Source organism: Schistocerca americana, chromosome 7 (assembly GCF_021461395.2).
Source record: "Schistocerca americana isolate TAMUIC-IGC-003095 chromosome 7, iqSchAmer2.1, whole genome shotgun sequence".
In the NCBI taxonomy this organism is placed as follows: domain Eukaryota; kingdom Metazoa; phylum Arthropoda; class Insecta; order Orthoptera; family Acrididae; genus Schistocerca; species Schistocerca americana.
Window position 1 is genome coordinate 468,030,790 of NC_060125.1, and position 72,089 is coordinate 468,102,878.

General features: G+C 37.7%; 1 protein-coding gene across 1 annotated transcript; it reads left to right on the forward strand.

The window, feature by feature from the left end:
* Positions 1-5,393: 5,393 nt before the first annotated feature.
* Positions 5,394-32,348, forward strand: LOC124622166 (coatomer subunit epsilon). Its single transcript, XM_047147809.1, has 6 exons — positions 5,394-5,550; positions 11,745-11,908; positions 11,990-12,142; positions 12,293-12,428; positions 26,960-27,184; positions 32,145-32,348. The coding sequence occupies exons 1-6, from the start codon at positions 5,449-5,451 to the stop codon at positions 32,277-32,279; spliced, it is 915 nt and encodes a 304-aa protein (XP_047003765.1). The 5' UTR covers positions 5,394-5,448; the 3' UTR covers positions 32,280-32,348.
* Positions 32,349-72,089: the final 39,741 nt, after the last annotated feature.

Consider the following 72,089-nt stretch of genomic DNA (forward strand, 5'->3'; position numbering starts at 1 on the left):
TGGTTTTCCAATTTTTCATTACTATGTATCGATTTAGGATCTACTTTGTATATTTCCAATATTTGTAGTAACCATGAGTGGGGTACACTATCAAAAGCTTTTTGGTAATCAATGTATGTGTAGTGTAGCGACCTTTGTTTAGTTTTAGCTTGATATGTCACCTCTGCATCTATTATCAGTTGCTCTTTACATCCTCGTACTCCTTTGCAACAGCCTTTTTGTTCTTCATTTATAATTTTGTTCTGTGTTGTATGTGTCATTAATTTCTGTGTAATGACTGAATTTAATATTTTGTATATTGTTGATAGGCATGTTATGGGGCGATATTTAGCTGGGTTTGCTGTGTCTGCTTGATCTTTAGGTTTCAGATAAGTTATTCCATGTGTAAGTGTATCAGGGAATGTGTATGGGTCTGCAATGTAACTGTTAAATAATTTAGTTAGATGTGAATGTGTTGAGGTGAACTTCTTTAGCCAGAAATTTGCTATTTTATCTTTTCCAGGGGCTTTCCAATTGTGAGTAGAATTAATTGCTTGGGTGACTTCATGTTGCAAAATTATCACTTCAGGCATTTGTGGTATCATCTTGTATGTGTCTGTTTCTGCTTGTATCCACCATGCATGCCTGTTATGTTGTACCGGGTTTGACCATATGTTGCTCCAGAAATGTTCCATGTCTGCTATGTTTGGTGGATTTTCTATTTTTAATGTGTGTGTTATTTATTGTCTGGTAAAATTTCTTTTGGTTTGTGTTGAATGTTTGGTTTTGTTTCCTTCTGTTTTCACTTTTTTTGTATCTTCTAAGTCGTTTGGCCAATGCTTGTAATTTCTGCTTCTTTTCATATAATTGCTCTATCGCTTCTTGTTGTAAGATTTTACCTAATCTTTTTCGTTTTTTTTCTGACATTTCATTTCTTATAAATTGTGTTAGCTGTCTGATGTCTTTTCTGTTTTTCTATTCTGATCTGTATCCTGTGTTGCCATGCTGGTTTTGTGGGTTTCTTCTGTGTGTTGGTTGGTTCTGATCTCTGCCTAGTGTGTATATTTAGTGTAGTGAGTGCTCCTATATAAACCAGTAGTTGTAACTCTTCCATAGTTGGGTTTTCATTTATTTTGTTGTGTATGATTGTGTTGATAGTTGTTATTGTTGTTTCGACTTGTGGGTTATTTGGCGGTCTATGCAAGAATGGTCTAATGTCTGTATTTGTGTCTTTGTATTCTATATATGTCAGCTGAAATTTTTCTTCTATATCTAACATGCATGTCACTTCGTGTTCTATTTGTGCACGTTCTGGTGGCTGTCTTAAGATTTCGTTTTCCTCTGATTGTTTAATTGATGCGTGTTGTTCTTTGTTTGTTTGCTATGGGATGTTTGAATCCATTTCTGTATTTTCTTCTTCTTCTGATTGCACATAATTTTGTTCCAGTATTTGTTGTACTTGTTGTTTGATGTTTTCTAATTCTGACTGGGGTATCCTGTTATTATTATTATTATTATTATTATTATTATTATTATTATTAAATATACAGATATGATTTAGTAGTTCTTACCCACCACCTTTAACACATTACAATAACAGAAATTCTCCTATGGAATAAAAAGAGTTGTCAAGAAGAAACTTTATCAGGTATCTCTCCCGAACATTTTATATCACTGGTTAAGTGATCAAAATCTTTATTTTCATTATTGTGCACCCCTTTTAATGTTAAAGACCACTTTAATATGCAGCAATGAAGATAATTTGTCCTTCTGGTATTATAATTATGTACATAATTTTTCTTTTGAGCTGCAGTAAATTATTTACAACAAACACCACGAAGGAATAAATACACTGTGAAACAGCAGTTAGAATTCTAACTCCTTAATCAGATGTCTACAAAATGATCCTTGGTGCACACCACGTATTTTTATTGCAATGTGTTTTCAAGGAATAAACACTTTCTTTCTTAAAGATGAGTTACTCCAGAATATTGAATGAAATATGCAAAATAAGTGATGTCACTGATTTCTCTTCCCAAGATTTTCAATGATACTCAGTGCAAACGTGGCTGAACTAAGTCATTGTAGGATTTCCAAAATGTGCTTCTTCCGGTTTACATTCTCATGACTATGAACACCTAAGAATTTTGAACTTTCCACACTATTTATTATTTCCTCCCATGTGTTACAGGTACCATTGGTGTTGTACCCCAACAAATGCAGAACTTAATATGCCATATCTTTTCAAAACTGAGGGTGAGATCATGTGCTCAAAGCCAGTCAATGATACTTTTAAGAACCTTGTTTAACATTCCTTCTGTTGCTGTATGTGTCATCTGTAAAAAGAACTAATTCTGTTTCTTGTATATTAGATGGTTGATACTTTATGTGTATGAGGAACAATATAGTACCTAAAATCGGGACTTGGAGAATCACATATGTTATTTCTCCCAGTCAGAAGAATCTCCCTGATTACAGTGGTTGAATTACTGAGTTCAATTTTCTGTATTCTTTTGGTTAGATAAGTCATTATCTATTGGTTGGCTGTACCATGAGCTCCATAAAAACTTCTGTTTATCTTGGAGAATATTTTGCTTCACTCAAATGCTTTAGGCAGGTCATGGAAAATACTAAGTGGCGCTATTTTGTCATTTAATACTTGTAAAATTTGGTGAATGAACATGTAAATGGCACTTTCTGTAGAGAAAGTTTTCTAAAATACAAACTGTGATGTACTGAGGATACTATTGTTGCTCAGACAAAATACTATGCAGGAAGACATCACATTCTCAAACATTTTGTTCAGCCCACTTCTGCAGTTTGACAAAACTTGCAGAAGTCGGCTTGCTGGGGGTGTTTCCACATCAAATAAATTGCAGAAGTAAGTTCCGCAAGTAACTCACAACAGTTTACTTGCCAGTGAAATAGCCTATTCTACACAAGCTGAAGCCTTCAATAACACCACGCAGATGTCAAAAAATGGTCACAACCACAGTATGGTAGTCTCATTGCACTTTAAAAACAAAGCTGTTTTATTCTCTAATACTTAAAATTGTGTGTTAACTCATACACAAAAGAACAAATCACTGATCAAATCATTTACATATCCACAAATGCAATTTTAACAAGTGTCGGAAATTATGAACAACATTAAGGGAACATTATGCTCAATGTGGAAATCAAGTTCATTATATGAAAGGACATGTCATGTGCTCATACATAAACGCAATACTATGATTACCACATGTGCACAAGAACGAATTAGTAATAACACTTCCATTTAAATGGGCAAGAATGGAATTTTAAGAAATGAAGACAATTATGTTACATGAAAACTTTATGTTCTGCAGCTGTGAAGTATAGTTCAAAATGTATGGTACATACATACATAACATGTTCAAAAACAATCTTTTCAAGGCTAAAAATGTAAAACATGATGACATATTGCTCTTATGTATTAAATACACTGCCAGAAAAAATTAGTACACCCTTTTAGAGGTTCCCAAATCGCTCAAGATTCATTGTTGCAACAGTGCATATGAAGCGAATGAAATGATTACATTTACAGATCAATAGCACAAGGGTTTCTGAAATACGAGGTATCGACGAATGCTGAAACATCCACATTAGTGTGTGGTGTACCTTCCATGCACAGCAATGCAGGCACTTACTCTAACATTCAGTCGATCAGATGGCGAATACTGATCTCAGCGAAGATCAGTTTGGATTCCGGAGAAATTTAGGAACATGTGAGACAATATTAACCCTAAGACTCCTCACAGAAGATAGCTTAAGGAAAGGCAAATGTACATTTACAGCATTTGTAGACTTAGAGAAAGTTTTCGACAATGTTGACTGGAATACTCTGCTTCAAATTCTAAAGAATTCAGGGGTAAAATATAGGGACTGAAAGGCTATTTACAATTTTGTGCAGAAAACCAGATGGCAGTTATGAGAGTTGAGAGGCATGAAACGGAAGCAGTGGTTGAGAAGAGAGTGACACAAGGTTGTAGCCTCTCCCCAATGTTATTCAATCTGAATATTGAGCAAGCAGTAAAGGAACAAAAAAATTGGAGTAGGAATTAAAGTCTAGGGAGCAGAAATAAAAACTTTAAGGTTCACTGCTGACATTGTAAATCTGTCAGAGACAGCAAAGGACTTGGAAGAACAGTTGAACAGAATGAACCATTTCTTCAAAGGAGAATGTAAAATGAACATTAACGTAAGTGAAACGAGAATAATGGAATGTAGTCGAATTGTCAGGTGATGATGAGGGAATTAGAGTAGGAAATGAGACATTTACAACAGTAGAAGAGTTTTGCCATTTGGGAACCAAAATAACTAATGACGGCAGAAGTAGCGAGGATATAAATGTAGAGTGGCAATGGCAAGAAAAGCATTCTGAAGAAGAGGAATTTGCTAATATCGCATATAGATTTAAGTGTTAGGAAGTCTTTTCTGAAATTATTTGTATGGAGTGTAGCTATGTGTGTAAATGAAACATGGACGATGAACAGTTTAGACAAGATTTTGAGACGTGGTGCTACAGAAGAATGCTGAAGATTAGACGGGTAACTAATGAGGAGGTACTGAGTAGAACTGGGGAGAAGATAAATTTGTGGTACAACCTAACTAAAAGAAGGGATCACCAGTTTAGTACTGGAGGGAAGCGAGGGGAGGAGTAAAAATGGTAGGGGGAGCCCAAGAGATGAATACAGTAAGCAGATTCAGAAGGATGTAGGTCACACTAGTTACTCGGAGATGAAGAGGCTTGCACAGGATAGAGTAGCATGGAGAGCTGCATCAAACCAGTCTTTGGACTAAAGACCACACCAACAATACTAATTAATAATAAGACTGGTACATATGTGGCCTGAGATACTGCCTCAATGTTACTATTGGCTCTTGAGCAAAAAAATTTGACAGCCACCTTACTAGAAGAAGTTTAGCCAATTTCAAACATACAATAAAAGTGCCTCCCGAGCTAGTGCCATACTGAAATTGCATGTGTGAACTCTCAGTTTTCAGTGACGCAACTTCTCTTATGCCACAAAAAGTTCAACTTGATTGTACTTTGTTGAGCCACTTTTCTTCCACCACTGCTCCCTAGTGGCAGTATTCCGAAACACAAGCTACCTGTCGCAGTTATCGTGGAGTAATTACGGCTAAGTGAACCAGACTATTGTCTTTCAAAATATTGCAGCTGCTGAGAATGCACCTTAGTGCTTTCGAACGGTTCACTTCATATATACAAGATTCCACTCACTGCACTTACCCGGGACTCCCATTACTGGATTTCCTAAACCGATTGTTGTTAGCAAACTCTCCAGCATTGATCCTGGAAATGCTGATCTAGGGTTGTTGCTTCCGGATTTCCTCATCGCAATCGATTTTAGCTCCGATGTTGCAAATACTTTGATTCCCATCAGAGAGGTGGCGTAGCGTCTGCGACGAGAGATTTGTTTTGAAATGGCACGTCAGCAGGGAGAGGTAGACGAATTATTTGATGTCAAAAATTCATTTTATATTGGAAACTATCAACAGTGTATAAATGAAGCTCAGAAACTTAAGGTAAGAACAAATATAGACTTTTTCTGGTTGTTGACCTGTATTTCTGTTTTCCTTAACCTGAGAAAGTCATGTAACTTAATATTTGATGCACCCACCGCCACGACCACACAGCAGATAGCTGTAAACCACAATTTTTCAGTGTGTGCTACTGGAGTTTTACTGTCTTGATGGCTTTTTTTTATGAAACGTGCGTTACCACGTTACCTCGAATTTTGTTTACATCAACAAACTTGAATAAAGAATCGCCAAATAACGTATGTTCACTGATCCATTATTTAGTTACAATAATTATATCTCCTTAGCTGTAGTGTTAGGCCTATTTCTAACAAATGAAGTTTGGAATAGATTAATGAATTAGTATCTCTCCTTCATTGCCATCCTCAGTTTCTGTCTTCATTTTCCCCTGCAACAGAAAAATTATGGAAGCGTAAATTGTGTCATTGCACTGGAAATGCAGTTCTCCCAAATTGCGTTCGGAAAGAAAGAACACCCACGCACAGAGACACAGGGAGGGAGAGCAAGGTCTTACTAATAACAAGGCTTTAGAGGCCTATTATCTAAGTTACCACACGGTAAAAGTACCATTATGATATTACATAATAGCAAAGATAACTCTGCATTAATATTAAATCAAATTTTGGCATTAAAACTTACCGTAAATATCTGTCAGCCCTGAGCCATTGCAGCCTAAGGGGAACCCCAAAATAACAGATTATACCAAGTGGAGATCAAATACTAATTTTCAGATGTGGATAATTACCACTCACTGTAGTGTGTTTCATGTATCCAGAATTGTTCTCAGGCTGCATGCAAACAGTCTTTCAGCAAGTGTGACAAAACAGATGCAGAAAGATAACATCTAAATATCTGCAATTCAGTGTAGCAAGAAAACACAAATATTCACCAACCATAAGACACCAACACTGTTCAGTGCCATAAAAACAATTAGTGAACAGTAGAGCTGTTAAGTGAATGAAAATAAATGAGATGAAAGTAATGCCGTAGCAGTATAAATATATTCTCATGTTCAACTTGGAGTTGTGAAAAAGTCATCTGTTGGTCATGTCTTGAGGTCTGTATCTTCACCATGTTGATGTCATTGGTCTATTGGCACCTTATTGCATTGTTTACTAAATCCTACATAAATTGTGGATTTGCTATCAGGTTCGTAAAACCTTGGTAACTGCACTGCGATTAGAGTTGTTTCTGATAATCATTAATCCAGCATTCCAGTATATCAAATCTCTTAATACACATCATGCTTTTATTCTATTTAACTTGTAGAAAAATTGTAATTGCATGCTCCAAGAGAATATTCACAAGAGGAAAACATTTACATCCACCTATTAGCAAAGTTAACAGTAATGAGAAATAAGTGTCAAACAAAATCAGAGTACTGTAGTATTTAAATCGGTCACTTTTCTGAAACCTCCATTAAGTGAGATTGATCACCTTATTGTCAGATTGTGGTTTACTGGTGCTAACTGTGTTTACTGTTCATTTGGCATAGTCCATATCAACTCAAGCAGCCTAGGAAAAAATCTTACTTTCATAGTCTTGGATGTTAATGAATTTAGCATATGTTAAAATGAAGGACTAAGTAAGGAACACACATTTTTTGTTTTGTTTTTGTTTTCTCCAAAAAACTTTCTGCTCCGAGGTACAGCCCTCCAAAGATGACACTATGCATACCATTTTGAAGATGTGAATTTTGGAAAAAAAATTAAAATGCTGTATCTCTGGAACAATTCTAGAGATTTTGTTGTTTTTTTATTATTTGAAAGATAATTGCTTTATGATTACAACGAAATTCTTTTTTTAAATGCTGATCCATAAATTTTTATTTTTTTTTGCTGTTGATTAGTACCATATAGTCCACATTCCCTAAAAAAGAGAACTTCCACTTTTAGATTGAACAGGTTTTATATACAATTGAAATTTTTGCCATACATAGAACCTGTTTTAGTACCACATTATGACGAAACAGGTTCATAAAAATCAAAACCTAGCCTTATGTAACATAATTTTAGTTTTAAAGTATTAGTAAGAGACTCATTTTTTCAAGCATTTTAAATGGTTCAAAAATGTATGTGAAAGGTCCAAACACTTAAATGTTTCAATTTTTACAACTTCTGTGCACTCTGTTTTGTACTGAAATTAGCCAGTCAATGAACTAAAAATGTTTTTCACTGCTTCAGTATCCTCCTTTGATAGTGATGCCTTCCTGTTGATCCAACAGGAACTGGAGCACTTAGTCTTCAAAACAGTGTGAAGAGGATGTGAGCACTCATGGTGTTCTTGCTGTCCTTCAGCTGGAAACCTATATCCAGCAGCTGGTCCATGTGGTAGCATATAGTTCACTACAATTTCGTTTAACTCATAACGGGTGTCCATAATCTCTGCAATCCACCAATCACAGTCATACATACACACACCACAAACATCCCCCTTCTCAGGTTGTGTATCTGAATATTATCCTGCTGTTTCTGAGGTGTTTGCCGAACAAACAAAATTTCTTCTTTTTTGCTCTTTAAATTGCGTGCAGTATGAGTTCGGCCATCACTTTGACTCCAAAAATGTGTCTTCTGAATTCCTTTCACGTGAATAGTTTGTTTGGACCAATTTTCTTTTTTCTGCTCACGGAATTCTTCGATTGCCTCTTTGGACAAAAGAATGAGGGCTGTGGGTGTGTAAGATGTCACAACTCTCATAAAATCCTGAGCATTGTGAATTGCAGCTGTATTTGGTCTGGAAAGATTATGGTTTATAGCATGGTGCTTCAGCAGGCCTCCTACATCATCACAAGGCCCCTTCCCGTAACCAGTAGCTATGTATACCCAGTCAGTTGGCACAAGCAACTTACTCAATTCAAACAGCTGGTAACAATTTATAAAATGATTAGGAACACCATCATAAATAATGATGATCTCCTCTGCTCCTGTTTGCAGTTGAAGTATTTTGTGCATTGCTAGCAAAGCATGTGTTGAGTCATGACCTGTGTCATCACTCATAACTGCAACACTTGTGGTCTTGTTTTGAAAATATGTCACTCCTGTAAAAATTGAAATCTGGTCATTACACCTATGATACTGTTGTACCTCTTGTGGGAGAACTACAGACGAGATCTCAGCAAAATCACAGTGAAGCACTAAACATAGTTCTTCAGCCTGGACACACCCTTTCACGTCTGCAATGTGTTGTTGTTGCAATTTCTTCAGATGCTTGTGTGTTACTGCTTTCACTGACCATTTACCAAGTTCATCAATAAAAGTGTCAAAGATGACAGTTTTCTTAATTAGTTTAGTTACTTCCCATGTTGCATATGTAATTTCTGCAGAGTTATCTGCTACGTCTTCCAGGCCAAGTGTCTGTAAAGACAGTCCTCCCTTTCCAGGGCAGTCACCACGTTCTTGAAACAAACAAGTCTCTCGCTTTACGTCATAGATTACTAATGACGTCACACGCTCAACCAAGGTGTCGTATGTCACATGCTCCAGTAAGTCTTTCAAAGTTACCACACAAAGTCCAAAATTCGCATAGTACACAAATAAACAGGCATCTGTGGGTGGGTGTGGAACTACTACTATGTCGTAGTGCATAAAATTTTGCTCTTCCAGTATGTGAAGTTGTAAAGTTGCTGTTATAAATTGTAAAAGTTCCTTTAATACTGCAAGTCATGTACCACTTCACTTTCACAACTTTTTGACCTTCAACTGTTACACTTAAAGTTTTTTTTTTTTTTTTTTTTTTTTTTTTTTTTTTTTTTTTTTTTTTTTTTTGCACTCTGGAGAGGACAGTTGCATTTATCTTCCATATAAAATGACTGCAAAGTTTGAACTTGAGCTGCTTCTACAGGATGACCATAATAGGGATCTGGTCTTCCAAAGACTCCTACAGACCTCTCATTTCTTGATTTGTCTACCGTGTACTTTGATACTGATGGAACATGATTCAAAATTGTTTTCTTTGAAAATGGTTTTGGAATAATAGTTAAAAGTTGCACCTTTTTGCATGTGGATGCACAATATTCAGCAGCTGAATTGATATTTGTGTAAAATTCCTGGCAAGAAGTGCAAGAGTGCTTTGGTTCATTTTCTTCTGAAGATGAAATTTCTACTTTGAGACGGCCAGTGTGGCCATGCGGTTCTAGGTGCTTCAGTCTGGAACTGCGTGACCGCTACGGTCGCAGGTTCGAATCCTGCCTCGGGCATGGATGTGTGTGATGTCCTTAGGTTAGTTAGGTTTAATTAGTTCTAAGTTCTAGGGGACTGATGACCACAGATGTTAAGTCCCATAGTGCTCAGAGCCATTTGAACCATTTTCTACTTTGAAGAGTGTGGTCAGTTTGGCTGTAGTGTTCATCCATAGCTTTAGTAATTTCTCTGAACTTTCTTGAGGCATAGAGCTTATGGTTCGACTTCACTGACCATGGTTTCTTAACATGACTAACTCCTACCCTGTAGTTGACTGGTTCACAGTATTTAATTCTTCCTCTGTTGATGCAAAATCTGCACCATTGGAGGCTTCACCTTGTTCACATACTAACATTGTTGTTATTCTGCCAAAACATTTAGAACACAAAAAGTTGTCACTGGGAACATCTTCACTTTGAAATAGAGTCTTCAAATGAGAACACTTATTCCTAGCCTGAACAAAGTCTGTTTCTTTGTTTGTCTTATATTTATATCACTCTTTTATCGATATGCAAATATCACACTTCACCCTCCTGTGAACCCAGTCAGAAGACATTTCGAACAGTCCTTTTCACAAAACACACTGCGACTATGTCAACTGGCAAATTCCTCATGAAAACACAGAACTCACTGGATGGTCTCAGATTTCTTAGAAGCCTTTTCACGAATTAGCCCTGAACAACTACAATAGAGAAACCTGCAATGAACAACCATGACAAAGAAACTACAAAAAAGTGAAAAGAAATAACTGCAAGAAAGAAAGTGATAAGAAATAACTGCAACAAAGACAATAGAAAGAGACATTGTAACAGAGAAATCAGTAAGAAACAACCTCAGTGAAAACATACATTACCCTCGAGTGTTAAAAAAAATGATTTTTTAAAAATAAAACCTGTCCAGCTTAAAAGTGAAAGCTCTCCTGTACAGAGAATATAGTACTACATGGTACTAATCAACAGAAAAAAATCTAACTTTTCTTGATTGACATTTTTGATAAAAAAATGTTCCTGTAAATTAAAAAAAAATTCAAAATGCGACTGTAAAAGAACTTTGACAGATATGTTCAAATGGAGGATACCATTGTAATCATAAAGCATTTATCTTTCAAATAAAAAACCTCTAACAAAATATCTAGAACTGTTACAGAGATACAGCATTTTTTAAAAATCCAAAATTCGCATCTTCAGAATGGTGTTCACAGTGTCATCTTTGGAGGCCTGTATGTCGAGGCAGGAATTTTTTTGGAGAAAACAAAAAAATGTTGTGTTTCTTACTTACTCCTGAATTTTAGAGTGACGTAATCTCTTAACACAACTCTGTCGTGCACCCCATCACCACAATCTCATCCAGTCTCCTTTAGTGTTTTCATGAAGTGATTTGTATTTCAAAGTTGAAGGGTGCCATGTGAGTTGTAATTTCTTATCTTTTTATGAAGTTACACCTTTACTATGGCAAACAAGTGAATCCAGAAGCTAATATCAAACCCAGGATTTTCGTTCATTTAGTAATTATCTAACAAATAAAATGACTGTATTTTAATTGGAATATTAACTTGCTAAACATATTTGTCCATTATGACGTAAGTAAACTGACAAATTTCTAAAAGATGTAATTGCAACAAGGTTATAGATATAAAAAGTAGTGATATCATTTGTAGTGACCAGTCTTAGATTGTCCCAGTATCATGGGAAAGAGAGGCAGATAATAGAAGCACGAAAAAGAAAGAATGAGAGACACAAGTATTGGAGAAAAGTGGGAGCTGATCTAACAAATGAATCAGGAGAGATACAAATGAAAGGAAAGGAGTGTTAATACCTGGAAAATGACTGATTTAGTTTTATTGCTTTTTAATCTAAAAACTTTTACGTCTACCTCCCCAAAGACAAACTGCAGCACTTTTTTTCTCTCTCTGTAAAATAGCAAGTGTGTTGCAACAGTTAGCTTTATTATGGTGGTTTATGTCTCGTGAATTATGATTATTTATTGCTGCCCAAATTACAGGTGTCAAATCCAGCATTGCAGACTGAGCGTGACTCCTTCTTGTACAGAGCTTACATAGCACAAAAGAAGTATCGTGTTGTTATCGATGAAATCAGTGCAGCATCTCCTGCTGAACTACAGCCATTGAAAGTACTTGCTGAATATTTCAGTGACAAACATAAAAGGTTTGTATTAGCGCCCTCAACAAATTTATGAAAGTATAGTTCGGCCGTGTGATTACTGTGTTTCTTGTGTTTTCATTTCAGACTTTCAATCGTAACAAAGTTAGATGATCAAACATCTGGCAACATAGATCCCAAAAATGTGAATTTCATAATATCAGCAGCAACTATATATTATGAAGAAGAAAACTTTGATTCAGCTCTGAGAATCTTGCATAATACAGATCATTTGGAATGGTAAGCAATACCGAAATGTTTTCATCGTTAACTGTAACTCAGTGATTGTTTTCTGTAATAGTTTCCACATTTTAAGCAATAATGAAGTGTGTTCAGAATTAACTATAGCTGAATGATATATTGTTTTTATACTGGTTTCCACATTTTCAGCTCAGCACTTATGCTGCAGATATACCTAAAAATGGATCGCCCAGATCTTGCACAAAAAGAATTGAAAGTCATGCAGGAGAAGGATGATGATGCTACTTTGACTCAATTGGCACAGGCATGGGTTAATATCTACATGGTAAGAACTTTGCCAGCAACTTTATTACAAGTGTTCTAAAATGCAAACAGATGAGCAAGAGCTGTGTGGTTTTGGATCAGTACAAGTCAGTCTACTTTGGCATACTCGGGATTTGTTTGGTCTCTTCCAGTCTTTGTGATCTAATACAGAACATTCCACATGTAGCCACTGCAAAATGATTGTTGTGTTATGTTGTCACAAATTAATACTTTTATGAGTCCCAAAGTGATTCCTGCCCCATTATGGGCACAGCCAAATACTCTTTTCACTCCTCAGAGAAAGATAAGGTTTAGTACTTAATGGAGTGAAGTTAGAAAAGTAACAATGTTGCTGAATGTTGTGGGCAGGAGAGCAAAAATATTAGAGTTGCCCTACCCTCTCTCTCAACCAGTGAGATGAACACTCAGAAGAATTTAGAGTTTTTGCAAAAATAATAGTGGGAAATCACCAGAAACTATCAGCAAAAAAAAAAAAAATGTAAATTTCATTTCAAATTTTTCAGTATGTCAGTGCTTTGAAACTGCCTTCCCCTTTGTCTTAATTTCTTTAAAATGGTAATTTTGTTTGTGTGTGTAAAAACAACATTGATTTTTTATTGTACAAACTCCTGGGACTGTTTCCCTTACAAGAAGAGGTCCGCAGGATAGTGGTAGACTTTCTGGAGCCACGTGTGCAGTTGTGTAGTGTAGGATCCCACATATTATATGACACCCTGCAATAATTTACCCTGGTGGGCTCTCATTTGTGATTAATAAACAAAAATGAATTTCCTGCAATCCGGTAGGAGACTAAAGCACTAATAACAACACTGATTGTTGAAACTTTCTTGTAGCTTAGTGGTGAGGTTATGTGGCTGGTATGCTAAAAGTAGTGCGTTCAAGTCCTCTCATTAACAGCTCTTTTTACTTCTTTAGAGAAGTGTTTGTCATCATTATTTTTGTTCAGTGAACTGTGGCTGCATGTTGTGATATCCACAGAATTGTGTAGATGGTTTTAAAATATCAGTCAAATCCGTGGGAACCTCACTGTGCACAGAGGTTTTTGTTGCTAGAACATTGAATAATTTTTGATTGGCAGTCACATTTCATTTTGGAAATGAAACGTGTTAGGGAAGCCACCACAGAAATAATCTCTAAGTAAAACTTGGATAAACAGTAATGACAGTTGTTTTACTACTGGATCTTTTTTAATTTCAAATTGACTATGAGAACTGATGTGGAATTAGTAGCAAGAAACACCATCATTCAACATGAAACTATCTGTTTTGATTTCACAAATCCTTTAAACTTTCGTTATGCTCTCGCCTCAGTTTTTAGTTGTGTATGCATACAATACACGGCAGTTGATAGATGGTTCTGTGGCCAGTAGGTGACACTGTCACCACCACTTGAAGCATAAACTGATATGTGAATGCAAATGTTGTACCAGCAGTGCGTAACATATGCACATTCGCTCATCTTCCTGTGAACAGCTTGCACTTGTATCTATCACCAGAAGAAAAATTTTCAATTCAGTGTTTGTTTTTTCCAGCTTTGTGGCGCAGTCTGTAATGATACAATACTACTTAAATATATGCTCTGCCTGCAGCCTATGGTTTGACATGATCAGCATCTTTGGCATTGTCGTTATATATTTTGTGTTTTCCGTATCCTCCTTTTTTTCAGGCTTTGATATCTACATCTATACTCCTTAAATCACTGCACTGTGCATAGCAGATGGTACAGTCTGTTATACTGCATATTAGGATTTCTTCCCATTCCATTTGATTATGGAACGAAGGAAGGAAAATAATCAACTGAGCATTCTTCTCAAGAGCTGGACATCCCACATATGACTGATATGTGTTAAGGAAATGATTGCATGTCAGACCATTTAAGTACACAATGGTGCAAGAACTGGAAGACACTGATAAGATTCCTCTTAAGGACTTTTGTGCGGAAATGTTACCTCAGTTGGACAAAGATTTCATTGGAAAAATTATTTTTGGTGATGAGTCAACTTTTTATTTGAGTGGTAGGGTTAATAAATGCAACTGCAGGATTTGAAACAGGAAAAATTCACAAAAATCTCTGGAACATGATAGGCCTAAACTGAATGTGTTTTGTGCACTGAAGAGGAGCAAAGTTTACAGACTTTTCCTTTTCCAAGAGAAAACCTTCAGCAGACTAGGGTACTTAAATATGCTGGAAACCTTTTCAATCTACCCATTTTGACATTGATGGCAAAGAATGCAGTGTACAGTTTATGCAAAATGGTGCACCATCACACTACCTGTCAGACATCCGGAATTTCCTAAATTTGTGCTTTCCAGCGAGTGGATGGGCCAAGGTGTTTGTTCCACCCTCACTGGCTTCTCTACCAGAGCTGAGCTAGAATCTACCTCATAACTGAACAAGTCCAGCCTGATACACTTCAATGAATTTGGCAAGAAATAGACTTTGGATGGGGTGTGTGGTGCATAACTAATGGAAGTCACATTTTGAAAGTGTGTAGGTATAAGGTAAAAAAAGTTAAGTATTTTGATATAAAAGGGCACCAAAGTCATGTCAGTAAGTTAAAAAACTAAATGAGTATGAGTTACTCGTATTTGGTACGGGTCTCACACAGATGAGCAGTATTTCAGAATGTGGTGCATGAGTGCTTTGTAAGCAATCTCTCCCATTTTATAACCTTACAAATTGTTAGCCCCCCCCCCCCTTGTGTATGACTTGAATAACTCCAATTGTTACTCATTGATATTGTAGTCAAGGATGCCATAGTTGTTCGTTTTGTGTGGTGCGCAATTTTACATTTCTAAACATGTGAAGTAAGTTGCCAGTTTTCGCATATTTTAAATATTTTCAGGATCTGGCTGTTTCTGTACCTTTTTTTAGTCAGTACCTAATTTAGATAACTGCTTCATCTGCTAAAACTTTGAGGTTAGTATTAAACTAGTCTGCCAGATCAGTAACATAAAATGTCAACTGCAAGGGTCCCAAAACACTGTGTCGATGACACTCCATCCAAGGTAACATCTGCAATCTCCATTGATAAAACCTCAGAAATTTCATTTGGTACCCCATGTGAACATACATTAATACTTGTTGGTTTGGTACCTAGTCAAATGCTTTTTGGAAGTCAAGAAATGCTGCTTCTACCTGTTTGTCTTGATCCATAACACCCACCAGACACACACAGTGTGTATTTAAATTCACACCCAAGCTCTGCACCGTGAGATGTTCCAAGAGATTTTAAAACAAACATACACTTTGTTAAAATATCTCGTGGTCCTGCATTTGTGAGAAAACCTCTGAGAAAAGTGGCAATTCTGCAGGATGGAGACTCACAAAGAGTGAAGACATGTTACATAAAAAACAGGAATAGTACCTTCGATACCATTTTAGAATTTAGGGCATCCATGTTCAATAACAACAATGCTCTTGAGGCTACTTTTCCAAGAAATCATTAGTACCATTGGTGCTGCCGTGTGCCAGAATGTTCACACCCACATTATGCATCTGTTTAAGGCATATATTGCTTTCCATGGAAACAAATATAAATAAAATTGTGAAATGATGTAAATACTTTGTGTGTGTGTGTGTGCAGAAGCTCTTCTGCGAACCTTGCAGAAGAGCTTTTGTGAAGTTTGGAAGGTAGGAGACGAGATACTGGCAGAAGTAGAGCTGTGAGGACCAGGCGTGAGTCGTGCTTCGGTAGCTCAGATGGTAGAGCACTTGCCCACGAAAGGCAAAGGTCCCGAGTTTGAATTATATGACGTTTGAGAAAGAGTATATTTGTATTAAAATCCAGTCGCACTTTATATGATGGAAAAACCTGGGCACAATTTCGAGACACCTACAATTTACGTGCACATTAAAGTAAATACTTCTGCTTACAGTATTCTGTTCATAAGGTTTTCTACATTGGTCCTTTTTTTCTGAAACTTTTGTTGACCTGCTTCTCACTCTGGATTTGGAGCAACTGTACGTTTCAGTCTGGTGCCCTGTAATATGCTCAATCCTGTCACATTAGTCTGACCACATATCAAAAGAGTGAGTAAGCATCTTTTGGAGCACAGACGTGCAGGAATGGACTCAATGAGGTTCTGGAAGGTGCCAACAGGGATGTGGTATCATCCAGTGCTGTGGCCAACTGTGTTAGGTTTCTCAGTTGAGGATCCAAGTTGTGAACAGTCTGATCAAGGTGGTCCCACAGATTCTTGATTGGGTTTAAATTGGGGGAGTTTGGAAACCAGAGGAGTATGGTAAATTCATCATGGTGCTCTTCGAGCTATGCACATACACTCATAGCTGTGTGACCTGTTTGCACTGTCCTGCTGATAGGTGCCATCAAGATGAGGAAGAAACAAAACTTCATGTAGGGACTTGTACCTGAGAACAGATGCATACATTGTGTTGGTCCAGTGTGCATTCCAGAATGACGTCACGCTGGGAATGCCATGACAACATTCCCCAGTCCACGATACTCCCTCCTCAGGCCTGGACCCTTCTGTTGATCATTGCAGGGCCATACACATCAACGACCATCTGTCTGATGGAGCATAAAATATGATTTATCTGAAAATGCCACCTGTAACCATAAGTGGACCTCCATTTGCAGTATTGGTGTGCAAATTCCAGCCTTCGTCGCCAATAGACAGCAGTCACCTTGGGTTCATGAACCGGTGCCTGCTGCAGAGGCCTGTAAGCAGCAAGATTCATTTGCTGAATGGCTGTTGAGAAGACACTGTTTTGGTAGCCCTTTCGTTCATCTGGGTAATCAATTGCTCAGTGGTTGCACATCTATTTTCTTGTACACATCTGTGCTCATACACACTTCTGCAGCTGTCAGTGCATCCCTGTCATCTATGGCCTGTGGCGTACCACAGTTACCTGGGCGTCGATTTTGGATGGTGCCATTTTACCATAAACAGTATACTTTTACCACAGTGGCATGCAAACAGTGTACAGGCTTAGCTGTTTCAGAAATGGTTTCACCCTTGGCCCAAAAGCCAGTGATCAGACCCTTCTGAACATCAGGAAATCGTTCTGTTTCTGCCTTAGGACAACTGCACTTTTTATATACCCTCCACTGCTAGTGCTGCCACCTGCCTTCTGTGAGTTGTTGTTGCACATTGACTCTGAACATAGACGGTGGTCACATCACAAGGTGTTTGTGTGTGGATAAAGCACTACTCACTAAATAAGTAGTGATGAACAGTGGACAGGAATGTAGAATGGATGAAAAATTCGTTAGCTTTAAGATCAAATCGTGCTTGAGAGAGAGAGAGCGCGCGAGAGCGAGCATTCCTAGCCCCTCCACACACACACACACACACACACACACACACACACACACACACACACACACACACACGCGCGCGCGCGTGACCCCCCCCCCCCCCCCCACACACACACACAAAAAAAATTTGAAGCCTCCTGACTATGTAGTTGGAGAGAGTGGTGGGCAACTGAAAATTGGTGTAGAGTGAGAAGGGCAACAGTCTAGATGGAATACGGGTAGGAAAAGTAATGCGTGCAGAGGAGTTAGCAGACCCCAGCACAGGGTGTATTTGTGGTATCCCTTGGAAAAAGAAAGAAAAAAATTGTACATATGGAAAGCAAGGGATATGTACTTGGAGAAAGATAGGGAAGATTACAATGGCAAGCTAGGGTAATGGGATGCATGAATCTCATGTAAGGGCAGTATGATGGAAATGGGGTGGGAACAGTTGGTGAGGTGATGACAGATGTAGGACTGGTGATTGAGGCTAATAGGGTTACAACGGTTACTAATAGGATTGCAAAGGTTGGTCACAGAATTCCCAATTGAGCAGTCTAGGAAAACTGCTGTTTTTATGGGTTTTGAACCAGCCATAGAAGTAAAATCACTCTGCACTGCGTGCTCTGCAACTGAGAAGTTTGCTTGGCCCATTGCCACAGCTTGTCAGTAACTATTGGGGTTAATAATTTATCATCATACCCTTGGAGAATGAGGTGCAGACGTTACATTAATAGGCCAGCTGCTTTCACAGGTTTTGCTTCCTGTGATAAGAGTATGACACTAACTAGGCTGGAATATGGGTGATTGGAAGATCTATTAGTCAGGTCTCACACTTGGGTCTTCCACAGGATACAGCCAATGGGATTTGATATTACGAGCAGGAGAAGAGTGACAGACAGTGATATTTTGAAAGTTGAGTGGCCTATGGATTACATCTATGAGTGAGGGATGAGGAAGATATGTGGGAGGGTATTTGTTATTTCAGTGTATAATGAGAAGTGACCAAAGGCTTTGTGGTAAATGTGCTTCAGTTGTTTCTGTGTAGGGTGATACTGAGTCATGTGGGGGTCGTTTTTTTGTGGGTGGTCAGTCAATGTTCGAGAGGTGTTGGGTGGGTGTGAACATAAGGCACCGAAGATCTGTTTCCAGACAGTGTTGGGAGAATGGTTTTGTTTCTGTGAAGGCCATGCCAAGACTTTCCCCATACTTTTAGAGGGACTAATTGTCATTGCAAATGTGGTGCCTTCATATGGCTCACCTGTATGAGAAGGAAGTTCTGTGTGTCTTGGGTACCAGTTGTTGAAGTGGATGTACTGTGACTCACTGCTAAGTTTTATTTGAATAGAGGTTATACTGGTCCCCTCAGTGAGGTAGTGGTCAACATCCAAGAAGATGGCACTTACTGCACTATTGAGGACCAGCAAACACAGGTAAAGGAGAAGTTTTGATGCTCTGGAGGAATGAGAATAGGGTGTCCGTGCCTTTAGTTCAGATCATAAAGATATCATCAGTGCATGGGAACAAGGTAAGAGGTTGATATCCTGGGTGGGCCATGTTTGTCCACATACAGGATTTCATAGGACATTGCATTTGAGAATCTATAACAGTGCTGCATATTTGTTTGCAGGGGATAATTCCGGGAGCACATTAGTTGTGAGTGAGTTTATTGTTAAGTCAAAGTTTCCGGGAAATAGGTTGCGACTTTGTAGTCAGCTGGTTGTTGGCAGAAGTAATGTTGAGTGATGATGAACTATGGACATTAAAAATGTTGGTGCAGAAGGAGGTGGTGTTAACAGTGACAAGCAAAGCACCAGTTGTTACATGATCAGAATCCACGGAGAGAAAATGTGAAGAGGTTAATGTGAACAATATGTTGTAGATTTTGGTCTAAAAGTGTAAGGATTCCTTCAGTTGACATGCAGTAGTGGCACTACCACGTTCTCTGTGACTGGTTTGTTGGTTCCTCATTGTCACCAGAAAATGCAGTGTACTGCAACTGAACTACTTGTCTTTCTAACTCTCTTTAATTAACTGCTGGGTTCAGTCAATATCTTCTTTTTTCAAATTGATTTTCAGTGTTTGTGTTGGATTTTATTGTTTTAACTTTCTGTTATTTAACACACGACCATTGATAGTATGGTTGTAAAATTTTGCTTTAACTGTCATGTCATGAAATAATTTTCTCTCTGTGGAACAATGAATCTGAAGAAGACTGTCAACAGCAAATTCATATAATATCATGAAATAATTTTCTCTTTGTGGAACAATGAATGTTAAGAAGACTGTCAACAGCAAATTCAGCTGAACGCTGGAAAAGATGCTGAACATACTTCAGAAGGCTAATGCAAATAAAATGATGGCCCATCATACCTCATAAACCTCATGTTCAACAAGTATGAGTTGAAGTCTTGAACATGACTCTTCAGTACATTAGTGAGGAAAAATGGGTTAAAAGGACTTGATGAGGTTTCATTGTTTTGTTATCTTGTGATTTCTGGAAAACATTGCCATTTATTCAGATAGTTATATCGGATAACACGGCACCTATTTTGTGGAGTTACACAGAAAAATTCCATTTGACACTGCATATCACTGCAGTACTGACTATTCCTCACTTAATGTGTTGGAGATAAGTGAGGGAAAGGTTGTTGCTGAGGAACAAAGCAGAATTGTTTTTTTACTCAGTTTTGAAAATTTTCTTGTATCTAGTGTTGAACTGATTTAAAGATCTTCACCAGTTTGGTATGTAAATACTACTCAGTTTTCAGTAAAAGTAGTCATGTTATGACAGTAAACTTGTCACAACACCTGTTCTTAAATGGGATGGAATCCACAATCCCCCCCAATATTCTCACACATAAAGGGTTAGCTTTATGGAGCTTACTGGAGAGTATTAAGTGGAAACAATGTACATATATTTGGTGCACAATGAAAAACTGTGAACATTGTGTACCAGTGCGATTCGTTACTATAGTCAGTTCATCATAAGAATAAATCTGATGTAAACAAAACAAAACATTGGTCTTCAGCTGTAGCCCTTGTACACTGGTGGTGTTCCACTCTTGGAACGAGGTCCAACTTATGTATTAGACATCTTATTACTGTGTCACTGTAAATGAAACTTTGATATTTGATGTATTAATAGCTGTAAACATGTTTCTTAATCATACTTTAGCTGAGTAATTTTTATTTCAAAAATCGTGTACAGTTACAGTTGCTGTAAGCACTGCTTGTGCTCTGATTGTCTCGCTGTTCATATGTAGTGTGGAAAACAATGACACTGATTCCTGTTTTGTAGTGAAATGTGTGGGAAACACCATTAATGGATAGAAACAAGTTGTTCCTAATGTATTTCAAAACATTACAGAGAAAAGTCAGCTTTGACATTTTTCAAAAAACACTTTATAATAAATATAAGAGTAAATATGCAATTTTCATTCGTGGCGTAGTCGGTATCATCGTTGCTCAATAATCGAGTGGTCTGGTGAGCAGCGGTTCAGAACCCATTGTGATCCATAATTTTTTTTAGTTCAGTTTGAATATCTAAAACATTTAAATATGAAATTTATCAAATATATGATAATTAACTCATACTTAACCATCATTTTTTCAAGAAAAATGCTAGTCTTTAACCACATATCACACACAAAATTCTGGTTTTCATTGCAAATACACATTCTTAATTATCAATATTTTAAAATAGATTTTTAAAGATCTTGAAGTTAACAAAACATTACATTATTAAATTTTTTGGAGAAAAATGAAATATCAAATACTTGTTGTTAGACTGTGCCCATTGTTTTTGTAGGACAGATGTGGTCGCACACGATCCAGAGTGGTAAGTGTTGTAAAAAAATGGAATACAATAATTTTCACAGTGTCGTGCACACTGTACAAATGATGCATTTTTACATTTGTCACCTTAACACTGCAATCTGAGACCAATGGAATTGATCTGGAGCAAAGTTAAGGGATCTATCGCAAGAAATAACAAGACTTCGTGGAGTCCAATATGGAAGAAGTTCAAAGATTACCAAACAACTGACTGTAATACATTCAGTGACTTAAAATATTTAACTATGTGGTGAAATCCCAGCAGTGCGGTTTTATGCCACAGGTAGCTCGTGCGAAAAAACTACCCTTGTTAAAGTCATGAATCTTCATCACCCTTGTTTTTAATTACAGTACTATGTTTGCAAATTGCCTGATTGTACCCTTATTTCCTTATGTTCAAAAATTAAATGACATTCAAGGCTATATTGTTCTCTGCTCATCTCTTTTTACATCTTTACTACAACTGTCCACATCACTGCAGGTTAGTTGAACCAGGTGCCTGGCTATTGCTGTCCAAGTTAAATGTGCCAGTAAAGCTGTTGTCCCGTATTATCGCTGAGTTGATGTACGCATGAACCACAGCATAAAACGTATCCTCATTGTCGTATTTGACTGTAATCGAGACAGCTTGGCTTCTGCTCCATGTGAAATGAAATCCAATAAGGTTCCAGCAAATGCAGAAAAATACATAGTGTTATGTTTACATGAGGTTTATTCTTATGATGAACAGAGTATAGTTTTAGATGAATTTATTCACTTTAAAAATATACATCAGATATGACATAAAGTTATATACTTGTGACGTTACACAGTTACTGTTGAGTAGAAGTAGGTGAAATGAGTATTTAGCATTTGTGCTAGCTAGCACTAAATAAGGCACAAGCAGATGGAGTATGCCAGCTGAAGCAGTATGACTTTTGATATAATTAACACATTGATTTGCCATGATGTAATTTGTACCATGCGTTGCTATGCCACATTGAAATCACGAATATTACTTCTGAAGCCAAATAGATTTTTTTGCAAGAGATGTCTTCTTTTGAACATGTAGAATTAAGTTGGTTGATAAAATGTCAATTTATGACTGATCTGGACAGATAACAGGTGTGAGCCGTATATGGCTCACGTGGCCCAACAACATTTTAACACAATTATAATCTGTGGCACATGTGGCTCATAAGATTTAAAACCACATAGGTATAAAAAAATCTTTTTTCAAGGAATGATTGAAATGCTTAATTTATTTGATTATATTAGCTGCATATAATATTATTTACAATTTTTTTTTACTTGGTCTGACAGTGTTCATGAATAAAGATCTCGTAATATTCTACTTCTACTCAGCATTTTCAATATCACTAAAACACTTGTTGCACATAAAACTGTCACATTTATTGCATTTAGTGTATACCCTCTTCACTTTCTTAGCAGCATTCTTTCTTTCTTCTGTTCTTCGCAGACTGTTTATAACATCATCTTTGACTGCTCTGCTTTGGCCCCTCTACTGTCACAAGGCGATGGCTGTTATCTTCATGGAATGGTTGTGGTGTTGTTTGTGGTTGTGGATCTTTGGCATTCAATAGCAGTAGAGTCAAATGCCCCCTGAAAGGAATTATTTGTATGCGAGTCCTTGATCCTTTGTTTGCCAAGTTGCACAGCACTTGAGCATTTACAAACATGTTCCAAAAAGGATTTCAAAAATGATCTTTCTGTACCATATAACAGAAGTTAGGAATCACCATGGCTACCAATTGTAAAAATATTGAGTGCTACAAACATGAGTGTTCAGTGGAGCCACCACTTTTAAACCCATAGTTGAAACACATTATCAGTGAGCCGTATTAGGCTCATGAGGCCTCTAAACACAACTCTGCATGTGAACCAGTTATAGCTCATGTGGCCCACAGTACAATGTATACGTGAACCAAATATGGCTCACCTGGTGTCACAACCCATGTAACTGTGAGCCACCATTGGCTCATGCAACAGTCAATATGTTAATGCTTACATATCTAGATCTGTACTCTACAAGTCATGTCACTTCCCTCTTTTGTGTTCCAGTTATGAATGGTTCACAGGAAGTATGATTTTGGAGAGCCTCCACGTGAGCTCAAATCTCATTTTATGCTTATGTTCATGGTCTTTTCTCAAGATACACTGTATCGAAAGGCTTCTGAAAACCACGGACCGTGGCTTCGAACTGAGTGTTGGTATCTATTGCTTTCTGGATCTCGTAGATGAAGGGAGTGATGGTATCTCATCAGGTCCAGTGGCCTTTCCCCTGTTGATTGATTTTGGTTGCTTTTTTTCTTATTGTCACTTATTTCGGTATGTCATTTTGACACTTGTACAATGATTTATAGGAATAATTGCAATACAATCTTTCTCAGTGTAATAGTTGGTAAAAAGATGCTTAGTATTTCAGACTTCTCTCCGTCATCCTTCATTTCACAGTGTGTGTGAAAAGTGGCTTCAGTCCACTTATTGACTGAACGTAAGACCAAAACTTGATAGAATTTTCTCTGAAGTCAGTGGGAGAATTTTACTTTCAAATTTGTTACACAATTCAAGCAAGGCTTTCCCTGTACTAGTTTTGGTTTTGTCCAGTTTTTGTTTGACTGTGAGGTTTTGCCTTTGTTTGAATTTGAAGTGACTCTCTCTTTGCTTTCATAGCTCCTTTCTAACACAGCTGTCATATCAGGCAGGTTTTTCTCATCCTTCACACCTTTGCATGGCACGTACCTGTGTAAGGCATATTGTGCAATACTTTTGAATTTTGTCCATTGATGCTCAACATTTTTGGGCCTGGAGATGAATTTTTCATGTTGATCGCTCAAGTAATCTGAAATCTGCTTTTAAATATATATTGCTAAGCAGAAATATCTTTCTTTCGTTCTTTACATTCCTATTTACAGCTGTATTCAGTGATACCGTAACAGCCTTATAATCTCTGATGCCCTGGTCTATGCTAACTGAATTGAGAAGTTCAGGCTGGTTTGTGACCAGGAGATCGGCTTATTAGTTCTCTGATTAGCTGGTCAAGGCAGTTTTCAGATGAAGCATTTAGAACAATTTCACATGATTCCTGTTCTTACTACTCATCTTAATCACTTGAGCCTGTCTGTAGATGGTAAATTGAAATCGCCATCTAATATGATAACGTGACCAGAAAAATTACACAAAATCTTCCTCAAGTTTACCTTATAATGTTCCACTACTATGGTTCAGAAATTATTGTTCTTTATTGCTCTTTATTCAGTATGAAGTAATGAGTGCTGTCAGCAGAGGATCTCGCATTGGTTCAATATTTCTAGAGTTCCAGAAGCCATTTGACACCATTCCTCACAAGTAGCTTCTAATTAAATAGCACTCCTGTGGAGTATCATCTCAATTGTGTGACTGGGTTCATGATTTCTGTCAGAAAGATCACAGTTTATGGTAATTGATGGAAAGTCATTGAATAAAATGGATGTGATGTTTAGTGTTTCCCAAGGAATTTTTATTCTGCTATTCCTAATCATTATTTAGGAGACAATCTAAGCAGTCCTCTTAGATTGTTTGCAGACGACGCTTTCATTTAACATGTAGTGAAATCGTAAGATAAAAACCAATTGCAAAATGATGCAGGCAAGACATTTGTATGGTGTGAAAAGTGGCAGTTGTCTCTAAGCAATAAAAAACTGGAACCATCTAATAGAAAATGTTGTGGGATGCATGAACCAAAGATTGTGTTTTATTAGTGAAACACTTAGAAGATGCAGCAGTTCTATTAAAGAAGCTGCCTGCACTACCCTTGTCCGTCCCATAGTGGAGTATTGGTGCATGGTACAGTACCCTTACCAGGTGTATTGACGGGGCACATAGAAGAGCAGCCTGTTCTGTATTATTGTGGATACCCACGAGTTTCAGTGGCAATCATTAAAACAAAGGCATTTTTTGTTGGTGCAAGATCTTTTCACAAAATTTAAATCATGCAACTCTCCGCTGAATGCGAAAATATTTTATTGATGCATTCCTACATAGGGAGAAATGATCATTATAATAAAATATGGGAAATCGGAACTCGCACAGAAAGGTTTAAGTGTTTTTCCCAAACACTGTTCAAGCACTTAGTGTAAATTGCAGAGTAATTGTGTAGATGCAGTACCTAATCCTTTCTCATTGAGGGAGTTGGTACATTAGTGAAGGAAAACTCTTTTATTGAGTAGTGGTGTTCAAATGTCATATGCGTGCATTGATTTTGGTTCTGTGATAGTTCAAAATCACTTGTGGCGAATTTTGAGATTTTCTTCAGTTGATTGATTCATCCCTCTTTTTGCAAATGACTCGGTCATTAGTCTCTAATAATCTTAACATTGAAAAGTAGTCAAATTCTAACATTTCCACCTAACTGCACCACTTCCTACCACCATTGCCATGACTGTCTTTAGTGCAAGTTGTTGATATTGGCAGCAGTAGACAGCTTTGAACAAGGCTGTGTTTTTCGTGACTCAGCTTCTTTTCCTGGTCCTCATATTAGCTTATGTAGTAATTTAATTTGCCTCATTCATGTCAATTCCAAGTATTTATGCATCTTATTACATTTTATTTCTTTGCTCGTATCGTGAAATGATATTCAGAATAGAATGACTATAAAAAAAATTGCATTATTATATATTTCTATGTATATATTGATTGATATCGTTGCTTATGTTTTTGTATTTGGTCTGTATGATGTTCATAGTCTTTATTTCTTGTATTATTAAGTATATCATCTGTAATGACGTAAAAATAAAACTAGTTTTAGAAAGAGCAGATGCCAGGCTGAGGTTCAGTGGATGAATCTTAATGAAATGTAATTCATTTGCAAAGAAAGTGACTTACAAAACACGTATTTGACCAAATCTTGAGTATTGCTCATCAGTCTGAAATCTTTATCAAGTAGGATTGAGAGGGGGGGGGGGGGGGGGAGAGAGAGAGAGAGAGAGAGAGAGAGAGAGAGAGAGAGAGAGAGAGAGAGAGAGAGATCCAACAAAGAGTGGTGGGTTTAGACAGAGGATTGCTTAGTATGAGAGTGAGAGTGTTACACGGATGCTCAGCAGTCTTCGGTGGTAGGTTCTAGAAGAAAGGCATTTGCAATGGAGAGATGTAGTGTTGAAATTCAAAGAATGTGTGTTCCAGGAAGAAATTGGCAGTGTAGTGTTTCCTCCCACATAAATCACGTTAAATGATCACAGCAAGTAAATTGGAGAATGTACAAGACATGGGAGTCTTACTCTCAGTTGTTCTTCCTATGTACAATTCATGAATGGAGCGGAGGAAGAGGGGCTGGCTAGGGCAGATTGAAAGTGGTACCAGAAGTACCCTGTGCCACACACCATATAGAAGCTCGTGGGGTATACCTTAGATGTAGAAACATTATTGAGATTTCAACACTTTAATTTTCGATTTTCTAGGGTGGTGAAAAGTTGCAAGAGGCGTACTACATATTCCAAGAAATGTGTGACAAATATGTGAGCACACCTTTATTGCTAAATGGTCAGGCTGTCTGCTTTATTGGCATGGCAAAATATGAGGAAGCAGATGCAGCATTGCAGGAAGCATTGGAAAAAGACAGCAATCATCCTGACACACTTATTAACTTGATTGTTCTGTCACAACACATGTCCAAACCAGAAGAGGTGAGTAGCTGCCAAGATCACAAGTATTTGTAAATCCATCCTTCCAAGTAAGAGTAACTCATGTTATACAGAAGATAAATGTGTTTACTTTTGTTGTTAAATTTAAATGTATTTGTTAGCAACAAGTGAAGTGTAAAGATGAATGAAGTGTTTAATTTAATTAAGTATGTTTCACTAATTTTGGGAGTAATCTCATGCTGAGTGGCATGCTCATCGGTCCCATATAATATTGATAGAAACATTGCTCTTAGAGCTTTGTTTTAAGAGTGACTCTTTCTCTTATCAGCTGATTCATTGTTACACCCAAAAAGTAGGACAATTGTTAGAGAAATATAACAGTTATACCATATTAAGCAAATGCTGATATTTATACATGTTCATCACAATAGTGCAACTACACATTTACTGAAAGTGGGTATTTTACATTGCTCCATGAGGTTGCACTCAAATACTCATTATACCATGCCATTAAATGAGACAGTTGATTAGTCCCCTTCATTTCTTTTCCTTTCCTTTCTTCCCCCTCCACCTTCAATTTACATAATTTGATGTCTTTTTATTTATTTACACTCCTGGAAATTGAAATAAGAACACCGTGAATTCATTGTCCCAGGAAGGGGAAACTTTATTGACACATTCCTGGGGTCAGATACATCACATGATCACACTGACAGAACCACAGGCACATAGACACAGGCAACAGAGCATGCACAACGTCGGCACTAGTACAGTGTATACCCACCTTTCGCAGCAATGCAGGCTGCTATTCTCCCATGGAGACGATCGTAGAGATGCTGGATGTAGTCCTGTGGAACGGCTTGCCATGCCATTTCCACCTGGCGCCTCAGTTGGACCAGCGTTCTTGCTGGACGTGCAGACCGCGTGAGACGACGCTTCATCCAGTCCCAAACATGCTCAATGGGGGACAGATCCGGAGATCTTGCTGGCCAGGGTAGTTGATTTACACCTTCTAGAGCACGTTGGGTGGCACGGGATACATGCGGACGTGCATTGTCCTGTTGGAACAGCAAGTTCCCTTGCCGGTCTAGGAATGGTAGAACGATGGGTTCAATGACGGTTTGGATGTACCGTGCACTATTCAGTGTCCCCTCGACGATCACCAGTAGTGTACGGCCAGTGTAGGAGATCGCTCCCCACACCATGATGCCGGGTGTTGGCCCTGTGTGCCTCGGTCATATGCAGTCCTGATTGTGGCGCTCACCTGCACGGCGCCAAACACGCATACGTCCATCATTGGCACCAAGGCAGAAGCGACTCTCATCGCTGAAGACGACACGTCTCCATTCGTCCCTCCATTCACGCCTGTCGCAACACCACTGGAGGCGGGGCTGCACGATGTTGGGGCGTGAGCGGAAGACGGCCTAACGGTGTGTGAGACTGTAGCCCAGCTTCATGGAGACGGTTGCGAATGGTCCTCGCCGATACCCCAGGAGCAACAGTGTCCCTAATTTGCTGGGAAGTGGCGGTGCAGTCCTCTACGGCACTGCGTAGGATCCTACGGTATTGGCGTGCATCCGTGCGTCGCTGCGGTCCGGTCCCAGGTCGACGGGCACGTGCACCTTCCACCGACCACTGGCGACAACATCGATGTACTGTGGAGACCTCATGCCCCACGTGTTGAGCAATTCGGCGGTACGTCCACCCGGCCTCCCGCATGCCAACTATACGCCCTCGCTCAAAGTCCGTCAACTGCACATACGGTTCAGGTCCACGCTGTCGCGGCATGCTACCAGTGTTAAAGACTGCGATGGAGCTCCGTATGCCACGGCAAACTGGCTGACACTGACGGCGGCGGTGCACAAATGCTATGCAGCTAGCGCCATTCGATGGCCAACACCGCGGTTCCTGGTGTGTCCGCAGTGCCGTGCGTGTGATCATTGCTTGTACAGCCCTCTCGCAGTGTCCGGAGCAAGTATGGTGGGTCTGACACACCGGTGTCAATGTGTTCTTTTTTCCATTTCCAGGAGTGTATTATAACAATTTTTCAGTCAGCCCACAACTCACTGGTAGTGACTTAAGTTGTAAATTTTTATACAGATTGTACTTGCACTATTCCTTATTTTCAGTATTTAAACCACACGAGTAAGTCAGAGAAGGCATGGGTCTTGTAGAGAGGAAGAAGTTGAGTAGTGACTTCAAATATATGTCAAAGGAATGTACTGTGATAATCATACTTATTTTTACTTTCCAGCCTTCTAAACTTAGTTAATGTGGTGGTGCCCTTTTATAATTAGTAGTTGAGCGTTTTGAAATATCTCAGGCACATCATAATTTACCAACTTACTTGTCAATTCTGTCCGTAATTATTACCAGTGAAGTGTCATTTTGAATTGAAACGTAATGACAAATAAAACATCACAACACATTTCATGCTTCTTCCGCCTTACGCTGTAAGTACAAAAGCTGTTAAGCCTGTTCACAGTACCTTTTGAAAGTACCTGATTGTATGGCACTGTAGTACCATTTCCATTTCCTTCTGTTAGTTTGTTCTTTGTGATGCTATTTGCCTTTTGTGCAACTACGAAGTATATATTATCCACAATAGTTTAGTCTTCAAATCACTTATTTCTGCCAACACATGGTACAGAGGCTGGAGTTGTGAGTTCTCATCTAGGGAATGTGCGCATCTATTTATGGTACTAGAATTCTATTTTGGGGTGGTGTTTCTCAAGGGGACCTTGCCCAGACATAAATTTCCTAAAGCAGTTTGATGTAGTCATCCAACAAACATGAAATGATTGTCTTTGAAGATCTGTAGAACACTGTTAAGTACAAAATTTTTCATGTGTTTTAACAGAGGCACTGTTAGCCGAGTACGTAGCATAGAAGTATTATAATTGTGAATTTGCTGGTTTCATTCTCAAGTATATCAACATTTTTTACCTTTTATGTATATTTTATATTAACAGGCACTGAACCATAATTTTTAATAAAAATAATTTTTGATTTTAGTTACTAATCACATAAAAAAGTGAGAATTTACAATAAATTAAAATTGGATACAAAAATGTGAAAGATCAAATAAAAAATAAAATACTTTCTTGCCTGTAAAGATTGAATTGTATTCTTCACTTAAAGATAAGACATTTTGCATTGCTGCATAAATTTTAATATTATTTTCAGATGATTAGTAAATAGATACAAAATGTTATTTTTTATTTAAAATTTAGAATTCGTTACTTGTTAATCAACATTTCCATTTGAAAATAAATCTACAATTCAAATAAAATAAAAAAATTAAATGATGATGGTGATAGAAAAAATTGCTACTCTCAAGAATCGAACCACCGATTTTGCAGTTGTGACTTCTCTGCTACACACTTAGTTAACAGTGGCTCAAGCCACGCAGAGTAGCTGTCCGGTCTGAGGTGCCTTGCCATGGTTTGTGTGGCTACCTCGCCCCCCCCCCCCTCCCCTCCCGAAGGTTAGAGTCCTCCCTCAGGCATGGGTGTGTTTGTTGTCTTCAGCATAAGTTACTTTAAGTTAGATTCAGTAGTGTGCAAGCCTAGGGAGCAATGACCTCAGCAGTTTGGTCCCCTAGGAACTTACAAAAATTTCCAAATAACAGTGGCTCCCTTAAAATGTTTGATACAGCACTACAGTGTCTTCAGAAGTGATTTCTTTTTTCAAATTTCTTTGGGAAATGTGTTGTACTGCCTTAGCTAATGGATGTCCAGGTGCTGACACTTCTTCATTAAGTGACGGTAATTGAAGATGATACCTGTTCCTCATCCTTCTTTCTTGTAGCCCGTTGCTTGCTTTACAATTCAGTGACTTTTCAGTTGTGTCCTTGAGCAATGAGACTATTTACGTATTGTACGCAGAACTGTCATGTAGAACTTGATGTGGAACATACTAAAATTCTTAGTACACCTGGGATAAATCATCTTACACATGTAGTAAAAGGTCACAGCTGTTTTGTGAGTTGCCAGAGTGAAGGATGGCCTACAAACCAATCGTAATTTTACAGTGATTAAGTGAACCTTGTACTGTCGCAACCTGTCTGAGGAGATAGCGTGTTGAGCAAATTTAATGAGTTGCAGTGACAACTCTGCACAGTTCAGAGGGTGTTGACACAAATGAAGCTTGCAGAAAGGAATTTTCGTGTCTGTGTCACACACAATAGATAAAATAACAAAGAAAATATTGAGTATTCTGAAATGAAAGGAAATTAGTTAATTGCCATAGCAGTTCAGAACATTTGTAGGGGATAGGACAAGACAAGACACTGTAACATCTCCATACTTTCACTTTCAGGGATGAATATCTGTGTGTAAGTGAGAGTGTGAGCAGCCACACTTTCATAGGGACAAGCCTCAGAAAGAAACTTTAATATAAGGCCATTAGCTTCCTCCTGTTGTGGGAGTATCCAAGGGCTTCTAGTGCTCTGTTGTACTGTCATAACGACCCCACTTTGGACTATTGCCTTTAATTTATGAGGCAAATGTCTTTATGCTCTCCATTACATACATGAGAGACAAACGAAAATTTTGCATTATTTGCAGTCAATTGTAATTTGTTGGGGGGGGAGTTAATATGTCAGGATGATTATCTCCTCTTTTTTTCTCAGTATCAACCAACTTCTCCCTCCCCCTTTCTTGTTTAGCATAAATGATTATGGTATGCTGCATGTTAATTGTACTTAACATGTTCTGCTAATGGATGAGAGTGAAGATCATAAGATTTTTGCTGTAGCACAACATACTTAAAAACATTTAGATCAGTGGATCTATAAAGCTCTTTCTTCTCCTTGCACTCTGTGTGGGATTTTTGGAGGAATGGAAAATGATGGTTAGTATTTTTCACAGTTTTGAAAGTATAGTGTTGTAACATTGTGAGACTTTTTGTAGGAGTTGCAGATCTTTTACCTTGATAAGTCTTATTAACTTAACACTGCCACGACACTGCCACAGAATTTAATATTTTTATTTTGTTTCAGGTGAGCAACCGCTACTTGAGCCAGCTGAAAGATTCTCATACAGATCACCCATTTGTGAAAGATTACTTTCAAAAAGAAGCAGAATTTGACCGGTTAGCGCAGCAGTTTGCACAAGAATATGCAACTCCTTCATAATGTTATATGTTTATAATAAATTGATTTAAAAATATGAATTTGAATAAATTTGTACATAAACAGCAAAAACTGTCATTTGCATATTCCTGTTGCATGAATATTTCCTTGGAGAAGCACACAGATTTCAGAATTTCGGAGTGTGGCAGTTCCAGTCCACATCCAGCCATTTTTATTTAAATCCTCCATGGTTTCCATAAATATGTTAAAGCTAATCATCTCTCCACTGGAAAGGACATGGTTGATTTCCTTTCCCAACCTGAGTTTTAGCTCTCTGTCTTGTGACCTAATTGTCAGAGATGCATTAAACCGTAATCTTCGGTGCTGTAGTGAATGTTACTCTAGATGAATTTGAATGATGGCGTTATCATATATACAAGGGAATTCAGAAAAGTAATGCTTCCGAATTTTTTATTTTGTTCTCAGTATCAGTTGAGATTACATGTCATGCCTATTACTCAGTTTACCTTCCTGCTTCACTGATGATAGTTGCGACTCTGTGCCATTAGTGGGCTCCGAATTGTAGCATGTGACATGATGGTGTGCAACGTTAACAATGTCTGTGTACTGTGAGAGCATCAGAAAACTAAAAGTACAAATTCAAAGAGTTTGTTCACATTTGGAGCACCGTCTCCTTCTGCATGACCGTGTCAGTTAACACATGAACACTGCAACATATGCAACAATCCAATGCCTTGGATTCATTGTGATTGATTATCTTCCATACAATCCCAACTTGGCCCCATCCAATTTTCATCTGTTTCCAAAATTTAAAGACCGCCTCCAAGGACACCACTTTGATAGTGATGGAGTGCAAGCAGATGTGAGGTTGTGGCTCTGTTGACAAAGTCAAACATTCTACTGTATAGTATCAACAAACTGGTCTTTCATTGGCAAAATGTGTCCGTCAGCAGGGTGGCTGTTGAATAATAAATATCTAGATATGAAGAATAACAATATAGAATGTTAATAACATTTGGTTTATTTAAGAAGCCTTGAGTATTCATGCAAATTCAGAGGCATTACTTTTCATCATGCCACCATATTTCTTCTCTTTGATACTGATAGGAAAATGCTTGAACACGGTAGAGATGATTAGCTTTCATTAATCTCATCAGTGTAATGTAAACATTTCAAATGACAATGTCTATTGGAGATGCTGTATTGTTACCACAACTCAGTAGATACTAAACATTATCACCAGGAAAGAAATGAAAATTAAGGTAAATATTGGCACACCTGTTGCTGTCTGTCTGAAAAACAAGGAAATTAGCAACATGTGTTTTCTCATTCTATACGTTGTAATCACTTTATGAATTTGACATTTATTTACTTTAGTAGCACAATTAGTAATCAGGCCATTTGTGAGTGATGCATGGGAGGTTAAACACTGCTTGCCTAGAGTTACAACTTATCATGAGGATTGTGGATTAACCAGAAAAATGACATGACAGGGATGATACTAAAAGTGTATGCCAGGCTTTTCTAGCTCACATGCCCACCAGCAAGCACAGGTGAGCAGGTTGGGTGAACACCTGACATGCAGGCAGGCAGCTGTGCTGTAGCCTAAGCAGTGCTACTGAACCGACTTGGGCAGGGTGACCAAGAACCTCAGGTATGGGCAAAATGTGTGATATTAGCCTGCCTGACAGGTTGCTTGTTCTAGCTGCACCTAACCAAGAGAGAGCCAACAGGCACCTGGTGTATGCAATAGAAGTACAGCACACTATGTTTTCAACTTGGATGTCTGTAACTCCAAATTTAATGCTATAAACTTGTGAATGCAGATGGAACTGATAGAAAATTGCATGTAATTTTTCTGTTTGTCCATGTATGCTTCCTGGAATTTTGAAACTATCTGCATAGGAAGAGCAGACACAATGTTTGTAATGTCTTTATATGGCTTGAGATGCCTTCTCACTGAGTTCAGTGCTGTATTTTACAAACCGTGTTATGTGGTGTGGTTGTTAAAACATTGAACTCAGCTGCAGGAAGATGTTTAAATGCTCTAAATCACCTTAGTTTCTTTGAATTGAATGCCAAGTTTCCTGTCCCATTCATCTCTAATCACATGTTTTACTCTATCTGTAGTGATATTAAAGTCAGTGTCTCATTAAATAAAACCTTCCCTGCTACTTTTATTTTATATCTTTGCAGCACTTTGGTATCCACCTACATAACTTGAGAATTAGTGAAATGAATATTTTGCAAACTGATCTCTCCAAATATTCTGTCAAGTAACAAAACCTGTAATTTGGATTCTTAATAAATTACAGGGATATTAAAATATCTGTAGGAAATAATATTACGTGTTAGGGAATTGAGTCAAGTGGGCTTTTTCTATCTGCCTAAGGAATAGTATTCCAAATATCTTCTATCTGAACCCTAATGTCTTTGCTACTAACTAACGGAAGAGTATCACTAGCAAACTTTAAGCATTGAACAGTATGGGGGGAACATGTAGTTTACATTTTCTTGTAGTGTTGTATTTATTTATCTGTTATTCTCTGTATATTGTTGAGAAGGTATGAAATTGTAATGTTGGGATGCAGAGAGAGAGAGAGAGAGTGTGTGTGTGTGTGTGTGTGTGTGTGTGTGTGTGTGTGTGTGTGTGTGTGTGTGTTTATGGAACAGTAACTGAAACCAAATGTTTTAACAAGTTTACAGTATGAGTTTTCCAGTTTTAAGTTCAGCAAATATTTAATTTACAAAATTTAGAACTTAAAAGCAAGAATTGTTCCACTTCTTGTTTCAGAAGAAATAATAGACATCTGTGACATTGAAGGGGGTTGCAAATACGAGGGTTGTAACTTAAATAGTGGCAACTATTTATTCACATTCGATACAAAAGCGTTACATGTTTGCACCTGTTACTGTCCTTCAAAGTGGTAACCAGCATTGTGTAGATCCCATTGCCAGCGATGTGGAAGGCCTACTATAGCGTTACCAGAGCCTGTTCTGTTGATGGTGTGAATGGAGCAGTCTACTGCCTGTCGAATCTCTGGAATAATTCTGAAGCGAATGCCACGAAGTGGTTTCTTCATCTTCGGAATCAAATCAGTCACAAGGACTTAAGTCGTATTACTGTTCATTTTTGGAGCATCTCCAGCGACCAGCATTGCGAAAGAAGTAGCGACACTTACTGCGCAACCCACCCATCATTTTGCACAACAATGTGTGGGCGCATACAGCGCAAGCTGTGGCTGCTCTGTTCAATCAATGGAACTGGGAAGTACTGTACCATCCACCATACTCCCCGGACTTGTGACTTTGATTTGATTCTGAAGATGAAGGAACCACTTTGTGGCATTCGCTTCAGAACTGTTCCAGAGATTCGACTGGCAGTAGACCGCTCCATTTGCACCATCAACAGAATAGGCTCTGCTAACGGAATACTAAGCCTTCCACATCGCTGGAAACGCGTTCTACGCAATGCTGGTGACTATTTTGAAGGACAGTAACAGGTGCAAACATGTAACTCTTTCGTATCGGTTGTGAATAAATAATTGCCACTATATAAGTTCCAACCCTCGTGTTTATAATATAAAATGATAAAAGCAGCTATAAAACTGGTGTTTTGACATTGTTTGCAGCGGTTCGACTAAACTGCTGTGTTGTTGTGATGATATTTTCTACATACTGTCCTATTTCGCCTGCCACGTAAGTTGCAACAGCTGAAGACGCCAAATGAGAAACTGCTGAACAACTTCAGCTTCCTCGAGAGGTGCCAGATCTGGTATCCCGGTCCGACATTTTTGCCAGCTCGCCAGAAGGCATGGACATAGGCAACAGCCACTAGGTGGCGCCCCAGCAATCTAAAAGTGCTGTTGTCACCATCACGGAGCTATGCACAGAGCATGCCTGTCACACTGGCCTATCTGTGCACATGGTGGTCCTATAAAGCCAGGAGCGCAGACTACAGTCATGTTCAGACATTACTCGTGATCATTTATCTATTCATTGTTGCTCTGGTTGCTGATAGTTGTTACTTCTTGTATCCTATTTAGTTTTGCTCTCAGGTCTTGGTATTTCACCGTGTGGTGTGTGTTGTCAGTCATCCCTGTTGTGTGTGACTGCATTGCACCAGCGATTTTCCATTTACGCCGTTGACTCGCTGGCTGATGTGCTCCGGTCTCACTCAGTTCTGGTTACTAGACCAGGGCCATGATACTGTACCAAAATGCCTTTCATTGTACTTTGGAACTTGAAAAACAAATAAATCTACAAATCATTCATTACTTAGAGAAATAGTCCTTCACTTCCATTGTCTTGAATTTTTCTTTAGGAAATATCTATGGCTGGGTGACAGATTATCAACAACCGACTAGGAAAACATTGACAAAATAGACAGAATAGCTTAAGTATCAAGTGAATCAATAAGGAGTAGCCAAAAGCAGAAATTTATAGTGCTCACACAAATGAAATACTGAGCCAAAACTGGAGCATGAGCTGTGGTGAATCTATCGGTGCGGACCATCAGCAAAGCGATTACTGACGTTCTGTTAAAAGGTTTCAATTACTCACTGGTGCTCCAGTGCATATCTACAGAAGATGATATACAATCCATGAAAGCACCATTCCAAAAACTGCCTCAACTAGAAGCAAAGATGTGGCAAGTCACACACTCTTGGTGCGTGTGAAACCAATGAAGCAGACTAGATCAAGTGAAGATATTGAGAGTTTAAATGCAGATAAAGTAAATGTCACATAATAATGGACACTGCAACATATGAAGACAAAATCAGTGACTCCACAGCGAAGACAGTAAAGAAGGTGCAAGCCTTAATTAATGGTTGCAGAATTAATGCTGACAGAACTAACTGGCTCACATCAAAGTTCCAGTGCTACCAAGATTATGTGGGGTACCAAAGTACATAAGAAGGACTGTGCTGTCAGACCCCTCAAAAACAGAACTGACTCATATACTATCTGCTGAAATATTTGGTCCGTAGGTTAAGTTGCCTGGTTGGTCACTGTCAGGTAACGGGTGAGTTGTGGCACCCTGGAAATATTATATGTTTGGAGTTGGGGCAGCCGCACAGGAGGCTTGTCATAGCCACGGCCCGGCAGCAACCACATGGTGCCAAACGTTAGCTGAGCATGAGGGGAGCCCCAGCACGTGGTCCATTGAGCACATGGATGGGGATTCCTTGATGATGCTGTGCACCGTGAGGGCCAAAGAAACCTTAATGGTAGACATTTCACAGTTCATATAGAAATTAATTGTAGCCTCAAAAAGAAACGTGCTTTACTATTATTTGCTCGATGATTCTGATGGTGTAATCAGAGTTTCTATATCTTTATTAGTTTAAAGTTTGGTATCTGACAGTAAATTATACAAGTAACACCCAACAATGAATTTCCAAAAATATAAACGCTTCATCCGATTTTGTCGATCGCCGTGTCTTTAGAAAGCTATTAGTATAAACCTAAATTGGTATGAATTACAGGCATGTAACTTGAATGGTACATGAGTTATTGGGGGTCAAAGTGGCCGATTACTATCGATCGCGTCAGGCTATAAGTACTCCACAGTTACTTGAAAAAACAGTAGCAGCATGCTTATAAATATATTTATTCATCTATGTCTTTGTTTATATCTGATATATACTATTCATGAAGAAATTGGTTACAAATTTACTGTGTTTTAGAAAGCACAGTGACATTAGGCTACTGGCCTACCTTTTGTTCTATTCCTTTGATATATGTTTATTTAATTTGTATATGTATCTAATAATGTGTGTTAGAGCGTGTTTATGGTCCAGCTTTAGGAATATTTATTTAATTTCAAGTTATTTAATTGTAAATCCAGTATTTCGAATGTGTTTCATTATGTTTGTGTGGGTGCGTTGGCTTGTGGAGGGAGCGCTCCAGCCAATCACAGTGCTCATGAATGGGTAGACTGGATGGAAGCAAGTTCGGGAGAGAGGACAGCGGAGTATGGAACAGTACATGGGAGGTGCTGGATGCGACGGTCGTGAGGAAGGACTTGGAGCGTGGAGTGGTTTGCGCATGGTCGCGAGAGGTAGAAATACTTCGGAGTGCGGACTTATGAACTTGTGAGATTTCCAACGTTTCTACAGTGAAGACATAGTATGCGTTTCGAAGTGAATATCTTGCTAGCTATGTTGTTGTTCATAACTAATTATGTGAAGTAGGGATCTCTTGTTTCCCTGTAATCCACCTTATATTTTATTTAATTGCTAGACCATCGATACCAATGAGTGTTTTGCAGAAATATACCGCACTCATCATTTAAAGTTGTTAAGATAGTATGTGCAGATTTTATTTAATTGCAGTCTTTCATTTATAAATTTATATGTTACATTCATAATTCGACCATTCGATTCATTTGTGTATTCTTATTATATACTGTAGACTCAGCAGTATTTGGCCTGTAATGTGGCAACTATGTATCCCAGCCCCTAGACAACGAAACCAGCTAAAACTTTTAATATTGCAACTCTGAGTTAGAGGGCCACATCATTTCATCATATATTAGTGAAAGCCCGCATCATACAGAGTCATACATTGAGAAATCCATACATTTCATTGAAATTGTACAGGAGAAGCCACTATAAGGTATGGATTTAATGTTCAGCTTTGACGTAGAATCTCTTTTAGTGAACATGCCCATAGTTGATAGCTTTAATGTATTACAGAAACAAATACTGCCAGACATTTACAGCATTGTGAAGTTGTGCATGTCATTGTAGTGACAAGACAAATTCTTTGAACAGACACAGAGTGACAATGGATAGCCCGCTTTCATCTATAGCGGCTGATGTAGATATGGATGTTTTCAGTTGAAAAGCAATAATGTGTTGTGCCGATGTTGTTGGTTGAAACATGTGGATGACACAGTTGTCATATGGCTGCACATGGCAGCAGAACTACATACATTTCAGCAGCAGCTCAGTGGCCTACTGCAACTTGCCAATGCTTCTTAGGAGAAATTCTCTTCTCCATGGTCTGAAGCTTGAGTGGCACAGGCAAATCTAAGGTATCAGTCTCACATTGTCATGTAGAAAATAGAAAGCTCAAATTATGTGCGTCTTCTCTTTATTAGTTCATCAGCATACCATCCACTATTTACAGTAACTTCCTATAACTTCTTCTACTCAAGGACATGTACATTCTTAATTCAAACATCTTGTTACTACTATCAAACATTTCACGTGGTCTCACATTTCGAGAGGTCTCCCTAAACACTCCACTGTACGATCTCTCTCAAAGTTCTTACAAGCTTCACCTTAAAACTAACTAGTACATCACATGCGTGGCAATGAATGCAATACAGACAGAAAAGTAAATACTAAAAACAAGAGTTGATTTTATGGCTTTATCATTTTTCTATAGGCAAGCTTTTCAGACATACTTTCAGTTATTTTCAGATTTGAAAGTAGGATTCTACAATGCTTCTAATAAATTTTTAATTACATAATTAGTCAATTACTGACAACATAGTCACTTATATCTGTATAATTTATGAATTTTAGTCTGCCTAATTTATATGTGACTAAAATGAAGTAGATAGACAGCACCACACCCACATAAGAAATACACGATTCTTCATTCCTAAACTATAAATGAACTGTTTGATACCAATGATTATATTATATAAAAACCTATTTCACACTAGACACAAAGAATAATGACTCAGTTCCTTTCTTGTATGTACCAGTATGTAGAACACCTAACTGTAAAGTCAGATAGAACGTGTATCTCTCTCTCTCTCTCTCTCTCTCTCTCTCTCTCTCTCTCTCTCTCTCTCTCTCACACACACACACACACACACACACACACACACACACACACACACAGTCACACTGCCATCAAGCTCAAATAATACTGTGTTAAAGGAAACAAGCTAGAAGAATTACTAAACAGAGTAAAGGAGAATCAGCAGGCTTATTTTAAAGTTATTTGCTTACTATTCAGTAAAACATTGTACCAGCCCACAGTGGAGCTCGACTGTGATCTTGAACATTGGATGAGTTATGTCCTCGACAGGAAGTAAGGGATCTTCACTATTTGTCCACATGACTGAGAGTGGTGTGACAGTGCTAAGGCTACACAACCTTAGCAGTGAAAACCAGGACCAAGGAGAACTCGGTGTGTTATGTCCGTCTCCCTAATTAACAAGCGCGAGGTGATGTCTTAAACTGAAATGGAGTCAGACTCTCTTCACCTTTTGGGATACCTGCTGTGTTCTGGAAGCTGGTTAAAACAAGTGGTAGCAAAGAGATTTTTGGGGAAAATTTAGGCATGTATCAAAAGGAGAGGCTAATAGTAAATGGTGTATTTGGCACAGTAAACAAGAAATGCATGTCCACCAAGTTAGAAATTGAAACACCATGTCAGATTGTCTGGGGAAGACTTGGAAGGCTGGGCATAAACTTACAATCAGGTCCTTTTATTGACCACCAGACTCACCACCAGATAAAATCCAAAGCTTCATAGAAAACCCAAGTTCACCAGTACATAAGGTCCCGAATCATACCATCATCATTGGATGAGACTTTAATCATCAACAATCAATTGGAAAAATTACTGTTTTATATTGGTGGGTGTAACAAGGCATCCTGTGAAACATTACTGAATGTGTTCTGTGAGAACTATTTAGAACAGATTGTTCTGATGACCACTCACGATGAAATTATATTTGATATAATATCAATGAATAGACCCGATATACCGGGTGATCAAAAAGTAAGTAAAAATTTGAAAACTAAATAAATTACGGAATAATGTAGATAGAGAGGTACAAATTGACACACATGCTTGGAATGACTTGGGGTTTTATTAGAACCAAAAATATACAAAAGTTCAAAAAATGTCCGACAGATGGCGCTTCATCAGAATAGCAATAAAAAAGTGAGACAAAGCAAAGATGATGTTCTTTACAGGAAATGCTCAATATGTCCACCATCATTCCCAAAAATAGCTGTAGCCGAGGAATAATGTTGTGAACAGCACTGTAAAGCATGTCCGGAGTTATGGTGAGGCATTGGCGTCGGATGTTGTCTTTCAACATCCCTAGAGATGTCGGTCGATCACGATACACTTGTGACTTCAGGTAACCCCAAAGCCAGTAATCGCACGGACTGAGGTCTGGGGGCCTGAGAGGCCAAGCATGACGGAAGTGGCGGCTGAGCACACAATCATCACCAAACGACGCACACAAGAGATCTTTCACACATCTAGCAATATGGGGTGGTTCTAATAAAACCCCATGTCATTCCAAGCATGTGTATCAATTTTTACCCCTCTATCTACATTATTCTGTGGTTTATTAAGTTTTCAAATTTATACTGACTTTTTGATCACCCGGTATTTGAGGATGTACAAATAGAAATTGTTATCAGTGACCATGAGGCAGTTGTAGAAGCAATGATTAACAAAGTACAAAGGGCAGTTAAAACAAATGGAAGGATTTATTTGCTCAGCAAACCAGATAAAGAGGAAGAAGTGTCATATCACAACAAACACTAATTTCAAATGTCCCTTTACAAATTAAAATTCAATAGTGTTGCCCCAGTTTAATTCTCATACCATTGCAAAGGTGAGTGATACAGATATTAGTCTCACTGGTGTTGCTTAGATTGTTAAAACTGAACAAAGATCCAATGCCAAATGGAACCACAATCAGATTCCATACTGAGTTTGTGGCTGAATTAGCCCCTCTTCCAACAATAATCTACTGCAAATCCATCGAACAAGAAACTGTGCCCTATAGTTGGAAGAAAGCACAGTTCACACCTTTCTGCAAGAAGGGTAGCTGAAGTGATTCACAAAAATGCCATCCAATAACCTTGACAGCCATTTGTTGTAGAATCTAGAAAATATTTTATGTAGAGAGAGGCAGCATGAATGGTCACATGTTCTGCCCGAACTGTGGTAGTGTGTTGAAGAATCTGACCTGGCAGACACTTGAAGATAAGTGCAAACTATCCTGAGAGAACGTAATTACTAAGTTTCAAGAACCATCTTTAAATGATGACTCTCAGAATATATTGCAAACCCCTATGAATTGCTCCCATATGGAGGACAAGATTACATTATGTACAGAATACACAGAAGCTTTTAAGCAATCACACTTCCCACACTCCATTTGTGAATGGAAAGGGAAGAAGCCCCAATAAGTTGGTACAATGAAAAGTACCCTCAGCCATGCAGCTCACAGTGGTTTGCAGAGTAGGAATTTGTAGATGTAGGTTATGTACATTGACAGTATGAGACCACCAAATAAACGATGCTAATAATGTCCAACATGAACTAAAAATGCTCCAGACAACATGCTTTGAGAACTGCTACAGCAAAAAACCATACAATAAGCAGTGACAAAGCGCATTCAGTGTGACTGCCACAGGGTTGTGCAAATGAAGGAGGTGTTAGGAGGACAACATTTCAATGATGACACGGAACATAGCAGTTCATGTGCAGATGATTGTTTCAGTAGCTTACATATTTTTTTTAAAATGGACGAAGGTTGGTGTTAGTTAGCTTGAGTATAGCAGGTAGGTAAGGAGCTACATATGGTCAAACACCTGTAGTCATAGGTAGGGTAACTAGGCCTTCTTAGGGTAATTCAGGACAACAGGGAACACTCCCTTAATAGTGTCTCAACCAGTTAAGAAATTTCTTCAACATGTACGCAGAAGATAGAACCTACCACATTGGAATGTATACTCGTCAATTATGAGCAGAGAGAAAAAGGTATCATAAGGACGAACAACACGTATATTATCTTAGAATTATCAATTCTTCATCAAAGTATGCAATTTATTAAAAGTAAAGCACACCAACTTGAAGCAGTATTACAGTCTTTGAACTGCACAGTGGTATTCATTACCGAGCACTGGTGCAGACACACTGAAGTACAGCAGATAGTGATATCAGCATATGGTTGTGCAAGTTACTACTGTAGAACTATCTAAAGAAGGGGGGGATTGGGGAATTGTATCAGAAGTCTTGTGCATTTTAAAGCTACGGAATATCTGATCACATGTAATGGAGATAAACATTTTGAACTGACAGCCATTGAACTAACAAAGCTAGATGTCTATGGAAAGTTAAACATTCTATGCATGTACTATATTAGTGGTAGTGTGGACACTGTCTTCAACAAATTAACTTCGTTTTTGAAAGAATCTCAACTCCAAAATCTAACATAATAATTTGTGAAGACATTAATACAAATATAGAAAGTGAAATTAGTAATAACTTCCTAAAGACTTTGGCCACTTTAGGTCTGGCACAAGTAGTAATCACTGCTACAAGGGAATCAAAAAGTTCAGCATTAGTCTTACATCATTCACTTACAGATATTGACAGGGAAATTTGTAAAGTATTTATCTTGGCTGCTCTGATCATTACTGTCGGATGATAAAGCTAAAGACAGGCTCGATAAAACCCACAAAAATGTAGGAATATGTCAATGGTAGGCTATGAAAATCTTGTAACTTTGTATGTCTGTGATTCTAGTAACCAGTAGGCTCCAATATCAAAGTGAGATTTGAAAGTAATGGATTTCTCTAATCTGTCAATAACAAGACTTCTACTATATAGTTACATGTGTAGCAACATTACCTGTATCACTTTACATATTTTTTAAGAAACTGTTTTTGCTGCTCCTGTAAAATGTATCCAAATGGAGTTATGAAGTTTTCATTGCCTACCATCGATGAACAGGTGTTCTTGGGACATAAAATACAAACATTTTATAGGGCATAGGCAAATCAAACCTGGGATGAAGTGTATATGGAAAGCAATGTAGATCCCAAATTCTACCCTCTGTTTACATTAAGTTTTGGGGCTGTATTTCCAAAAGTGGCCACTTTAACAGCAGCAGCTACAGAAAATGGATGGATAACTAAAAGTACTATAAATCCTCCCACAAACTTTAATTTCAGTTCACTGCAAAAACACTATATCAATCCTCAGTTCTTAAATTACTTTCACAGGTTCAAAAAGAAATAAAGGACGGATCTGCTTGCTCCACATAACACCATTTATTGACAAAATAATACGTAATGCAGAAAATATAAGAAAATTAGTATGGGATGTTATGAAATATGAAACTGGGAAAGAAAGATAGACATACAAATCAACTATGAGAGTAACAGAAATCATCAGGTAATAGCAAATTTTGTAAATGACTATTTCTCTGGTATTGTGGAGAAGTTGCAATAAAATATTCCTAAAACACATGTAGCACCCACAATGAAATAGAATATAATTGGATAGATAAAAAATTTACCCACCAAGTAGCAGGAGAGCGCGCGCGCGCGCACACACACACACACACACACACACACACATACACAAAAGGTTTCACTTGTGCAAGTTTTTGGAGCCAGTAGTTCCTTCTTCAGCAGAATGGCTGAAAGGGAAGGAGGAGGGGGGGGGGGGAGGGAAAGGAACTTGTGACGTTTATGAAAAGAGATATAGTTAAAAAGAGTCTCCCAGAACCCCAGGTCAGGAGAGACTTCCGGATGGGATGAGAAGAAAAGACTTTCCCTTCAGCTCTCTTCCTTCCCCTTCAACCCTTTTGCTGGAGGAAGGAGCCACTGGCTCCAAAAGCTTGATAAGTAAAACCCTTTTTTTATGTTTGTGTTCTCCTGCTGCCACTTGGTGAGTCAATTTTTTATCTATCCAATTACATTACAGTGTCAAACATTGACTACCCACACTGAAATAGGATTCAAAGCAAGCACAGTGATATGATTCAAAAGAGCACTTGAAAACAGGTAGACAACTCTGAAATCAAAAATAAGAAGTTAGCATGCATAGATGATGTTCCAGTCTCTATTCTGAAGATGTGCATAGGCAGCATACAGACTTCATTAATGAATAAATTACTGAGTCAGTCATACTGGAGTTTTGAGCTTAGTTCTCGTGCTTGCAGAAAAATAATAATGAAGGAAGGATGGCTCCATCATTTTGCAGGTATACAAATTGTTTTGTTTTCACCCAAATATGTTCCACCACAGTTGCAGCATTGTCAATGTTTTATTTTTTTAGTTATTATTTTCCTTTTACTTTACATTCTGTGGTTGCCAACCAAAATCAGCCACACCACGTCATTTTTGTGTAGTTGAGCTGGACATTTTCTCCTGCTTGTTTGTCAGTATTGTGTCCTGCTGTTATGTTGCTGTGGCTTGGATGCGCATTCACCATTCAACACACAGCAACATAAGAGGATACAGTATTTATAAATCATCCGGAGAAAACATTCAGCTCAACTACACAAAATCAGGTTAGGTACATATAAATGAACTTGTCACAGCTAAGGACTAGCAAACTACTACAATGACAACATGTTGTACTAATTTATACCTGTGGCTGATTTTGGTGGCAGACACAGGACACACACAATGTAAATTAAAAGGAAAATAATAAAAATCCCTCTGAGTGTGCCACAACTGTGGTGAAACATGTGTGGGTGATAAAAAATAATTTATGTACTTGTGAAAAGGTGGACCCATCCTTAATTCATCCTTTAGTTCAGATATTTTTCATTAGTACTAAAAGAATATACAAGTTGTGCTTGTACTAAAGATAGATAATGCAGAAAGTATAGAAAACTGCATGCCAGTTTCACTACCATCAGCATTCTCAGAAATAAATGAATTGATCATGAAAGTTGGACTAATAAGTTACACGGAAAATACAACCTTTTTAACAAAATACAGTTCGGTTTCTGAAGTGAGAGACATACAATATCGGCCATTATAGAGTTCACAAAAATGATACTTGAAGCTCTTGACAAGCATGACTGTCTTCCGGGCATATTCTTACAATTTTGCAAGGCTTTTGGCACCATTGATCATAAAATACTACTAAACAATGTAGAAACACTATGTGTAAGAGAAATAGCAAATGAGTGAATCCAGCCTTACCTGGATAATTTAGTGCAAATAGTAGAGATAGCTCACATGTCTGCCAATGATAAATTTTTAGCTAAGTAATTGTTATGCAAGAAATATATAAATGGTTGGCGTGTCTCCAGGTAGCGTATTGGGTCCAGTTCCATTCTTAATATGCAGTGTGTAATGGGTATAAGCGCAAATACTTGTATTAGTGATAGAGAACAGTGTACTGAACAATATTACATCAGTAGTTACATCATTTGCAGACTATAATTATAGCTATTACAATTTGCATGGTAATCAAATTTCTTAAAAGTATCACTGACTGGTTTTCTGTGTATGGTCTCTCACTCAACTGTAAATGATGCAACATATTTGGTTCTGCACATCTAGGGGTACTACATCAATGATAAGTGTAGTACATGCCAAGGAAATAATAAATAGCATGGAAATTCTAAATTCTTAGATGTTCATACTGATGAGAATTTAAATTGGAAAAAGCACACTTTGGAACTCCTAAGCCAACTTAGTTCAGCCACAGTTGCAGTTTTAATCATTGCAAATGTTGGGGAGAGACAGATCAGTAAGTTACCATACTTCGCATGCATTCATTCAATAATGTAATATAATGAAGTTCTGCAGCAAATCATCTTTAACAAAGAAAGTCTTCATTGCTCAAAAATGTGCTTAAGAATATGTGGTGCTCACCTACAATCATGTTGTAGACATCCATTTAAGGAGTTTGACATTCTGATTACTGCTTCACAGTATATTTATTCCCTCACAAGGTTTTTTTGCAAATACTGTAGCCCACTACAGTTCAAAAAGAACAATGATGTACATAATTACAATGCCAGAAGGATAAATGGTATTCATTACTCCACATTCAGGTTGTTTTTAGCACAAAAAGGGGAGAACAATTTTGCAAAAAAAAAATTTTTTTGATCACTCACCCACTATAAAATATCTGACAGACAGCAAAGTAAAATAAGAAAACAAATTCTGTAGAAGAATTTGTACAAATTAATTTGTGATGTGAATGTAAATTGATTTGTTCCACATCATTATATTCTATCATACAAAATGATCCACGGAACATGAAACTAACTGACTTAGGCTGGTACACCTCCAAGTGTGGCAAGAGCAAGCCACTAATGCTTATTTTACCCTGGGCAGCAGGTCAAGGAGTGAAACATGAACACAAAACAGTTAGTCTATAGTGGCAGGTGTAGTCCACTTAATGGTGCAGTTATGATCATACAGAAAAAAAAACACCAGGTAGTAAAATTTGTTATGTGTTTGTCGGAAGACTGTTCGACAAGCGAAAAAAAAACCAGCACTCTGGTGAATGTACATATTACACTACCACAAATAAAAATATCTGCATGTATACACCTATTACACTCTGTAGCTCAATGACTTTCCAGACAGCATAAGACATGGAGAGAATGTTCTCTTTGCTGATGACAGTAACATCATAGTCGCTAATAAAACACCAGAACTCCTAATAGAGAAGGCAAGTGAAACTGTGATTAGTTTAGTGTCTGTGTTTTGCGACGGCACCGAAAAACTGTGCGATTAGTAGACAAAAGGATGTGCCTCTCCAATGGGATTATCATATCCACAAGAAAACCTAAATCGGGCAAGGTAGAAGAATCTTTTTACCCATTCGCCAAGTGTACAAGTTACATGTGTCGACAACATATTCCTGTCATGTGACGCACATGCCATCACCAGTGTCATATAGAATATATCAGACGTGTTTTCCTGTGGAGGGATCGGTTGACCTATAACCTTGCGATCAAATGTTTTCGGTTCCCATTGCAGAAGCACGTCCTTTCGTCTACTAATCGCACGGTTTCGCGGTGCGGTCGCAAAACACAGACACTAAACTTACTATAGTGAACAGAGATGTCAATGAATGAACGGACAGATCATAACTCTGCAAAAATAAAGAAAGTAAATTTTTCATTCGAGGGAAGACTTGAACCAAGGAACTCTCGTTCGACAGCTGCTCACGCTAACCACGGGACCACGGCGCTCCTGAACTCATACCATCCTTGATGTTGCTTATCTTCCACATGGACTATTCAGTTTGTATATTTTGCTTATTTTTTTCATAGTTCCACACAACTTCTTCCTGTTTTCTCGATTGATCTGTGTTCAGGTTTTCAAGGCCTATCCACTGTGCCAACTTATAACTAAATCTGAGGGGGTGCGATGGGGAGGTTCCCTTGTTAGAGGGCTCAGAGTAGGGACAACTACAACAACCGATCACATTACAGTATGTGATCACAATGTAATGCTTTTACAAGAAAATGTGCCAAGATCTGTAGTGATAGTAATGTCTTCTCATTCTCCTGAGCTCAATATCTCACTCATCATGGGGATTGCTGGCTCAGTTTTCCAGATAGACTGAATGGAGGCCATGGAGCCCTGCATGGGGTAAAGCAACATGTTTATGAGCGTAGAGTCAGTTTTCCAAACAGACTTAAGAGAGTGCAAGGGGCATAGCAGCATGCTCGATGTCCTGGAGTCACCAGTAGGTATCCATAGTGTGTGCAAAACTATATTTTATTTTATAGGCCCTAAGTTATCTGGTGCAAATTTTGTGTGACCAAAGGAATATATACATTAGGGAACAACTATATGATGCTGAATGATGGAGTTTACTCTGTATGACCATCCTGATTTAGGTTTTCTATAGTTCTCCTAAATCATTTCCAGCAAATGACTGGGAGGTTCCTTCAGCAAGGCCAAGGCTGACCACCGGTCCTTTTCCCGTAAAAACACATTTATATATTCTGTGTGTATGCATATTAAAGCTAATCATTTTCATTGTATTATGACGACAAAGTCTTATCACTCTGAAATGATCCCTGGGTGAATAAATAAATCTATCAGTTGAAGAAAACTGCACATTCCTTTGTAAGAAAATTATGACTCTCTCTCTCTCTCTCTCTCTCTCTCTCTCTCTCTCTCTCTTCTTGCTATTTGAATTTGACATTCACTGCTGGTTGAAGGACTTGTGCAGATTTCTCCATGTATTAAGATGTTCAGCTAAACAGCTATATGCAGCTATTACTACACATAGTAGGAAGGGTGGACAGAATTAACTGCTTCTGTGAAACTGTTCTTGTTATAAAGAGGCTCACTATGTTTTATTTATTTAGATTTGATACAGAAGATGTTGTCATGAGTAACTGAATTGGAGACAAAAATATCATCATGAGTAACTGAATTGGAGGCAGCTGCTGTAATGGGAAGAGAGCAGTCCTGTTGACATAGTGAATGGGAAGCTTTGGCCTGTATTATGACTGAAATGGCTCCAACATTGTACTGGCTGTTGACATGAAAGTCCAGTGCAGGATGGGCAAAAACGTGATATCAGGTTTGGATTGTGACCAGACTGTGGTTTCATAATGCATGGAACACTTCATCTCCTGTAGTATGCAGACAGTGGGTTATATACAAGTCATACATAGTCTCAGTAAATTTCTATACATTTTCTTTTATTGACAAAATTATTTAATTGAATAGATAAAAAATCTACTCGCCAAGTGGTGGCAGAACACACACATAAAAGATGGTTGTAATTGGCAAGCTTTTGGAGCCAGTGGCTCCTCCTTCAGACAGAAGGGTTAAAGGGGAAGGAAAAGGACTGGAGAGGTCTAGGAAACTGGGTATTGTGGAGATTGGGAGGGTGAAGGAAAGCTATTCTAGGTGTGGTGGGCAATAGCTTTCTGTTGCCCTCCCAATCTCTGCAATATTCTCTTCAGACTCTATGCTCCTTCTCCACCCATCTCCCTATCCTATGGCTCCTGCCCCCATAACTGTCTCCACTGTAAGACTTGACCTATGCACCCTCTTACCACTATCCATTACAGTTCTGTAACTGGCAAAAAATATACTATCAAAGGGAGAGCCACCTGCGCAACCACACATCATATACTAGCTTTTATGTGAACACTGTCTGGCCTTCTACATTGACATGACTACCACAAAATTATCAATTAGGATTAACGGGCATAGACAGAGGGTGTATATTGGCAATGTGAAATATCCTGTTGCAGAGGATGCTGTACAACATGACATTCGTGACCTCGGCACCTGTTTCACCACACTCACCATCTAGTCTTCCTCCAGTTCTTCAGAAGCACTACAACATGTCCTTGGTTCTCACCACCCAACTGGCCTTAATTTATATTAATTTCCTCCATCTCAGCATTTCTTCACTGTAACTACTCTTTGCTTCTCTCCGTTTTAGTTTTTTACATTTTTCATTGTCTTCCTCATCTATTTTTTTTCACCCCCCCCCCCCCCCCCCCCCGTCCCACCTTTGTTACACACAATGTACTTAGCTTTTCACTCTTATTAACTCATGCATGATGTTTAAGCGGTAATCTCTGTCTTCCACCTTTAAGCTCTCAGGTTTTCAAATCTCATCCGATGCAGTCCCCAACCATCAGTCTTTCCTTCTCATTATATACGTTAAGTGTCCCCAGACCCACGGTTCTGGGTGACTTTCCCGAAATCTGGCCCTTTTCCCAGACCTCTCCAGTCCTTTTTCTTCGCCCCTCTTCCTTTCCCTTCAACACTTCTGCCTGAAGAAGTAACTACTGGCTCCAAAAGCTTGCCAATTACAACTGTCTTTTATTTTTGTGTTCTGCTGCCACTTGGTGTACATTTTCTTTGAAATATATTAAACAATTATATGTACAGAGACTTGAGAGTGTCACTATATTGAGTCGACTGAAATTTTTCTTGTAGGGGTCTCTAGACCCAATCCTTGAAAACATCTGATTGCTTTTTTTTCTGCCATCTGAAAAAGCAGTTTGAATGAAGTGAATTTCCCAGTAACAGTTCCCCATACTGCAACTGTGTCTAAGAGAACACAATAGTAACAATGAACCAGTTATTTTTTTTATACAGTATCTTAATTTATTTAGTAATAAAGTCACATGTTCAAGTTTACCACTCAAATACTTTTATGCTCCTCTCATGATTGTCTTTGATCTATTACAAAGCGCAATAGTTTGACAATTCGTTCTCTTCTTTCTGTACCTCTAGATTAAAATAAATTTCCACGTTTTTTTCCACGTAGCCTGTTAGATTTACACCAATGGTTACTTTTTTCAAACAGTTCCTTACTTTTGTCTGTAACCAGCTAAATATTGTAGTAGGATGAAGTCATAGTCATATCATCAGCATATAGGACATTTTTGCTGGCTATATGGAATGCAGTTTGAGAAGTAATTATCACTGACTATAAAGAGGAACGGTCCAAGAACAGAGCCTTGTGGGAGACACCTCTAAATTTCCATTAGTGCCTACTTCTTGTTGACATGCATATGCATCTGCATCTACATCTATATTCTGCAAATAATGGTGAAGTCTACAGTAGAGGGCACACCCAATGGTACCAGTTATTAAGGCTTTTAATGTATCTATGCAAACTATAATTGACCTAATCTTGTCCTCATGATCCCTACAGAGTGATGCATACAATGTTGTAGTACATTCATAGAGCCCTCTTTTAGAGCCAGGTTTTGAAACACTGTAAGTAATTCTTCTCGGGATAGTTTACACCAATCTTCAAGAGTCTGCCAGTTCAGTTTCTTCAGCATCTCTGTGACACTATCCCATTGATCAAACAAACTTGTTACCATTCATGCTGCCCTTCTCTGTATTCAATATCTCCTGTTAGTCTGTTTGGTATGAGTTCCACACTCTTGAGCAATATTCCAAGGGTGATTTGCAGGAGTGATTTGCAAGACTTTGTAGATTGCATTTCCCCAGTATTCTACCAATAAACCAAAGTCTACCACTTGGTTTAACCACAACAGAGCCTATGTGATCATTCCATTTCATATCCCTAAAAGTGTTACCCCCAGATATTCGTGTGAGTTGACTGATTCCAGCTGTGACATGTTGATATTATACTCATAGAATACTAGTTGTTTATATAGTACATTTCTGAACATTTAAAGCAAGTTGTCAATCTCTGAACCACTTTGAAGTTTTATGGAGATCTGACCGAACATTTACATAACTTCTTTCAGACAGTGCTTCAAAGATAACTGCATCATCCACAAAAAGTCTGAGGAAACTAATATTGTCCGCAAGGTCATTAATATACAACATAAACAGCAAGTGTCCCAACAAACTTCCCTGGGGCACTCCAGAAGTTGTTTCTACACTTGTCAATGAATCTCTGTTGAACATACCATGCTACATCCTCTATACCAAAAAATCCTGAATCCAGTCACAAATTTCACTTGGTAGCCCATACAGTGATTGTTGCCTGTTGCTCAGGTAATTATTAACTAAACTTAGTGGTTTATCTACATTACCATAGTGTTCTAGCATTATTGCAATAATCTTACGTGATACAGAAACAAAAGCTCTCACTGAGGTCTTGTGTAGCACAGGTGGTCAGTTTCCTATCATAACCATCGTGAACTGCAGTTAACAGGATTCCAGTAGCTTTTGTGGTGGGCAGGTTTGGTCTAATCCAAACTGGCTTTCATTCAGTAACTTGTTATTCTCAAACTAAATGTAAATCTGTGTATGTATGTATGCAGCTCTCTATGATTTTAAATATTATAGCGACAATTAATATTGGTCTACAGTTATCTGGTATGTCTATGTCACTGTCTTTGTGTACTGGGAGCATAACTCTTTCTCTCCAGAGAAAATAAAGAATTTTATTTAAAAGATAGAACAGAGGCATTCTGATTTCCATAATTATTCAGTTCGTAACATAGGAACTGAAACCACAGTAGTCCTCTGCTCTGGAGTAATTCAACAATGATCTCTCAAAGGCCTTTGATCGTGTAAATCATGGCATTCTTTTAGATATGCTAAATCATTATGGTTTGAGGGGGCAGTGCACAAATGGTTTAATTCATACTTAACTGGAAGAATGCAGAAAGTTGAAATAAGTGGTTCATGTAATGTTAAAACAACAGCTGATTCCTCAAAATGGGGGGCTAATCAAGTACGGTGTCCCACAGGGTTCGGTCTTAGGTCCTTTACTGTTCTTGATATACATTAATGACTTACCATTCCACATTGATGAAGATGCAAAGTTAGTTCTTTTTGCTGATGATACAAGTATAGTAATAACATCCAAAAACCAAGAACTAAGTGATGTAATTGTAAATGATGTTTTTCACAAAATTATTAAGTGGTTCTCAGCAAACGGACTCTCTTTAAAATTTGATAAAACACAGTATATACAGTTCCGTACAGTAAATGGCACAACTCCAGTAATAAATATATACTTTGAACAGAAGTCTGTAGCTAAGCTAGAATTTTCAAAATTTTTAGGTGTGTCCACTGATGAGAGGTTAAACTGGAAGCAACACATTGATGGTCTGCTGAAACGTCTGAGTTCAGCTACGTATGTTACTAGGGTTATTGCAAATTTTGGTGACAAGAATCTCAGTAAATTAGCTTACTGTGCCTACTTTCATTCACTGCTTTCGTATAGCATCATATTCTGGGGTAATTCATCGTTGAGTAGAAAAGCATTCACTGCTCAAAAACGTGTAATCAGAATAATTGCTGGAGCCCACCCATGGTCATCCTGCAGACATCTATTTAAGGATCTAGGGATCCTCACAGTAACCTCACAGTATATATATTCACTTATGAAATTTGTTGTTAATAATCCAACCCAGTTCAAAAGTAATAGCAGTGTGCATAGCTATAACACCAGGAGAAACGATGATCTTCACTATGCAGGGTTAAATCTGACTTTGGCACAGAAAGGGATAAATTATGCTGCCACAAAAGTATTTGGTCACCTACCAAACAGCATCAAAAGCCTGACAGATAGCCAACCAACATTTAAAAATAAATTAAAAGAATTTCTAGATGACAACTCCTTCTACTCATTGGCTGAATTTTTAGATATAAATTAAGGAAAAAAAACAACTTAAACATTAGTGTCATGCAATATTTTGTGTAATGTAATATCTTGTACAGACATCTTTTATTAACCTGACACGTTCCACATCATTACGAAGTGTCGTATTCATGATCTATGGAACAAGTATTAATCTAATCTAATGTTTACTGAGTTAGTAATGTCTGCTACAGTAACTTTTGTCCAAGTGACTATCATTTGTTTTATTCTACGCTCGCAAAAGGAAAGCCTCAGCGTCAGATGTAACATAACTTTGTGATGCAAGGGAACTTGCAGAAGTTACAAAATATTTGTCGATTATTATAGTCAGTTGGGATAGAGGTTTCTTCCTTGTCCATGTTTGTTTAATTTTCTACTACATTCTAGGCTGCTTTATATTTATTTTTAGTTTTTTACCATGAACAATGTTCAGTTGTTTGTCATTTTATAAGGCTTGAATAAAAACTGTATTAAAGGATTTTCTATAGCATCGCAAATGTTGTTAACCAATAATTAATGTAAGCTGAAAATCAAAGTGTCCCTAATTAATATATAACCAACAAATAAAATAACAGTGTCATATTTGTTAAACTGTCCCACTGGAAAGAGTGATACGTTGCAATTTTTTATATATTAAGGATTAAAAATGACATCAAAGTCAAGATTGCAAACAAATATTATTGTGATCACTAATTTTGGCTACACAAAAGCCTTTATTGCAGCAATAATTACATAATAAATTAGTTTTATGACTTTTGTTCTAATTGATTATATGCAAATGACATGTCAAATTATTTCACTAATACATTCTGAATGGATGTTGTAACTAAAAAAAGAGGGCTTTTTAAGCAATTATGGCAGTTACACTAATCAAGACTGTTTTTATGATCTGAAGATGGCTCATATATAGTCCACACTAGTAATCACAACATAATTTGCGATCTCAACTTTGAGGATTTTTAATTCTTAATATACAAAAAATTGCAGAGTATCCCATTGTTTAGTAATTTGATGTATTGTACACTACAGTGAGTGTATTTTGGTTTGTTATGTTACAACAGTAAGTGGGCAATTTTCATAAGTACTTTATCTGGACATTACAGTACTTTTCTTAAAAAAACAAAAAAAAAACAAAAAAAAAAAAAAACAAAAAAAAAATCTATGGTTATGGTATGTGAAGTATGTAACAGTAGATGGGACAGTTGCTCAGCTGCAAAGGTTAATTGAAGAAATATATAGATTAAGTAGACAGACAAACGTAAATGCGTGTAAAGAACTGGCATATTCATCCACTGCATATTGTGTCCTTTTCTCAAACCAAACCCTGAATTCTCTGTTTTTTATCTGTTCTGCAGCCAAAGTACTTATTCTACAGAAGCATGCAGTAAGGATATTGTGTAAAATTCACTGCAAACCAAACTAGAAGGCTTATCAGTATCACACAAGTCATTTAATATGGCCTTTGCATTTACAAAATAGTTACCTCCTTGTATTTCTTCATCCATATACGGAAGATTTTTGTAAGAATGAATTAAAAGTGAATGTTAGAGATTGTAGTCACTCATGGTCATTGTATACAATAAGAGAAAGCAGCAATGAATTGTCAGCTTTGTTTTCAGTTTCCTCTCTGAATCTGTCTGTAGTGATTCTAACCGATTTGTCAGTATTGCTAGATAACATCGTGAGAAAGATGGTGATGCAGATTTAAATGTGCAAAGCTTCTGGTGGACTAGAAACAATAGTATTGGTAAAAAACATCCACTTCCCATACAGAGGGCATTAAGCAGTGAATAAACATATAAACAACAGATTGATCGTGAAAATACACCAAGATAAATTTCTTGCTGTTGGTCTTATGTTCCCAAATACTAAGTCAATCTTTGACAGAGTAAGCCTATAGAATTTGCTTCTCTCTATTATCTCCTTTTCAACATAACAGTTGCAAACACTCCAGCAGTACTCAATATTAGATAACACTAACATCCTATAAGTGGTCTCCTCTAATAATGAACCCTACATGTCTAAAACTCTCTCAATAAACCAAAGACAGCCAGTCACCTTCCCAACCACAATCCTCACATGTTTGTAGCATTTTACATAGTTACTGTGCCAGCATCATCATTGATGGTCTGCAATGGGGTAGCAGTTCAAATGCTTTTCAGAAAAGTAGGTATTTCGAATCTACCTGTTGCATAGTTTGCAATATATCATGTGAGAAAATTGCAATGTATCCAAACATTACAGGTCTGTTTTCCCTATTCATTCACATTAACTTACAGTCTGCTACATTTAGAGCCAGCTGCCATTCATCATACCATCTAGAGATTTTGTCTAAGTCATCTGGTACCCCCCTACAGTCACTCATCTTCGACACCTTTCTGTACACCACAGCATCATCAGTAAACAATTGTAGGTTGCTGCTCACTCTGTCTGCCAGATCATTTACATGTATAGAAAATAATAGCAGTCCTGTCACATTTCCTATGGCATTCATGAAAATACTCGTTTCTGATGGACACTCGTCATCAAGGACAATATTCTGCGTTCTATTACGTAAGAAGTCTTTGAGCCACTCATATATCTGGGAAACTATTCTGTAAGCTTGTACCTTCATTGATTGTCTGCAATGGGGTAGCAGTTCAAATGCTTTTCAGAAAAGTAGATATTTCGAATCTACCTGTTGCATAGTTTGCAATATATCATGTGAGAAAATGGCAAGAAAGAAGATATGCAGATGTTATGAGATAGTTAGTCCTATCCATTATCTCTTACACAGAACAGAAATAGAAATTCTTCCACAGAATACAAGGAGGTTCTCAGTTTGTTTCCAAATTTTACTTTGATGCCTGTCAGACATTTTGTATCACTGGGTAAGTGAAAGAAAATTTTGTTGCAGCATTCTGCACACTTTTTTGTGCTGAAGACAACCTTAATGTGGAGTAACAAATATCATTTTTCCGTCTGGTATTGTAATTATGTACTTAATTGTTCCCTTTGAACTTTAGAGGATTATCTACAATGAACATCATGAGAGAATAAATAGTAGTCAGAATGCCCAACTGCTTAACGAGATGTCTGCAAGATGATCATGGGTAAGCACCACATATTATTCTGACAGCATGTTTTTGTGCAATGAAGACATTCTTGCTTAAAGATGAGTTGCTAAAATATGTCAACTTAGTGGGTGAACTAAGTTGTTTTAGGAGTTCCAAAATATGTCTTTTACAATTTAAATTCTCATCAATATGGACACCTAAGAATTTTAAAGTTTCCATCCTATTTGTTATTTCCTCACCATATGTTACACTTATCACTGGTGTAATACCTCTAGATGTGCAGAAGTGAATAAGTTGTGTTTTTATTTTATTTTATTTTTAAACGATGGTGAGACAATTCATAGAAAACCAGTCTATTATATTTTTAACAACTTTTCTTACTGTTTCTATTGTTTCTGTACATGTGGTTGGAGTGATTACAATGCTAGTGTTATCTGCAAAAAGAAATAATTCTGCTTGTTGTATACTAAACAGAAGATCGTTTACATATATGAGGGACAATAGCGGACCTAAGATTGAACTTTGGGGAACCCGATACATAATTTCACCCAATTTAGTTTACTTTGCTCTGGTTAGCATGGTTTGTTCACTTTACTTTCATGTTCAACCATTGAATCTGACAGTTTTTCTGTGTGAAATCTCATGCACTATGTGTCAGTGCTTATGCACCCTTCTTCATTATGTACATTGGTATGTATTCAGTGAATTTGACTGTCACTTTTTTTACCTTACTCTGTGGATCATGAAGTATTTTTGTGCTCATGGTGTAAATGTTTTTTAACAGATTGTCTGATGATGGCCCATGCCTGAAGCATGTAATTAAGAGCTTGGATTCAATATATTTCTATGGAACACCCAGGATCTGTTATGTCTATTGGATTATTTATAGTAAGATGCCAGCAAACAAAACGATTTAACTGTTAATTTGTACTGTTAAAATTCACAATACTTTTGAGGCAAGATTTACACAAATATCAATTTTATGTTTTTTAAGTGTAAGAACAAGGGGTTTTTAATATTCAAGGACAATTTCAGTCAAAATCTCGAGCGGCACACATATACTGTAGCTAAGGTACTTTTGTAGCAAAGCTGAGGCAGTCTCTCAGATTGATGGACTACAAGTGTCCTATATCAAACTGTTAGTCTCTATTTCACCTACACCTCTGTTGTACAGTGTATGCATTCTTCGTTTAAATCCTATGTAGACAGGAATGAATGGGTCTCACTACTGAGTCTTGTGGAAATATCTACTTATAAAAAAGAAGTGAAAAAGGAAACTTAGGTAAAGACATGTTGGCATTTTTTTGTTGAGAAAGTATACTATAATTGTAAAGCTGACTCATTCCAGATCATAGCAAGAGGTTGTCATTATGACCCACAACACATGCAACTAACTAAACTATCATCTCATTATCAACTTTTTTGCAAAAATCATCAGGTAAAGGCTTAACTAACTAACTGCTCTTTAGGTCAGTATAGTAGGAGCATTAGACTATGTTATACAGTTAGGCAGTGAAAAATACTTTGAAGCATTTTAAGTAACATCAGGGAAATCGTAATAATATTTGATTACATATCCCCTGATAGCAATTTATGCATCTTATTTAATAAAAAAACCCTCACCTTGCACTAGAAAAACTTAAAAATACATGAAAAACTGTAGTTCTCTTTGGTGATTTTAATACTGATCTTTTAACTCACAGCCCTCGAGAGAAAAATTCTTTAATATTATTAAGGAGTATAACTTCTGTACGGCACAGCAAAAAATAATGCTAAAATATTGATCAGATCTTTGTAAACACAGACATAAACATCTCAGAAAACTTTAATACTGGCTACAGTGACCACAGTGCACAACTACTGACTGTATGTGGAAGTAATTCTTGTTTTTGTGAGAAAAGTGATTCGGAAGATCTTCAGTTTGGTTCCGGATGCAGACACAGTGGAATGGAGGATCAGACACAGCCAAGAGCTTGAGGAACTATACCAGCAGCTCAACATAGCAGGAGCTGTCAAAATCAAATGACTGCAGTGGGCAGGCCATGTGGCCCAGATGGAAGATCACAGATGGCCTCGGAAGCTCCTGGATTTCACACCTACAGGAAAGAGACCCCCAGGGAGACCCAAGAAGTATTGGAGGGATGGCCTTCATGAAGATTTAAGCCAAGCATCAATAGATGTGGGCGGATGGAGGATAGCAGTAATGGACAGAATACAATGGAGGAGGAAACTTGTAGCAGTGTGTGGTCCACTGGGCCTGATCACGTAGAAGAAGAAGACAAAGAAGAAGAAGAAGAAGATGTGGAAGTAATGTCTTGCACAGAGATGGAAGTGTTATCTACAAAAGGAAATATAGTAAGCAAAATATTGAACAAAATACTGAACACTTCAAACATATGCTAAAAACCCACTCATGGATAAAAATCTAGAACCATTACAACATGGATAAAAAACTGGATAACTTCCTGGAAATTTACAAGCATTGTTTTGAAATGGCATTTCCAAAAAAGAAAATAATTAGTAAAGGCGCCAGAAGATCCAAAACACGAATCACATCAGGGATCACAGTACCATGTAAAGCAAAATGAATACTTTTCGCACTAACAAAAAAAGATAGTAGCCCTGAATTTGTTCACTACTTTATGAAATATGAGTGAGTCATGCCATAAAGGAAGAAAATTAAGAGAGAACTACAAATTTATTATGGAGTCATGAAACAAAACTTGGACTATATGGACCATGGTACAGAGATTTACTGGGACGGCAGCAATACACAAAAATATTGCACTGTCACAAGCTGTCAATGAGAGCACTGATCCAAAATTAATTGGTAATCACTTGAGTAGTTACTATACCAAAATTGCTGGTGAGCTATTGTTTATTTATTTATTTGTTCAAGAATAATTTTAGTACATTCTTTGCACATGCGATACAGGACAGTGGTAAACATAGTTAATTTACAATACAGCAGTCATTTTAACTACATTGTTGACATAATCAAAATGCATAATAATGAAGACTGGTGTACTACATTGCTTCTACATGTGATAATAGCAGTGCGATGACATGATAAGCACAATGTAAACTTTATTATGAATTGACAATTAGTAAAATTTGCTAAATGAGGTTTACTTATTACGATGTTCCATAAATTCTGACAAAGAACAGAAGCAGTGTTCAAGCAAGAACTGTTTTAGCTTTATTTTAAATGCATTTGATGTTGGTATGCATTTTAGGTAAGAAGGCAAATGGTTATATAACATAACTCCAGTATGATACACTCCTCTTTTGCATAACTTTGTATTTACTGTTTTCACATGTAGATTCCTCTTCTGCTTTGTTTCGTATGTGTGTATATGATAGTTGTGTCTGAAGAGATTTTCCTTTATTAATATGCTTCCTTTTGTGAAAATTAGTATTTTGCATATATACAAGCATGGATGCAGCAATATTTTGTGGATTTTAAAACAGGGTCTAAAAAATCCTTCCATTTATCTTTTTTTATCACCCTGATAATCTTTTTGTGTTTTTTAAATGTTATTGTATGATTTGTGGAATCCCCCAAAGCATTATTCCATACATAAGTAGCGACTGTATAACAAAATGGTACATTGTCAGCACTGTTGAACAGCTTGTATTCTGAGTTAGGATCCTAACAGCATATGCAAGTGAATTCAGTTTCTTATTTGAATTGTTTAGGTGCACCTCCCACATCAGATCTGCCTGAATATGAATGCCTAGAAATTTTATTATGACTGACCTTGGACACATTTTTTACTTCAGTAGTGAAAACAGGGTTTGCAGGCTGGAGGTTTTGTGTGGTGTGGAAGTTATATGCCACAGTTTTTTTCAGAATTTATGATGAGCCTATTGGTTCTGAACTGTATTAAGGCATGCATAATTGATATTGCAGTCTCCTGCAGATTTTCGTCGTTCTGTGATTTAACTGGAATATTAGTGTCATCTGCAAAGATTACAGTGGTTCCATCGTGTATTTTATTAGCCAAGTCATTTACACACAGCAGAAATAGGACAGGTCCCAGAACTGACCCTTGTGGGACTCCTTACTTCCTTTTCTCCTCATAACTGTAAAAACTAGAATTTTTTTTTGTTTCACTATCTTTGTGTTTTATTTCTGTAATCTGCTGATGATTGCTGAGGTACGACTGGAGCCACCTTTCAGACTGGCCTCTCATTCCATAATTACTTAATTTACAGAAGAGAATGTCATATCAATAACATCGAAGGCTTTACTTAGATCCAGAAATATCCCAGATATATGTTGCTTATCACCCACTGCTTTTAGTACTTCATCTAAGAAAGCAAAATTTGCTGTCTTGAGTTGACTTTCCAGCTCTGTACCTTTGTTGGGGTCAATTATCAGCCTCTCTTTATTTGAGAAAACTGTTACTCTTCTAACGAACATTTTTTCCATAATTTTGCTGAAGCCTGACAATACTGAAACTGGCCTATAATAGCAATATCACTTTTTGCACCTTTACAGCTTCTAGATTATTTGGAAATACACCACTCTCAAAAGATGAATTTACTATGTCTGTTAGTGGTTCCACAATAAATGTTGCGCTAACTTTGATAATAGCATCTGGTATATTATCAACAACCACTGAGTATTTATTAGGTAATTCTTTTAGAATTCTTGACAGTTCCTCAGGTATTGCTGGATACATGAATAAAGTGTTTGGATAAATTTTTTGGTCTGAGCAACTGGCTGGCTATTCGACAATGTGTGTATTTATTAACTGTTGTGCTATATTAGAGAAATAATTGTGGAAAACACTAGCCACATGTTTGGGGTCAGTTAGTTTATTTTTATTCATAATCAGCTCTATATTACTGTGATTAGCTGGCATAGTGCCCATTCCTTTCTTTATAACTTGCTAGGTTGCTTTAGTAAAAACATCAAGAACAGTTACACTAACAACAACAAATGCAGTAACAGCTCCATCAACTGTGGAATCAGCCCTAACACCAGCAGTAAAATCAACAGCAAAAGCAACAGAACCATCATTAGCAGCAGCAGAACCATCCACAATAGCAGCAGAATCAACTCCAACATTAGCAGAACCAGTACTGTCAACTAAAAAAACTTCAGACAGCAGACGGAAGCCAGTGCCTCCATCCCATCTAACTGATTTTTAGTGGAAACCAGAAAGAGGAGGAAGCCCATAAGAGAAACAGAGATATGACCTTATTTAAGTCGGTAAAGCAGAGAAATCTACAACAAGGTATTTACAACTTTGAAATTATCCACCAGAATGTACATGGCTTAAGCAAGAAATATGAACAATTAGACGTGTTTGTAAATGAAACTATGCCTGATGTGTTTGGCATTAGTGAACACTGGCTACCTGATGCCAAATTGGAACTTTTTAAACCTCTAAACATGGTACTAGCTAATAAGTTCTGCAGATCTACTATCAGAGGTGGGGGTGTGTCAATGTATGTAAAAAGCACATTTGATTTTAATTCTGTAAATTCAAGTAAATATTCATTAGAAGGAACAACTGAATTATGTGCAGCATGTATAGAGATACCAAATGATGAAATTTATGTTATATGTTTATATAGACTGCCAGGTGGAAACTTTGAAGTTTTCTTAACAAAGTTTTGTGACATGATAGAGAATGTTTTTATATCACACCTGAACAAGTTAGTAATTATAGGAGATTTCAACATAAATGTACTAGCAGATAAGTTACACACTAGACTATTCAAGAATACTCTTCTTGAATATAATGTAAGATACCTGATAAACACTGCAACCAGGGAGACTGAAACATGCCAGTCTGCAATAGATAACATAATCACTGGTATTCGTCTTTACGATCTTACATCTTCTGTTATTATAAGTGCTTTGTCCGACCACCATGCAGTAGATGTGCAGTGTGCACATAAAAAAGGTCCCTACACACAGTTGCTATAGATATATTAGGATGAATACAGACCAAAATATAACTCATTTGAGTAATATCTACGGAATGTGGATTGGAACAGTGTTCTAATGACACTCAATAGTTATGGCAAATTCTCAAGTGAACTATTCTACATTCTTAACCAAGCCTACCCATTAATAAAAAAGAGAATTCAGTCACATGCTGTAACCCGAAACTGGATATCAAGTTCAGTCACTGAGGCTAGAGAAAAACTAAGATGGTATGAGTTTGCTATGTTAAATGACTTGAGCAATAAAAAATTAAAAGAAGAGTTCAAAAAGTATCAGAAATACTATGTAGACCTTCTAATTTCGGAAAAACAGAAACATTTTGAAAGTGTCATTCAGAACTCAAATAATATCTCCAAAACATCGTGGTCACTAGTAAATAGAGAAATAGGTAAATCTGGGAAACATACAACTAAAAATCACTTGCTGATAAATGGCACAATAGAAACTGATCAGAATAAGATAGCAGATCTATTTAACAATTACTTTGCTTCTGCTGGCTCCAGCATAATCAATCAGCTTAAACATCATAAATACAAATTCAGAGGAACACCAGTGTCAGGAAGTATATTTTTGATGCCAACAAGTAAAGAAGAAATAATTAAAATAGTGAGTAGCTTAAAGAATTCCCATGCAGCAGGATATGATGGTCTTAGTCTGGACACTCTTAAGAAATGTATACATAAAATTGCATCACCTTTATCAACAGTTATCAACTCTCATATGGAAGATGGTCTATTTCCAGATGACTTGAAAATTTCCCGAGTTGTGCCTATTTTTAAAAAAGGCAACAGGAATCTAGTAGAAAACTTTCAATCCATTTCTGTTCTTCCAATAATATCCAAAATCTTCGAGCAAGTAATATACATAAGAATCTGGAACTTCCTGGTATGCAAAAATGTGATTTCTAAGGGGTAGTATGGGTTTGTCAAGGGGTTGTCCACATTTACAGCAGCATCCAACTTAATCAAAGGTATCACTCAAGCAATAGATAATAAACAATATGTATGTGGCATCTTTCTGGACTTACAAAAAGCATTTGACTGTGTTGATATGACCATATTGCTGGACAAACTGTGAAACTATGGCATTCGAGGCACAGCCCATAATCTGATGAGGTGCTACTTGGCAAATAGGAAGCAGTTTGGGTCTATTAGCACTACAGAGGGAGCATACAAATCAAACACCACTGACATAAATTTTGGTATTCCACAGGGGTCAATATTAGGACCACTTCTTTTCATTATTTATGTTAATGATATTGAGTCCATAACAAACCATGCAACAGCTATTTTATATGCAGATGATACCACGTTAATATGCTGCAATCCAAGCTATTCGCAGCTCGAAGTGGAATCCAATACTGCAGCAGGCTTAATTCTGCAATATTTTAATGAAAACAAACTAAAATTAAACACAAATAAATCTGTCTATATTGAATTTGATCTTGGGAGGCAAAAAACTCATGAAAACAAAATCTTAATGGGTGACGTATACATTAAAAAACAATACTCAACCAAATTTCTTGGCCTGACACTTGATGCAGAGTTAAACTGGTCTGATCATGTGAATGATATTTGCAAAAAGCTATGTACTACCATATATGTCCTAAGAAAACACACCTTTTTGTAACATCACCACTCTGAGGCAAATACACTCCTGGAAATGGAAAAAAGAACACATTGACACCGGTGTGTCAGACCCACCATACTTGCTCCGGACACTGCGAGAGGGCTGTACAAGCAATGATCACACGCACGGCACAGCGGACACACCAGGAACCGCGGTGTTGGCCGTCGAATGGCGCTAGCTGCGCAGCATTTGTGCACCGCCGCCGTCAGTGTCAGCCAGTTTGCCGTGGCATACGGAGCTCCATCGCAGTCTTTAACACTGGTAGCATGCCGCGACAGTGTGGACGTGAACCGTATGTTCAGTTGACGGACTTTGAGCGAGGGCGTATAGTGGGCATGCGGGAGGCCGGGTGGACGTACCGCCGAATTGCTCAACACGTGGGGCGTGAGGTCTCCACAGTACATCGATGTTGTCACCAGTGGTCGGCGGAAGGTGCACGTGCCCGTCGACCTGGGACCGGACCGCAGCGACGCACGGATGCACGCCAAGACCGTAGGATCCTACACAGTGCCGTAGGGGACCGCACCGCCACTTCCCAGCAAATTAGGGACACTGTTGCTCCTGGGGTATCGGTGAGGACCATTCGCAACCGTCTCCATGAAGCTGGGCTACGGTCCCGCACACCGTTAGGCCGTCTTCCGCTCACGCCCCAACATCGTGCAGCCCGCCTCCAGTGGTGTCGCGATAGGCGTGAATGGAGGGACGAATGGAGACGTGTCGTCTTCAGCGATGAGAGTCGCTTCTGCCTTGGTGCCAATGATGGTCGTATGCGTGTTTGGCGCCGTGCAGGTGAGCGCCACAATCAGGACTGCATACGACCGAGGCACACAGGGCCAACACCTGGCATCATGGTGTGGGGAGCGATCTCCTACACTGGCCGTACACCACTGGTGATCATCGAGGGGACACTGAATAGTGCACGGTACATCCAAACCGTCATCGAACCCATCATTCTACCATTCCTAGACCGGCAAGGGAACTTGCTGTTCCAACAGGACAATGCACGTCCGCATGTATCCCGTGCCACCCAACGTGCTCTAGAAGGTGTAAGTCAACTACCCTGGCCAGCAAGATCTCCGGATCCGTCCCCCATTGAGCATGTTTGGGACTGGATGAAGCGTCGTCTCACGCGGTCTGCACGTCCAGCACGAACGCTGGTCCAACTGAGGCGCCAGGTGGAAATGGCATGGCAAGCCGTTCCACAGGACTACATCCAGCATCTCTACGATCGTCTCCATGGGAGAATAGCAGCCTGCATTGCTGCGAAAGGTGGATATACACTGTACTAGTGCCGACATTGTGCATGCTCTGTTGCCTGTGTCTATGTGCCTGTGCTTCTGTCAGTGTGATCATGTGATGTATCTGACCCCAGGAATGTGTCAATAAAGTTTCCCCTTCCTGGGACAATGAATTCACGGTGTTCTTATTTCAATTTCCAGGAGTGTATATTTTGCACTATTTGAATCCCATGCAAGCTACGGGATAGAGGTATGGGGATCCAGCAGTAAAGGTAATATGAAAAGTGTACTTATCTTACAAAAGAAGGCACTTATTATGGGAAAGAAATGTGCCAGGGAGTCCTGCAGAAATTTGTTTAAAGAATTTAAAATACTAACTGTTCATAACCTATATGTGCTGAAGATAATCATTATGGCAGTAAACAGTAACAAAACACTTAATAAAGAAATACACGATCACAACACTAGAGGTAGAGAGAGACCCCACATATCTCCCATACAACAACACTTTATGAGAAAAGCCCTCACTATTCGGGCATAAAACTACTGAATTGTTTCCATCCTAATATCTCCAAATTGCTCATTACAAAACTAAAAACGAAATTAAAATTATGGCTCCTAAACAATCCTGTATATTCAATAGATGAGTTTCTAGATTTAGTACACTTGTATGATGGAAGACCATCTATCTAAAAATATATGTATTCTCAGATCTTAGACTGTGTCACAGACTGTAAATATTTGAATGTCAGATATGAATACTGTGTCACAAACTGTAGATTCCTTAATCTAAGTATGGCAATAACAATTTTTTAATGTATAGTCCATGTATGTAACTCTGTTCTCTCAACTAAATTTAGAAAAAGTTGTGTAGATAAAAGTGCCAGCCAATAATATGTAACCCTAGTAAGTAAGGCTCTGACTTATCCAGAAGACTGGAAACAAAAAAAAAAAAAAAAAAAAAAAAACCTTTCTTGTATTCAGTTGATGTTGGATCAAAATGAATAAATAAATAGATTTATTCTTGGAATTACAGAATATTTTGTCATTTCTAGTTTTTTTGCTTTTGAAATAACTCTTGTTAGTATTCTTTCACACCTTTTGAAATATGTAACAAAGTCAGGATTAGTATTTTGCTTGAAGTACTCATACAATCTCCTTTTATTTTGACATGATATCCTTATCCCTTTTGTAACCCACTTGTTTGTTTTTTGAGTAGAGTTAAAGGAAGTTATTTTCTTGGGAAAGGTAACTTCAAAAAATGTTTGAATGTAGCCATAAACGTATCATATTTCTCATTAATATCATTACAGTCATATACAACTTTCCAACTTTCACCCTTTATGAGAGAACAAAAATATTCCACATTTTTTGTACTGAAATTCCTTACAGTGTGTCATATTCTACTGAGAACTAAGTGTCTGAAATACTCATTGCAAGAATTTGAGCATTGTGATAACTAAAACCCCTGTTTACAACTTGTATGTTACAGTCATATTTGCACATATTTATCAAGATTTGATCAATTATAGATGCAGTGTTTCTCGAGTTGGTTCAGATACTGCTGCACTGACGCTAAATGAGTATAGTAGATTTATAATGTCATCTATGAATTTATTGGATTTCCAGAACGCGATATGAAATTCATTATATATAATTATATTTTTCTTGGGAGAGTAGATTTCTTCTAAGAGATCGTCTATGCGATTGTAAAACACTTTTTTGTTTCCATCTGCTGACCTCTATACACAAATAATAACTGTATTTTGCCTTGGTAGTTCAGCTATAGAGAGTTTTATATCTTTTTCACTGGACAGACACCATTTTCGTTAACATATACACAGGTACCCCCATGACTTGATATTTTCCTACAGAACATGCTTTCAAGTTTGAACTGAGGAATGTATGTTTGCTGTAACATATCTTATTTGACCCAGTGTTCTGTGAAGCATAGTACAGAAATATCATTTAGGTTATTTAACATTATTTCTATTTCATTTAGTTTCATTGAAGTGACAAATGGGAAAAAGCATCAAAGAAACTATTAGAGGAAATTTCTGAAATAGGTGTAAACAGTGCATTCATGTTCCTTTGACCAATAAGCAGGGAAGAAATGTTACACACCATTAAGTCATTAAAAAATAATTGTTCGGCCGGAATTGATGATAACTGACTATTTATAAAAAATATCGGTGGAACGGATACTCCCATCCCTGCTACGTATCTGCAATTCTTCACAGTTGAGTGGTATCTTCCTGCAGCAGCTGTAAACTGGTTGCTTTACAAAAAGGGTGATTGACAACAGATGGTCAACTGTATAGGCCTGAGACACTCCAGTCAGGCTTTTCAAATATCATTGAAAAATTAGTTCTGTCACAATTAACTGAATTTTTTAACAAAAATAATATTATCTCAGGATGTCAGCATGGCTTCAGGCCAAAGCACTGTACTGAAACAGCCACTTTCACCCTCATAAATTGTGTTTTAAGTGCAGTGAATAGTGGCACAAATGTTTCAGGGATTCAACCAAAGCCTTTGACCTAACAGATCATGAAATTCTTATAAGAAATTTAGAGTGCTGTGGTGTAAAAGGTGTGCCAGGCGAGTCACTGAAACCCTACTTAGAAAATATCTCTCAGATAACGGAGATCAAACATATGGAAAAAACTAACTCCAAGCTTAGCACTTGAAACCTTCCCCATTAACCCATGATGTACCACATGGCTCAATTTTAGGTCCTTTCCCCTTCTTAGTTTTCACAACTGACTTCCTTCTACATGTTCAACACTTTGAACCAGTCTTATTTGCAGACATCACCACTGTCTGACTGAGGGTGAAAATGAAAAGGCCCTTAGTCTGTATGCTAAAGTCGCAAATGAAAAATTTTCATAGTGTTTTGTGAGGAATAAGCTACTGATAAACCCTCAAAAAATAGTCAACATACACCTCCATACGCAGTGAAATAAAAATCCAGTGAAACCAATTATGTCTATGGAAAACCAAAAAAATTAACAGTGTCACTGAAGCAAAATTTCTTGGCATTTACTTACAAGACAATCTTAAATGTAATTCCCAAAGCACATTCTTAAATTTTAAACTATCTACAATGACCTATGCAACAACAATTATATGGAACAACATAAGTGCTGAAACAGTTAGAGTGGTGTATTATTCTTGCATACATTCCCTTTTGAAATGTGACATCATACCCTGGGGATATTCACCTCGCAGCATAACGACTTCCCGGAAATGAAAAAAGATTGTGAGGATAATGAAAAATGCAAACAGCCAAAAATCATGTAAACCATTATATAAAAAAAAAAAAAAAACATTGGATCCTACCTCTATCATGTGTCTATATACTTGAGGTTGTCATGTACGTAAAAAAAAACATGCTAAAAAAGGAAAACATATATATTCAAAACAAAACTATACATGGATACTATACAGTGTCAAATAGCGACATACACAGAAATCTGAAGAGGTTGAAAAAATCAGCCAACCAGTTGCAAAACAAACGTTTATTACGCCTTGACTGAGGTTTCAATATTTCTAAAAACTCACTCAGCTTCAGCTGATTTCATAATTAATGACATTCTATGCTCATTATGACGAGGTTGTTTAGATGTTCTTGTCCCATACTGCTCCTTAACCCATTTGTAATATGTTTAAATGTTGAAAAATAATGTTCTCCACTGCAGTTGTTAATCATCTAAGTCAAGTAAATGCATAAGACTATTTCTACATTTGGGAAACATGATTCTAATGAATTTTTCATTACAAGTTTATAAGACTGGAGTTCGAGGAGCTTGTGCTTTTCCTGTCAGATGCAGCAGCCACACCTGTTTTGAGCAGCTCGACAAACTGCATCAGTTATTCCCCTAGATGTTTTTCCAAATAAGCACTGATGATGACTGGAGTTCTTTACAAGATCTCTTCTGCTGTTAAAGACTTAAATTGCTCAAGCATTCCATATAACTAGTCACATGATGGTACGCTTCCACGTTCCAAGTGGAAGTAGAGTGGCTAGGCCCTCTACAAGTTTTACAGCCTGTATATTTGTAATGCATTGTTCCAAAAGCAATATACACATTTTCTTGCATGGTTATCATCATACAAATACTTAAAACACAAATTCTTTTCGTAACCATCAGAAAATAAAATGCTAACTTACTGTAAACATATTTTTAATACAAATTCACTTCATTAATTTGTGCAAAATAATGAAGTTAATACAATGATTGAAATGATGTATTCAAGGGTCAGAAATTAAATTTAAGAAAAGAATTATATTTAGAACCAAATTAAGTGAATAAAAATAAAGACCACAGTCATTTTGCTAAGGATTTCAAAAAATTATCTTTCTGTAGATATTGAATGCACAACCTTTTAGCTTACTACCCTAGGGCCTTCACTATTATGCTAAGGAGCTACTTCTTTTTAATGGTTTAATGTATCAAGAGAAATTATCTTCTTTGCATATAGACGGGGGTCCACCAGGGTAGATGGCTGCAGATGGCTGCACGGTAAGGCACCTGGTGCCCGGTCTGTATAAAGTTATGTTTTGGAATCCCCCCCTGGAAAAAAAAAAAAAACTTGGTAGTGGCGTCAGACTGATCTGCGACGTAGCACGAGGTCTAGGTTAGTTTGTAAGGTGGCAGTTTGGCTGTGCATTGGCGAAGCCAACGAATGTGAAAGCAGAAAATCTACTTGTGGTATTAAATTGACCGACACTGATACGTAATATTTATGTCAGCTACATATTGAAAAATGCAAGGGGGGTCGAATAACATAACTCATATGCCCCCAGCTCTACACAGCTGTAGCAGTAGCATTAAAAAGTGGTGTCTCAGTGAAAACCATATCTTTACTAATATTCAGAAGTAAATGCATTATAAGGAAAACATTTTATCATCACATCAAACACGAATAGCTAACACCTACACTTTTAATGCACGTTGCCTTCACAATACGTTATACAACAATTGAGTAATTGTTCAGCAAGAAAGCAACCTCCACCCTGGACCAGTGGTTCTCAAACTCCCCCCCCCCCCCCCTGCCCCCTTCACAGGCAAAAATAGTACCAGGCTCCCAGCCTATTTTGTTAATTAAAAAAAATTTTCATATTTTCTTTGCCTTCTTCTATGTTTTAACGTGTTCAGTTTAGAAGGAATTTACACAATAGGAACCAGAACTACGGTATGCGAATTATTATATTGAAAATAGGGAACAAATTGATTATCTTTATCACATTTTCATTTGTTCAAAAACTATGAAATTAACAATATTTAAAAATTCAGCAAACAAGGATTACAAGAGCAAAAAAATTTAAATTATAAATTTCAAGGTGATAGATGAGCTAGCTTTTGAGAAGAAAGTTTCTCAAGGCATTGTGTAACAGCAGAAACAGCCAGTCGAAGTTCTTTGCTTACATTTAGCTTCGAACGGTAGTTCGACTTCATAGCTGCAAATCTGAGCTGGGTTGGGTTGATTCGGGGAGGAAATCAAACTGTGAGGTCATCGGTCTTATCGTATTATGGAAGAATGGGGAAGGAAGTCGGTCGTGCCCTTTCAAAGGAACCATCCCGGCAGTTGCCTGAAGCGATTTCTACATCTACATCTACATCTACACTCCACAAGCCACCTGACGGTGTGTGGCGGAGGGTACCTTGAGTACCTCTATCAGTTCTCCCTTCTATTCCAGTCTCATATTGTTCGTGGAAAGAAGGATTGTCGGTATGCTTCTGTGTGGGCTCTAATCTCTCTGATTTCATCCTCATGGTCTCTTCGCGAGATATACATAGGAGGGAGCAATATACTGCTTGACTCTTCGGTGAAGGTATGTTCTCGAAACTTCAACAAAAGCCCGTACCGAGCTACTGAGCGTCTCTCCTGCAGAGTCTTCCACTGGAGTTTATCTATCATCTCCTTAACGCTTTCGCGGTTACTAAATGATCCTGTAATGAAGTGCGCTGCTCTCCATTGGATCTTCTCTATCTCTTCTATCAACCCTATCTGGTATGGATCCCACACTGCTGAGCAGTATTCAAGCAGTGGGCGAACAAGCGTACTGTAACCTACTTCCTTTGTTTTCGGATTGCATTTCCTTAGGATTCTTCCAATGAATCTCAGTCTGGCA

Bases quoted from the DNA above. Each gene is read 5' to 3' on its own strand.
- LOC124622166 (XM_047147809.1), top strand. From the start codon at position 5,449: ATGGCACGTCAGCAGGGAGAGGTAGACGAATTATTTGATGTCAAAAAT. The intron at 5,551-11,744 runs GTAAGAACAAAT...CCCAAATTACAG, and splicing joins ATGAAGCTCAGAAACTTAAG to GTGTCAAATCCAGCATTGCA. The intron at 11,909-11,989 runs GTTTGTATTAGC...TTTTCATTTCAG, and splicing joins TTCAGTGACAAACATAAAAG to ACTTTCAATCGTAACAAAGT.